Below are 70,543 nucleotides of genomic sequence, written 5' to 3' on the forward strand. Positions count from 1 at the left end.
GTGGGATGAAGTCCGTGCAGGTAATTTCCCACCCAGTCAAGTCTATGTCGCTTGGGTCATGCTTGAGAGTCCGATGCTTTGCTTGGCGAGCTTTAAATTCCATCGGAGGTCGCGATGGTGGCGTTAGGGAGTCTAAGTAAACATCCCTCGTCTCCTTTATTTCTTCATTGAGCTCTTGATATTCCGCAACCAGAGGTTGGGGGACATTATACCCATCCCCTAGCTGGTGTTGCTGCTGTAGGAGTTGATAAATCTCTTGCTGTCTCTGAGCAAGTTGCTGGAGTAGTTTGGTCTGGGTAGCCACGAGTTCAGCCAGGTTGGACAGTAGTGGCTGTCCGCTAACACAAGCACTTCCCAACCCTGCAGGAGCATTGTGTGTCCCTTGCACCATCTGCAATGCGTAATTCTTTCATTAACTAGGGAAAATTTAGTAGCAGCCAGAGAACACATTTTCTGAACAAAACTTTCCACGTGATCAACTATAGATCAGGTCACAAACTAGGCCAATTAATTTTGTTTTTCCCAGATACAATAGAAAGGCAGATTTCTAGATAGATCTTCGGTGATTGAATAGACAGGGTTCTGGTGCTACGCTGCTAATCAGCAGAGATCAAAGAAGTGATTGGACTAAAAATATAGTCTCACAGATTCAATAGGCTAAAATTTGATGAGCACCCATGTCACAAAATTTGCAACATTTTTAGTATTCATCAAACAGCGTAGAAATGCACAAATAAAGAGATTTGGCAAGTAGAAAAGGATTAAGATCTTCCAAACTGGTAGTCCAAGTGGTACTGTTTCATCATTTGAGATTCTAAGGAAGGAAAAGATCACTAGACATCAAGATGGGGCTTCGGATGAAGGCCTGACTAAAAACCATCTTTTTCATCCAAGGAAACCTGAGCATTTAACAAGTATGCTACAAAAATCAAAATTTCACTCACTCATGTTTTAAGCACACTAACACTTATCTTATAAGGATTCATACTAGAAATTCCTTAACAAGCTCATGTAGCAACTTCAAGTACTAGGAACAAATCAAACATCAACTAGATATGCATGCACGTCCTGTTCGTTCCTCACAAGATAAACAATTGCCAACTATCGTTGGGCTTACGTGGTTAGCACGGTGGCATACATAAATACGGCTCTCCCTATATAGCTAGTCGATACATTCTAACCGTTCTTATCTTATCGAATCGTGGTTAGCGTACCTGCATAAGATTGACAGAACATAAATATATATCCCCAATGAACCTTTCATGCCAGCACTCATGAAAGCGTTCCCAAACATTACCGCTCACTATAGAAGCGGCAGCCATACAATTTCCGCCGTATGGCCAACGTTAGCATACGCTACTCAGAGGCGTATTCACAAGTTTCTTTACTCCCAATATAGTCGATCGAGATCGGTATATTGGCAGCAGCTCAAGTAAGTCACTGCTTGAGCGCAGCGTTCGGTTCGCATCGCCGACGGGAAGGTCAGACTCCCTCAGCTGACTGAGCACACTTTACTTCCAATATAGTCAACTAATAGTCGGTATATTGGAAGCACCTCAAGTAAGCCACTGCTTGAGGGCAGCGTTCGGCTCGCATCGCCGACGGGAAGGTCAGACTCCCTCAGCTGACTGAGGATCCTTACCATCTTACCTCAACGTAGGTGCGTCGTTACAGGAATTAAGAGTTGCTTGTGAGTATGGTTTGACAAAAAGTAAAGTGCTGGAAGTCAGATACATAAACCATACATAAATAACCACCTAGTAATTCCCATAAATTTCCTAGGACTTTACGTTCTAAGCACAACCCTTAACGAATCCAACGTAGCTTTTCGAAATACCCTGTTGTTCCACTTTTATATGGAAAGCGATTTTTAAGGTTCCAACACCTCTGGTATACGCTTGTAGCTCTGATGCCAGCTGTGGCAGAACCGCCTAAATTATCCCGGCTCAAGTGCGCAGGCCATCACCATAAAGGCAACATTAGCTTAAACGCACTTCAAACGGAACAATTCTTGGTCTGTCGGGTAATGTCCCGATACAACCACCGATTCTCGGATCGAACAAGCATACCCCGCACGAAGGCGAGTCCAGAGATATTACAACCACAAATTTTACAACACAGGCAAGTGCAGTAGTGATTACAAAATAGTTCACACCATTATTACAAAACCAACTTAACTAAAGCAGTTATACAAATCATAAGGGTAAGTTCAGAGTTTAAACAGCGGAAGATAAAACACGACGGCTACAACACGTCGCAAAATGGTACCAAGCCAGCCCAAGCAAGGTATCACTCGTTATAGTTATTGCCGGCCGAAGACGTATCCCACTCTACGGACCAGCCAGGAGGCAAAGAGCAGGGATAGGTCAAACTAGCGACCTGGTCCTCAAGACTCATACCTGAAAAAGGGTTTCAACAGCAAGGCTGAGTATTCTAATACTCAGCAAGACTTAACCGACAACGGGTATAAGTAGCCCACTATAGCTAGACTATGCAAGGTTTGTGAGGCTCTGGTTTTCCTTTTTGCTGAAAAGCAATAAAGAGTAGATCCTTACTTTCAAGTTTTAGCTTTAAGATTCTAGTTGATTAGCCATTCTATGTAAGCATCTACTAACCAAACATGGTGGAACTTCTAAGCAAACATCAAGATTAATAAGAATATTGTTGCTCTTATTACTCTGTGTGGCAAAGGGATCAAGCAGTCTCATTTCATCGTGAGAGGCGGACGATTCTGAATCGAAATTCAACCTTGCAAGGATAAACCTAACACACACGTTTGGAACACCGTCGGGTCGTTTCCAAACAACCGTTGACCTTTCTTTCCGGCTTATGGATAGTGTCACTCTCCCCGACTACAGGGCTCCAAGGTCCACCCGTGCCCGGTCCACCCTTGTCCCTTGAAGTCGTAGTGTTGCGCAACATAAAATAAAACCTATCCCTAAGAGAGAGTGGGAGGTATATCCACTCCCCGGTCCAATCGGCTACTAGGCTTGCCGCGTACCATATTTACGGCATGTGGCTAGTACTTTCAAAAACTTAACCACCGCTACCACACACCGCGACCTTAGCAAGTTCATCAACACAGATGGGGTCTCACATAAGGTCATGATATCGAACACAACCCCGTCCGTTGTCCTTATATTGATAACAGAAAGTAAACAAGCAAATCCTATAAAGCTCGCGAGTGACAGGCAATCACTCGACTTTTACCGGTCCTATAAGCTTAGCAAGTAGTCGAACTCAGGTCTAGTGTTCAGTACATAGGTTCCTAGGATCATGCATCTAGGGTTTCAATTCAACTCCTATGAACTGTAAATGCACAAGTAAAATAATACAGTAAATGATATTAATTTGAAGTATAGGTTATGTCCGGGGCTTGCCTTCTCGGTAATTGCTAACTATTTCAGCGCTAGGCTCTTCCGAACTTTGGTTCGGGGCTTCAGTTAGTTCCGCAGTGTTCGCTTGAGCTTCGAGATCACCTCCGTCAGACTCCGGAATCAACTCGTACGTCCCGTCCGATAAGGCAGTCGTGTCTATATGCAATGCAAGAACAACATTATAAACAAATATGGGCAATCGTTTATAGAGTGTTTAAATAACACACTTAACTACACAAGGCATCATGATCAACAGCACAAAAGAAGTTAACTAACTTCATAAAATGAGTGATGGTGATTTACTATACCACTAAGTCATGGTTTGTAAATATATCAACAAAACAGAGTACAAATAGTAATAAATTCTACCAAAATTACCCTAAATAGAACATTAACATACTAAGCTACCCTGCAAAAAATCATGACAAGACATGTAACCATTTAATCACAACAAATCATTTATGCAGGCAACACCTAGCACAAGCTTGAATTATACAGACTAAAATATATCAAAACAGAAGGTAAAAATTTAACAGGAGATCTACACAGGGATGATCTATCTACTGTGAATTTTTCATCATTTTATCTATACGGGATTAATTCTGAGAAAATAAACAAAACCGACATTAGTTTAGCAAGATTCAATTTTAGCTCCTGGTCTAGTCATGAACTAAGGCTCAAACTTCTTGGACAAGCTAAGCTGCTCCATAAGAACATGCAGAAATAAATTCATGATTTATTACGAACAGAAACTATTTACCATAATTAAAGTCTACTAAACAAGGATTAAATCAAATAAATAGCTACACATGAGAATTGATCACTAAATTTTTATAGAAAAGCTAGGGTCACATAAGTAAACTACCATAAAACTTTCAGAGCAATACAAGCTTTTAATCATCAGATAAGAAAAAGATTAAAATAACTAGTCTTTATGCACCTAGTGACACAAAATAGCTTGTACAGCAAAAACTTGCGACCAACACCTACAATACTATGGTTCTACTGCAAAGAGCTACTCACAAGGATTCCAAAACATCAAGATTTGCTATTTTACGAATTTCCTATGAATTTATACTGAATTTCAAAATTTACAGCAAAACCTAACAAACAAGTCCCTGAAGGCACTATTCATATGTGTCTTAGGTTTGCAGACAGCCCCCTGGGCTTCTTCGAATTCAAAACCGAAGGCCCTTGGCTGGGTCAGAGAGAAGGGCGACGGTTGACCGGCCAAAACCGGCGAGGTCCGGCCCTGGGAGCGAGGGGGAGGTTAGGTAAAAGAAAGAGGAGGCCCTTGCGAACCTTTTGGTCATCTTCTTGGGGCTCGGGGTGGGCGGATTGGAGGTTCCCCGCGGCGAGGTGCGGCGGCGGCGAAGGGAAATCGTCGGTGAGGTTGCTCCGACGGGTTATGGGCGAAGGGGAGGGGTGAGTGAGCTGCCTGAGATCGATGCGAAGCTAATGGAGGGGTCGGGTTGAATGGTGGAAGACCGGGGCTATGAGCTCCACGATGAGCAGGCGGCGGCGGAGCTCGGCACGGCGGCGGAGCTCTACGGCGAGGGGTTTTGGTGGACAATCGGCGACGAGAAGAGGCCAGGGAGATGTGCGAGGCTCAAGAGGTGCTGAATGCGGTGTCAGCGTGGGCAGAGGAGCTGCTGAGAGGTGGGTTCGACGGCGAGGTCGAACTGCCGGGGTTTGAGCGGACGGCGGCGCTGTTCTGGGCTTCCGGAGCGGCGAGAGGCCAAACAAGTGAGGGGAAAAGAAGGCTACGGTGCTCAGGGTTCCGAAGCGCGCGCGAATTGGGGGTCCTTGGTGCTGCAGCGGGCTTGCCACGGCGGCGTCGCGGTGGCGGCCGCGCGAAGCTTCGGCGGGGGTGTGGCGAAGGGAGGAGGCACCAGCGCGCGGGGGCAGTGGTTCCAGGAGCTTGTGAAGGCGCCACGTGAAGCGGAGGCAAAGTTGAACTTGGCCGGGGGCGACCCAGCGCGGCGGCGGGCGGCGTGGCGCTGTCGGCGGCGCGGGAAGCAGGGGAGCAGGGAGATAGGAGAAAGGGGGCCTGATTGCAATATCTGAAAATTCCAAGGACCAGAATGCAAAACAAAGATAACTTTTTAACTAAAGCTCAAATGAAAAAGTGCCCAACATGAAAGTTGTTCAATTATTCAAGATCTACAACTTTGATGTTGTGCAAAAATTTATTTGATCAAATATTCAAGATCTAAAATTAAAATCATTGAAGAGATTTTGAATTCCAGGAAATTTGTCTTTTTCAAAGCAATTTCACTTCAAATGTAGACCTTCAAGCAAAATTGGATGCCAAGCAATAAATGCACTGAAATTTTGCACAAACACCCTCCACTAAAGCTATATTTACACAACCTATTCAACACAACTGCAGAAAGGACCTTGCATAAAATCATAATTACACATATAACCTTTATATTTACAAAAAGATCCTTTTTCAAGCAATTCAAGCACATGATGCATAATTTGATTCTAATTACCCTAAATTGGTTATTTAAAATCCTGGGCCGTTACAGCTATCACACCAACTAGTGGGATTTATGCTACGCTGTTGCCCATTCAACGGTCGAGTGGTTTGCACGATAGTGGAGTTAGGTGAGATGACACACCAACTCGGTCCTTAGACACGACAAGATGGATATCTCCCTTCTTTGCCCTGCCACACAGGCATAAGCACACCAATCGGCAATTCACACAGAAATGCCGTCCATCCCGTCCATACACATCTTTCGAAAATCCACATTTTATCCCTTCCCACACACACACATTTTCTTTATAAAAACAAGTTGTAATGAGTGTGAGGTCCTAAGCGTTCTAGCAGCGATTAACGTCCAAGCAAAATCAGACATTAATCTAGGTGGTCAAGGATTGGTTATAACAAATCAAGGGGTGGCTATCCAACCGTGTTTTCATGCAAGCAAAACATATGCAATTTTATAAAACAGGCCATTGGGTTGTGTTTATAAAAACTAGGACAGAAACATGCATCAAAGGATGGGATTGAACTTGCCGTCTTCGTAGCCATCGGGGAAGTCCTGTCCTTCGGGCTCGGGGTCGCGGATCTGGTCCTCATTCTCCTGCTCACAGTACGGCTCGTTGATGGGTTCTCCTTCGTTCACTCCGTGGTCTATAGCGCACACAAACAAGCACACAATCAAAACACAGAAAATAAAGACCTATCATTGAGCTCGAATCGGAAGCACATAAAATATGGAGTATGGGGGTGATATTTTTGGGTGGTTTCTGAATGTCATGGCTGGAACTAAGTTAAAAGAGGCGTGGTAAAATTTTTGGGTTGATCCGAGGTCATTTGGCGCATGAAATGATAGATTAAACAAAGGTTTAGGGGTTAAACAGGGGTCCGGGGACCTAATTGTAAATAAAATTAAGAAAGCAGGGGCTTGGTTTGTATTTTAGAAATTACTTGGGTTAATCTAAAAGAGTCAGGGTTTTATTTGTAATTAAGTTTATATGGTGGGGGTTTGTTTTGGGAATATAATAAAAAGGGGGGGTTTAATTGCAAAAGGGCTTAAAGGGATGGGGTTTCTTTAATGAATAGAGGAAAGGGGGAGGGGCTTTTGGCAAGATTGCCATCCCCTTCCTCCACTCACACTGGAAAACAGAGGAAAGGGGGAGGCGGCGGTCCTGGGCCGGCGGCCTGGGGCTCGGGAGCGGTCCCGGAGTGAGGGGAAAGGAGGAGGGAGGTGGGAGGACCCGGTCCCCAGCTACGGCTCGACCCGTGGTGGCCCGAGGTGGCCTGGCCACGACGGCCGGCGGCAGCGGGCGACGGTGGCCCCGGACCGGTCTCCCAGAGGGGCGGCGGTGGGCAAGGAGAGGGGGAGGAGCATCAGGGAGCCTCGGGGATGCCATTCCCTACCTCGATTCGGGACGTGAGGCAATGTGAAGGGGGCTCCGCGGTGGCCGGCGTTCGGGAACGGCGGCTATGGCGGGCGGCGGCGCTAGGAGGTCAGGGAGGCGGCGGGCGGTGGTGCTGCGGTTGTGGGGGTAGAGGAGCAGCGCTGGGGGTCACTTTATAGGCGGCGTAGGTCGGTGGAGGGGAGGGCGCGGCCGTGGCGGCCGGTGAGCGGCACAGAGCGCCTTTAATGGCGTTCGGCGTCGCGACTCAGCAGCGCGGGCGGCGAGGCGGGATGGGACTCGACGGCCGGGTCGCAGGTGGTGCTGTGCGGGCGTCAACGATGGGCGGACAGCGAGGTGACGCCTCGAGCACGCGGCGACCGTGCGCAGTCGGCGCTGTGCAGGCGTCAACGGCGGTGTGTGCGGCGCTTGTGCAGTGGTCGTGTGCGTGGGCGTGGAGGCGGCCTGAAGCGGGCGAGCTCACGCGGGCGGTGCGGGGCCGAGGTGGAGCTTGGCGCGCGGTGGAGCGAGCAGAGGCCGGGCGTGCGCGCGTGAAGGCGGCCGGGCGACGTCGTGGCGCGGCGTGCCGCGCTCGTGCGCGTGTGTGCGCGCGCACGGGTAGGCGGGGCGAGCGCGCGCGTGGCGAGCGACGCTCGGGGCCGGGCATGCGTACGGCCCGGGGGGAAGGCGTGAGCACGGGGCGAGAGAGAGAGGAAGGGAGGGGAAAACAGGCCAACCGGAGTGGAGCGGGGAGGGGCAGTGCGGCCGGGCGGCGCACGGGAGCAGAGAGGGAGGAGGAGGGAAAGAGAGGGAGAGAGAAAAAGCAAAAGAGAAAAGGAAAATGAAAATGGAAAAAGAAAAAAAAATGGGGAGAGAGAAAGAGAGAAAAAGAGAGCGGGATTCGCGGCATCACCGACGCTCGGTCGGCCATGCGCAGCGCCTGGGCGCGCGTGAGCGCGACGCGCGGGTCGAGGGAGAAACAGGGTGCTGGATACGAGTGTCGGGACAAGTCTTTCGGGAATCGGAAGATCGGAACAGGGAGAAGTTCCGGAAAGCTGGGGTTAGGGTTTTAAGGAGAGGTCGAACTCAACGACGAGAAACAAAAATAGCGCACGATTTAATTTGGTGAGTTTTCGGGACGTTACAGGAGGCAAGTCAAAATGTGCTCTACCACCATCCGGATCAGCTCGCGACCCTCGGCTTCAAGCTGGCCAGCAAGGACCGGCTTCAGATGCCGGAGCCTATCCGAAGCGGAGTTTAGCACTGGGAGGGCGTCAGCAATCGAAGCTGGTGACTCCGCCACTTGGATTGGGCTCATTCCAAGTGGCACCAGTGCTAAGCTCTCTTCGCTCGCCCAGTCGACGATCCGCTGCCCCCCTGAGCTGGTCCTCCTGCAGCTTCTGGATCGCCTCCTGAACCGCCTCCTGCACCCGGGCGTCCAGTGCTGCCTTGGCCGCCTCCACCTGGCGGGTCCTCTCCTCGAGCTGGGCCGCCTTCTTCGCCGCTGACTCCTTCAGGGACTTGAGGGCCTCGCGCTAGCACTCAAGCTGGAGCTCCATGTTGGTGGCATGGGATTCCCGCTTTGCAAGGGACTTCCTATCCTCCTCAAGCTCCAACTCGGTAAAAGCCTGCTTGCTGGCGGTCTCCTGCAGCTGCTCGCGCCATCCTTGCAGCTGCTTGTCGAGCTCCAGCTTGCGGGCTTCGAGTTCCTGGCTGCGAACTCAAGCTCGGACCGCTGCACCGCCAAGCTGGCCTCCTCCTTGGCAAAAGCCTCAACCCACAGCGCCAGGGCCTTTTCCCGACTCGCCACCGCAAACTCCCGGTCGAACACCTTCCGAAGATTGGCTCGGTAGGACTCTTGGTCGGCCTTGAGTTCGGACCGAACACGTGCAGCATGGGAGGCTTCGGCCTTCGTGCGCCCCTCTAGGCGGGTGTGCTAGTCGCCGAGGCGCTGACGCTCGCTCTCCAGAGCAGCCCACTCCCGCCGGAAGGCCACCTCGGCGGTAGTGGTCGCCTCCTCTATCGACTGCCGGACCCGGACCAGCACCTGGGGGAGGGGAGCCGCTTCCTCCTCTGGGGGACCCTGCAGGAGCCGCCGACCAGAGACCTCCTCCATCTCTTCCTCTGCCGCAGGTTGAGCGCTGGGGGAGGGGACGTCCAGTACAGGCGCCGGGACCTCAGGAACCAAGGTGCACGCCGTTGCAGTGCCCACTACCACTGTGCTCGCCGTTGCCGCGCCCGCTTCCGCTGTGCCCTCCGTCGCCAAGCCCGGTGTCGGCACGGCTGCCGCCGTAGCTGGGGCTTCGGGGGCCACCGCAATCCGCTGTTGCCGTGTCGGGCGTTGCTGCGCCTGGCACTGGCGCATCCGCTGTCGCCGTGTCGGGCGTTGCCTTGCCTGGTGCTGGCGTACCCGCCGTCGCCGCGTTGGGCGCCATCGGGTTAGCGGAAGCCGCCGCACCCGAGCTTCCCGCACCCGCTGTCGCTCCCGCCGTCGCCGCCGAGGCACCGGTTGCCTGGATCCCTGCTGACGAGCCAGCGGCGGTGGAAGAACTGCTTGGGCGAGAGGCCCTGGCAAACTAAGAGAAGAAGGCTTCAGCAAAAAGCGGAGCACCGAGAATAAGGGGAGTGAATGGAATAACACTTACCCAGAAGCGCCGGGTCTCCAGCGTCCACGGAGGCTCGGCGACTGCTTCTACTGCTGCTGCTGCTCCCGTGGCGGCAGCGGAGGCACACCTTGCTGCTGCTGCTGCTGCTCCCGTGGCGGCGGCGGAGGAGCAACCCGTGGCTGCTTTTGGTGCTGTTGCTTGGGGGGAGGCATCTCCCGGCGGTGGTGGTGGCGGCGCGGCTACTCCGGGGGTCCCGCGAGGGCCGGGGGCCCGGGAGCTACCCTGGCCCGCGTCCTCGGCGGTCCTCTGATGCTTCACGGTGGGCTCCACAACTGGGGTTCCGTCGCCCCGGTGCAACCTGCGCCGGCCCGCTTCCCCCGACGTCGCGCCGGAGCTGCTCCGGGCCTGGCCGGGACCGATCATGGCGGCGCTACCAGCCACGGCCTACTTGCCCTTGGCTAAAGGGCCGGACCTCGCGGCACTCGGCACGGCCTGATCCCCGGACACACCAGGGATCCAGATCCCACGATTCGGGTCGCCTCCATTCTGGCGCGCTGTCAGCCCACCGTCGTCGAGGGTCGGCAGGGTGGCCAGCACCGCATTCCTCAGGCGTGAGTCCTCGCAGAGGGGGACGACACCCTGAGGAAGAATCAGGTGCTCCGGGATGAAGATCTCCCCCGTTACCGCCCGCACCAGGACCTCCAGGGCTTCCTGGGTCAGATCGCTCCCCTCTCCGCGGTGGGTCCTGCTGCAGTCGTTGGGGGCTGGTGAAACTCCAAGCAGGACGTGGCCGCTGCTTCAGGGGGGCGATCCGGTGCTTCAGGAAGTCCCCGAGCACGTGCAGCGAGGTGAGGCCACCATCCGCCAGTGCCCTGATCTTGCTCAGCTCGGAGTCGAACTCCGACGGCAGGGACGGCTTGGCCCTCCAGGACTGACGGTCGGAGGCGGGTCCCCCGGTCGGCATGACCAGGCACTCGTTGGATTTGGTGGTGGCGATCACCCACTCCCTGCGCCAATCCTCCCACTTCCCGCCGGTGAGCCCGGGGATGTACGGCGTCCGCAAGTCTCTCCTCGTCTGGAAGTAGTACGCCCCCACTTCGCCTTTGCCCTTCCCGGACTTCACCAGGATGAAGAAGTGGCGGAAGAGGATGATGCAGGGCCGCATCCCCACGAACATCTCGCATAGGTGGACGAAGATGGCCGTCAGGATGATGGAGTGCGGCGTGAGATGCTGAAGCTGGAGGCTGAAATCTTCTAGCAGCAGCAGAAAGAAAGAGGAGATCGACAGCCCCAAGCCGGTGGAAATGTGCGAGATGGACAGCACAAATTCCCCGGCGCGCAGGTTGTCGAGGGGAACTGAGCCTGCTCGAATCCCCCAGGCAGTCTCCTGTGCACTCCACCCAAGCAGGCGGCGCACCGTGTTCAGCTCCTCCTCGGTCTGGAAACGGCGGGGACGAACGAGGGACGCCATTTCGCTATGGGGGCAAGAGCAATCCACACAGAAGGCAAAGGGACGCAAAGGTTTGGAAAAAAGAAGGCGAATGGGGAAAAGTAACCGCGACATGCGGTTCGTCCCTTTATGAAGCCTGACCCAACCGGCGAGCCCCGGAACCGTCGCTGGAACCCAAGCGACGCTCGCGCCTGGTGTTAACCGCCCAGTCCACGACGAGGGGGCCCATGCCCACCTGTCAGGGAGGGCGGGTAACAAACAAAGGTGTGAAAAGGCGGGATCTGAGCCGTCGCCCGTGCGCGAAGCGAGGCGGAAGCTGAGCTGACGTGCGCGCATTAAGCGCAGGCATGACCCGGCTTTTCGGGAACTGTGCCGGTGGTGAATATCCCGTTTACTCCAGCTGCAGCAATGCCGAGTGTCGCTCGCGTGACTAGGTGTACCACTGTGCGTGGGGGCCACGAGTCAGTAAGCCGTTGCGATGTGATGAGGCAGCGAAAAACCCGATGGATGGTCAAAGCCGGGCAAGGCTCCTGCAGTAAGAGGCTTCTAGTTATACAGAGCCAAATCACAGTAGTGGCCCCACCTGCGGGTTCGTCACCTCTCCCGAGGTGGGACCGGGGGCCAGTGTCGGTACCCTGTAGCAGGGATACCCATTCTTACTGCAGCAAGGCAGGACTCGCGTAGTCATCTGTAACTACGCTATAAGGGGCGGAGCAGCCGGGCCCCACGGGTCAGGCTCTTACCTCACCAGGCCAACGGCGCCGGACCCGCTCCCCGCTCTGGGATGGGTCCGGTGACGCCTCGTGTCCCTAAGGAAGGGAAGCTCCGAGCCAACAGCCGAGGTCACGGACCCCCCATAGGGGTCTGGGACCTCCTCGCGCCCGTCCGAACCTCCCACGCGCGTATTACTAACATACCGCCGGGGGGGGGGTCCGGAGCCACCACGTGTCCCGCAGGCGCGGGCGCGGGTCTTCCGTTGGAAGACTCGCCCACCCACCGCATTCAATGCGGGTGGTTGAGGCGTTCTCTGCCGCTGCGGCACGCGGGACAGCCTTTGTCAGGCCTCACTGTAGACCGTGTATTACCGAGGTACACAGTGTTACTGCCTGCGCCGCATCCACGCAGAGCCCGTCTGCCGCATTAAATGGATACGACGGCACGACACTTTTCGATCATGCCGCCTACGCCGCAAGCTACACGGCCCGTTCAGCTACGCGGCAGGCGACGCCGCAAGCTACGCCTGGAGCCGTTTCGACAAGACGGCGCATGGGTATGATGGACAGAGAATTCCCAGGAGCAGGCAAGGAAATCCAGGAATGAGATCTCCTTCACCTGCAACGCCATAATGTATGAACAGTATGTTATTTTATACTACATCGATTGGGCCCACCTGTCGGGGACCCAACGGCCATGTACACGCCTCCCTTGAGATATAAAAGGGAGGCGCTCGCTGTACACTCTCAAGCTCTCTCAAGCTCTCGGAAGCTCACCCAAACCCTCGGACTCTCTCGAGACGAAGGGAACACAAGCAATACAACACAAAGTGGACGTAGGGTATTACGCTCCGGCGGCCCGAACCACTCTAAACCTGCTGTGTTCATCGTGTTCTTCCAGCGAGATCGAACTAGTCCTAGCTAACCCCCGAGTACTCACCCTCTGGGCTTAGGCGGGTGCATTACGCCACCCGGCTGTGGTTTACCACACCACGACAGGCACCAGGGTGTAGCTTGCGGCGTTGCCTGCAGCGTAGCTGAACGGGCCGTGTAGCTTGCGGCGTAGGCGGCATGATGAAAAAGTGCCATGCCGCCGTATCCATTTAATGCGGCAGACGGGCTCTGTGCGGATGCGCCGCATGCGGCTACATTGTGTACCTCGGTAATGCGCGGTCTACAGTGAGACCTGACAAAGGCTGCCCCGCGTGCCGCGGTGGCAGAGCACGCCTCAACCACCCGCATTGAATGCGGTGGGTGGGCGAGTCTTCCAGTGGAAGACCGGCGCCCGCGCCTGCGGAACACGTGGCGGCTCCGGTCCCCCCTGGCGGTATGTTGGTTCTACGCGCGTGGGAGGTCCGGATGGACGCGGGAGGTCCCGGACCCTTACGGGGGGGTCCCCGCCCTCGGCTGTTGGATCGGAGCTTCCCCTCCTCAAGGACACGTGGCGTCTCTGGACCCGTCCCAAAGCGGGGAGCGGGTCCGGGGCCGTTGGCCCGGTGAAGTAAGAGCCTGACCCGTGGGGCTCGGCTGCTCCGCCCCTTATGGCGTAGTTACTGATGACTACGCGAGTCATGCCTTACTGCAGTAGGAGTGGATATCCCTGCTACCGGGTTCCGACACCCCCAAACGTACTATTTACTATATTTTACTACCTCCCTCCAAAAGATTCCTCCCCCTATAACTCCTCTCCAACCATTCCCCCCATATCTATTCCCTCATTAACTAACTATTTATTTATTTTGAATTTTTTAAAAAATCATACAGAATGTTATAATACGCATTATCATCATGTTACGGAGCTCTAACGAGATTAATATCGTGAAGAAATAGTGTGATTAGAAGATAAGTGGAGTTTTAGAGGGAAACCGTTGAAGGAAAATTCCCCCAAAACTCCCCCTATTTAAGTAGGGTGGGGGGCGGTTCCATGGAACCGTTGGAGCAAGCCTCTCGTGAGGCTGTCGACGTGCGCGTACACGCCACAGTCCACCCCACCGAGCCTGGCGCGCGCGAGTTCAACGACGTACGCGCGGGGGCGGCCAAATGATCAGCGTGCACGCCACAGTTGAAGGACGTACACGCCACAGTCCACCACACCAAGCCTGGCGCATACGTGCTCCAAATGATCAGCGTCTGATCTGGCGGATCGGCCATCCTGGGCGATGGCCCCCTTGCTTCATGCAAATTTCTAGAGACATCATCTCACCTAAAAGTTTAGTTGAGTAGTTTGGCGCTAGCACATCTAAGTATTTCAGTCTCAACTCTCGATGTACTCCTTGTCAGTCTCAACTCTCGATGCACTCCTTGGTTTTAATTTCTTCGTCACCAAAGCTGTCTCCCGAAGTGCTCATAGCTACTAGTGTGCCACATCTCTCAATATAGCTCAACAATTGCTAACAATCATAAGATTTGTTGCTTGTTCGCCTCTCCTGCGAAATGCCCCCCCCCCCAATTTGGATGCTAGCTCCGCCACTGCTCAGCTGGCTTGTCGATCAATGCGTCGTGCTTGGATGATTATGGGATCCAATCATCCATCCAAGCACGATTCGGCCCGTTTTTTTTTTGGGGCGTTGTACGCGATCAAGTTAGCCAAACTGTAGGAGCGCATAATAAAATTCGTGAAAGCTTTAATCCATGGGCGCGAAACAAATTAGAATATGAGCTAAAATTGAGTGCTAAATTTTAACATATATTAGCATTAACACATAGTATGCTAAAGTTTTTGACTTTTGATTAAACATCAGCATCACCCATTAGCACTCCTATTTAGATAATCTGACCCTAGAGTTTAGCACTTGCACCCATTAGAACTTGAACCAAACGGATTGCTAATGGTGATTTGCAGCAAAACGTGCCGGTTGTTTAATTGTTTTCGTACAGTTCAAGATCACCAAGAAGCGGCCGTTAATTTTGCTACTTGGTACACATGCAGCTGCGTGCGTGCTCGCGCTGAGACGGCCGGGCGAGCGGAAGAACCGACACCACCACACAGCCATGTGCTTCGTGCTATCACACCATACCTGCTGAGCACACGCGCCGGCGCAGGCGTCAACCATGCAGAAGCAGATGCAGATGCGGCCGCCCGGACAGCGCAAGATTCCGGCCCACCGCCAACCACCCCGTCATCCCCGCTGGCACCGCCACCAACCGGACCCGAGGCCGCCGCACCACACCGCCGTGTCGCGCGCCGCCTCCCCCCCCTCCCCCCCTCCTTAAACTAGGCGTCTCACACGCCGCGCCGCACTACACCGACCACCACTCGCTCCATCGCTAGCAGCTGCGTGCTGCCACTCTCGCTCGCTCGCGCACCGGCACCAAGGCCGCACAATGCAGGGCCTCCTGGCGGTCGCCCTCGCCGTCGCCTGCGCGGCGGCGGCCTCCGCGCCTTCCTCCTACGCGCAAGGCGCCGGGACGGCCGCGGGCTCCGGCGCCGGCGTGCCGTCGTGCGCGGCGAAGCTGGTGCCGTGCGCGGCGTACCTCAACTCCACGTCCGCGCCGCCGCCGGCCTGCTGCGCCCCGCTCAAGGAGGCCGCGGCCAACGAGACGGCCTGCGTGTGCGCCATGCTCCTCAACAAGGCCGCGCGGCAGGCGTTCGGCGTCGCGCCCGAGCAGGGGCTGGGCCTCGCCAAGCGCTGTGGCGTCACCACCGACGCCTCCGTCTGCACCAAGTCCGCCACCACCGCCGCCGCCGGTGCAGGTAGCAATCGAGCTCGCCCGTCTCATCTGCAGATCGCCTGAACGCGCTCGGTTGCCAAGCTTGTTCCTTCTTAGACTACAGTGCAAACGTGAAGAGAGATTAATTGTTTGTTCATCACCAACAGCAGCTAAAATCCCGACCAGATGAACCATCTCCTACTCTCCAATTTCTTAAGGGGTTTATCTAAAAGATTCGCGATATAACTAGGAAGACCTTTCAAATACCACACATGAGTCACTGGACATGCCAGTTTTATGTAGCCCATTTGATATCTTCGTATCCAAGAATCAACAAATTCTACCCCGCATTTTTGGTAAAATTTTTCGTCTTCGTTTTCAGCTACGCTCGCTCGAGAATTTCCACAAGCACAAATTCCGCTTTTTATGGGTCCAAAGATGAAACTTTGTCGTTACCATATAGCATATGATGGATCTACAGATAGCTTACTGTACTGTTTGCCCTGACCTTAATCCCTTTAACAACCATCAACTGGGAGCAGCTAACATATAATATTGCACAAAGTTGTATTATCTAGCTACACAAGATCCGCTCAATGTGTGGATGGATTTGGATCTCAATGATTTTCTTGGTATCGTGTGATTGCTCTAGATCTCTGCAACTCATCTTCTGATCAGGCCTCGACTGATATAAAAAGGACATGTCAGTTCATACGTATGATGGATGGTATGCAGTATGCTGAGCCTGAATGATGGCGAGTTTGTTTCTTCTAGCAGGTACAGCCACTGGCAGCGGCACTGCTGCTTCTTCAGCTTCCACCGGCGGTTCTGCTTCTACAGGTATTGCTGTCACTTCACTGCTTTATCGTGCTGGGAGTTTTATCAGCACTTGCGATCAGTAAGTTTGATCTCAGTCACCCACAGTATGAATTGTTACCTGAAACTTATATCTTCCAGAGGGGGAAAAAGAGAGTAGAATTATTTCTTTTAGTTGCCGAACCCCTTTGTGGGCCGTTGTTTGCCCATTCCAGACCACCTTGTTGATCAATATGATCGCTAGGTTTTCTGACCAGTTTGTTTCAAAAAGAAAAAAGGAGCATTAAACTCCAAGTTTAACTAAAATTTAGTGATTAAGTAGTAACTGAGCATTTTGCGCGCCCCCTGTTGCAGTGACCAAACCAACAGCCAATGGAGGCATGACGCTTCGCCTGAGCTTGACCGGCGCGTCGGCCCTGGTAGGCTTCAGTTTCATCTGGTGCGCCATCATGGCCTGGTAGGAGATCGAGCTGCTTGAAATTTGGTCGGAGCAGTATTTGAGTATCTTGCCTGGTACTGGCATTCTTTGGTGGATCTGGACATGCGTAATGTTGTACTGCATGTGCCTATCATCACATCTGGTTAGTATTTCGTTTTGCATACCGTGCGATACCATCGAGTTCTGTGCAAACCAAAAGTATTGAGGAGAATGCAAACTGCGAAAAATATGTTTCAAATTTTCGTTCTTTGAAGAGGAACTACGGCAGGCAAGAAGCCAGCTTGAACAATTATATTATATTATATTATATTATATTGACACGAGGTTGTTGCACATAAAGTTGAGGTTGTTGCATGCAAAGTTTTGGGAGAGTAGAATAGAGTGGAGCTATTTAAATTGGATTACTTATACTCCCAATGTAATTCACCCACCAATATTTCAAATTTCTTCAACAACCCTAAAAACCGATTGGAATGTAAAATTGGAAAAGATCGTATAGACGCCCCCTCCGTGTCTCCTCCTCGAGCAGGCGATTCTCCGTCTCCAACTCCTCGCAACCCTCGAGCTCAAAGGCACTGGAGAAGTGGAGATGCGTGTTGTTAGAAATGGAAATGGTGGTCGTTTCAACTTGTTGGGCTCAGTTTTCGGGCTCTACCTTCTGGTGACCAGGCCCATAACACATCTCCATGAGATGACCTTGGCCCGGGTGATCAGGCCCATCCATCTTTGGGCCTTGGCGGCCTTCACCGATTCCGGTTAGAAAGGCAATGTACCTCCCTGCCGGTGGGCCCATCCCATCGAATTCCAGTTCCAGCATGGAGGAGGAGAATTCCCCACCACCGGCACCAGCAGCGGCGGAGGCGACGCGACCCGATCCCCTCCACCCAGGCCCCGCGGCGATGCGCCCGCCGTCGCCGCCCCACGCGTTCCCGACGCTGGACTCCCTCGCCGCATTCCTCCGCCCTCGGCTCCCTCCCCAGGCGCTGTCCTCCTGGGGCGCGGTGCCGGGGACCAAGACCCTGCTCAACCTCTTCCTGGAGCTCTCCCACGGCGACTGCGCGCTCCACCTCCCGGCCGCCCCGCCGCCGCGCGTCGTCCGCGCCGTGCACGTGGCGACCGTCCGCATCCGCAACCGGCGCGGCGCGCGGCTGGTGGAGGCCCGGCAGCTGCTCTCCGACGGCACGGTCCGGCGCCGCGGCCCGCGGCCGCTGTCGGAGAAGATGCGCCGTGCGGGAGGAGCTCGGCGCGGGCGCCCGCGTCCGGATCGGGGGCGCGCGGGAGGCGCGCGTGGAGGAGCGGGAGTCGGCGTCCTACCCGGGGCTCCCCGCCCGGTACGTGCTGCACGCGTGGACGCGGAGCTGCTGGGCGGCGTGCCCGAGGACGGGGCGTTCGAGACCGAGGAGACCGGCGAGGACGACGGGGACGCCGGCGCGGGGGCCATCACCGTGAAGCGCCACTACTGGGAGTGGGTCGACGGCGAAGATAATGAGCCCGAGGAGGTGGCCGCCGCCGCCGCCGGCGCAGGCTCGCACTAGTGGATCCTCCTAGGCTGCCAGCACCATTTCCTGATCATTTTGTTCGCAAGTTTCTCCTTTCAGGACTGGACTCGTTGTTCATGCTTACTGCGTGGCACCTATGGAAAGAACGGAACGCGCGACTGTTCCAACATTCCTCGCGCACTCGTTTGGAACTGCAAGGCGCAATCCTACAGGAAGGTCTCCTTTGGTATCTGCAGGGGCATCTCATCTCGGTCGTATCTTTTCTCATGTAACAATTTAAATAGCTCATCGGGGGTTGTTTTGACCACTCTGGGCCGCGGCTCGGTTAATGGTCAGCGCGACCACCCTGCCGCTCCGCGTTGTGTTTGTATTCTCTTGTAAAAAGACTTTCTCTTCTGCTTAATACAAGGATGCGCAGCTTTTCTGCGTATTTGAGAGAAAAAAGTTTCTCCTTTCCAGATCAGTTAATATGTACTGTACGAAGTACTCTGTCCGTTTCAAATTATAAGTCATTACAAAAATTTTGGAGAGTCAAACTATCTCAAAGTTTGACCGAAATTATAGAGCGAAACACAAAAATTTATGATATCAAATAGGTTTATTATGAAAATATATCTAACAAAAAAATCTAATGATACTTAATTAGTATCGTAAATATTATCATATTGTTGTATAAATTTGGTCAAATTTTAAAACTTTTGACTCTTCAAGATTTTTGGAATGATTTATAATTTGGAACAGAGGGAGTAGTATCAGTGTATCACTCTAATTAGATGGTGTATCAGTGTATCACTCTAATTAGATGGTTTCAGGGATATGAATGCATTTGTGAAATGTTCCTTGATACTCCCAAAAAATCCGAGTGCCGAGAAAAGCTTCTGGGACCCGCTTGCTTGTGCAAAGCAGGATCCCACTGTTCGTCATTGCAGCACTGGAGCGCCATGGTGGTTGCTTGCCGTTGTCGGGCCAGTGATCACATGTTCCTTCGTTGGTTCCCCCTCCGCAGCAAAGAGGTGTTTAGTTCCTAAAAAAATTTCTATAATATCTATCACATCGAATATTCAGATACATGCATGAGACATTAAATATAATTGAAAAAATAATTAATTATACGGTTTAATCTATTAGCACGAGATAAATCTTTTAAGTCTAATTAATTCGTGATTGAGCATTATTTGTCAAGTAACAATGAAATATATTACAATACCAAATTCTAAACTTTTTCACCAACTAAACACACCCTGAGCAGCGCCATGATTATTGAGGCCTCGATCGCGGCGAAGTGCTTGGTTTGTTACCAGATCATCCTCTCCCCTCACAGCTGCGTTCTCTTAAGCAAGCTTTACAGCGGTTTTTTCTTTTTTATATTAAAAAAAATTAAAATTTCAAAAATATATGTCGGTTTTGGAAAATTTCAAAAATATACCCCGGTCGCCCTATGGAGGGGGGGGGGGCGACAGGGCTCAAATGTATTTTTTTTTCTTCAAATTTGCAACGAAATCCCTGGAGAAAAAAAAGAGGGGGGCCTGTCGCCCCCCCAACGGGCGACAGGCCCTGTCGCCCACCCCAGGGGCGACAGGCCCCTGTCGCCCGTTGGGGGGGCGACAGGGTCCTGTGTTTCAACCTGGCCAATATTGAATTTCATAAAATTCCTCCAGCGTCCGAAGATTTATTGTGATATATTTGCAGAAGCATTTGAAAATCGAGTTCGAATTATCATGAAATTTACGGAAGGTGTCGGATGTCAATTTTGGTGGGCGATGCGGCCTCTAAAGGATGACACTAGAGAAACTACTTTTCATGTGATTTCGAACTATAAACTTTTTTGTCAGCGCGGATGTCTGGTAGATGCAGATTTCACAAACCTATAATGATTAGAAACTAAAAACGAGATCTCGAAGCAATTCGGACGATTTCGATTATCATTTATTTGTACTTATTAGTTACTTCTACCAATAGAGCTTAGAAGTTCGAAGTAATAATTTCTTGGTTGATTTTATCCTTAACCATTTCTTTTTTTTTGACACGAGGAACTCAACATGAATCCACTAATTGCTGCTGCTTCCGTTATTGCTTAAACCCTGGCCACCATTCGCCGCCATTCCCTTTGTCATTTGAAACTAAAAATTCAGAAAAAATGAGAGGGGTGACGAGAAGTAATAATGTGAACCACCAAATTTTACATCATAATACAACGATAATGAAACACACATCACACATGCAGTGGCATGTCAGAACCCGTTGCAAACTACGGTAAACAGATTCCGGACTAACCTAACATGCCTTAGGTAATTAAAAAAAAACAGAATAAACACAATGATGCAGCATGTCACTAGCACTAGGGTAGTCCTAGTAGCCGTACCCCCACGTAGCAAACTGCGTTGAGCCTTCTCCGCAGTATCCACCCATTGCAGGTGGTGCAGGCGGTGGTGCCGGAGGCGCATGGCCCTTCTTCTTGTGACAAGGGCAGTTGCAGTAAGGAATAGTGCATGGTTCATCCTGTGAACCGGCTGCATTGCTGGTATCATCAACTTCGTCGTCTTTGTTAGCCTCGCTCACTTCCTCATAATGGTTCACCTTACATTCCAGATGAAAGATCTTTATCTGGAGGTACTCGATGAACTCCTGAACAGAATCAATTGGTGCAGGATCTACCCACATAGTAAAACCACAGTTTTCTGGAGCATCGAAAGACTGCAAAACAAATTCCAGGTAAGGTGTCTCATTGAAGATAAAGAAATGAAACAACCAAGTATTACCCATGCGTGTGGACATTTAAAGAAACGCCGACCGTCATCCATCCCGTCGGTGCACATCTGGACTAAGCAGTCCTCATCATGTCTGCATTTTGGCCACGGTTCTCTACGGTTATCGTATTGTCGAAGAGGAGTTTCATTGGTAAATTCACTATTGTGCTGTGGCGGAAACTCAAACACTGGTTCCGGAAAGGAATCAGGTCCAAGAGGCCCCTCCCATATTATGGGGTCTCCCTTTCTTCCCCCTTTTCCTTTCCCAAAACCATAGTAATTCTTCCCGCTAGACCCACCTCCAGACATTGGGTATACAATAAGCTTTGGTGTTTGAGTGGTGCTGGGAGTTCACAAACTGGTGAGTATTTATAGGCGCACAAAGGTCTGATAACCGGAGTGTGGAGTGTAAATGAACATGAAAAGCCTATAGTATTCGCACGCTCCACAGCGCTCACTCGTACCACTTTAAACACGGACACGACCTCTCGTTGCTCTTGATTTGTACCCTCGCACGCTCAACACCGCTCACTCCTCCCACTTTAAACAACGACACGACGTCTCACTGCTCATGACTTCAGCACTTGCACGCTCTACAGCGCTCACTCGTGATTATTGCACTGCCCCAACATATCCCATCGCCCGGAACACTGCAGGGCACCGGCCTAATCGTCATAATTTCACTACTCGATGCATCTCTGTGCATGCAGACTCACAGCACTGCATTACTGCCGCTCGGTCGATCGCGCCTAGATGCCGCCTTCCCCACTACATGCCACAGACCTTCGCTGTAGAATGACAGGTCCGTCGTCCTCGCCAGAGAGAATGCTTTGAAGGTGAGCTGGTGTGGTTGCCGTGTTGTCACATCTTTTTGAAATGTTGGAAGAGCACTGCTATTAGGTTGTCGTCTTTTGTCACGTATGTCTAGGCAAACAATGCGACATTTGGGAAACCTGTGATCGCCGTGCTGAGCTTTTTAGCAGCAGACCCTGATGTATTTCTTAGTTCTTAATTCTTATCGTTATATTAATGTGTGTTTTTTAGTATTCTAGTGACATGAAAAGCTCCGAAAATATTAAGGAAAAGTTCAAAGATTTCATAGACTCCCGGCTACAACTGCAAATTAATGGTAAAGGCTACAACACACAGAGTTAAGTTCTTAACCTAAAACATAAACAACTAATTGCAGTGGCATGTGCACGCGACAAGATAATTTCTTGTTGCATCTAAACCTACCATGCCTTATGGAATGTAAAATGCCGGGATTACATGGTACTACTCTACTGAGTGCACCTAGGATATTTGCCCTTCCTAATTGCTTCGGGCCCGGCTTCCTTCGCACGGCGTGCCCTCTCTCGCTTTCTCTCCCTGTCAGCTTCACGTTCGGCCACCGCCTTACGATCCACCTCCTCCATCCTCTTGCGGATCTCTTCTTGCTCTTTGTTGCGCTTCTCCTCTTGCTGCTCCTCGTGCTTCATTCGGCGCCAACGTTCTGCAGCCCATCTTGCTTTTTGTTCCACAATGTCCTTTGCCTGCTGCGACTGCACGGTGTCGAACCACTGCATAAAATCACAAAGAGGTGGAGGAGACTTTGTCCAACACAAGTTAGAATCATAATTCAATGTTAGGTCATATAGAAAAATAGCGTATGTTATCCTGCTACCTTGGCCCGGTCTTTGCCATATCGCTTAGGTGGATCATATTCGTAGTTCTCACACATAAAGAACCTCATGCCGTAGTCATCTCCTAAAACCTCAGATTGCATGAACTTGCATAACGAACCGCAGAAGCACATTGGCACATTAATTCCTTTGGGTACGGTGGCTTTACACTTGTTCCACGGAATGTAGGTTGATCCTGACGAAGACATTGGCGCTATAGTGTGGTGCGCCAAATAACAAACCATAATTTAAGCAATGCACATATCGTATACAAAATCGATGCGTGAAAATATAGGTACTGTTATAATTCTATTGTCTTATACTGCAATATCAATAAGGTACTATCATAATTCTATTGTAATGTATAATTATTTTATTTGAAAAAGTCTGTAATAGTACTCAAATTGTAATACTAAACCGGTGTTCTAAAGCACCAAATCTAATTCAGCTAATCTGCTAATTAAATTAAATTATTATACAATATCAACGAATTTATACGAAAGTTACCGGTAGACCACAAGTGCGGAATTCGGCAGAGCTTCGCCGCTTCCCTTCTTCTCACCCCTCTCTTTTTTCTGGATTTTTTTGGATTTTTTGAGGTCAAATGAGAGGAGGGAATGAGGAGGAGGCCTTATATAGGTGGGCTGACCCAGTCGCCCGGGGGGGGGGGCGACAGGCCCCCCCTGTCGCCCGCAGGAGGGGCGACCGGCCCCCCTGGCGGGCCCACTGGCCTGTCGCCCGTTGGGGGGGGGGCGACAGGCCCCCCTCTTTTTTTTTCTCCAAGGACTTCGTTGCAAATTTGAAGAAAAAAAATTACATTTGAGCCCTGTCGCCCCCCCATAGGGCGACCGGGGTATATTTTTGAAATTTTCCAAAACCGACATATATTTTTGAAATTTTAATTTTTTTTTAAATATAAAAAAAACCGCTCGGGTCCAGGTCTTGTGGGCCGGGTTGAACGTCGTGGCCCATCGGTTTCTCGCTTAGCTTCACCAGCGAGGCTCACACTTCGCATTCGCAGCGGCGTTGGTAGGGTTGAAAGATCGGTCGGGATAACCCGTTATTGTTCTCACTTTTACATTTGAATGTGAAAACAATATCGAAAACGAACAAGTCGAACATGAATATGAATACAAACTCATGGTATATCGAAAACGAACCAATTCGAATGGAAATATGTCGAAAACGAATGGTCTACGGAAAAGCAAAACGGAAACACTAACTGATCGTGCCCAATCATCCGACAAAATTGATGTGTACATGAAAACACATAGACAAATAATAATAGCACAAATATTTGTAAACATGATAATAATTAACATCCTCACATGAAAACACATAGACAAATAATAATAGCACAAATATTTATAAACATGATAATAATTAATAGCCTAATAAGAACAAAAATAAAAAGAGTTTCAAGTTTCAACATCTATCCTGGCCACCACATGCTCGATCGCTCATCATCTCATGCCGCCGCCACTTGATTATCTATCCTCGTCGATTTCCTTTCGGATGGTGACACAGGCTCACAGCTTGCTTCGTGGCGAGCTGTTACAGGCAATAATATAATTTACCAGGGTCCTAACATACAACTCGTACCTAATTTAATCCTCTCCAATATTTTACTGATTAATCGTGTTCATCCCCCACCAATGGGGCGCTTCTTCGATGCATTGTTAATTGCTGAAAACGCAGCACAAAAGGCATCAGACTCGGTTTCACACTCCATCTATTTAATGAGCTCACCCCAGTTGAGCTCTTCGCTAGATCGGAGTCGGAGCACTACAACTTCCCTCCCACGAATAATAATAATAAAAAGATCACCACCACCACCATTTCAGCCATGGACATGGTGGAGCACCAGCTTCTGCACTTCTCGCCGCAGGAGCACTTCATGGCCAGCCCGGGCTTCTTCGCCGTGGACGGTGGCCATCCCGCGCATTACCAGACCGGCGGGCAATGGCGAGTGGGAGACAAGGGGGCGGGGCCGGCGGCCGTCTCAGCGAGGATCGGAGGAGGGGCCGTCTCAGCGAGGATCGCCGGCCGTCTCAGGGAGGTTCAGAGGAGGGGCCGGCGGCCTGGCTGGTGGCCTGGCGGCGCGCGAGAGGCACCAGGCAGGGAGGCGGCTCGCAAGGGACCAGGGACTGGAGGGAGGCGGGGTGATAGAAGATTTAGGTCACGCAATATTGGATTGATTATCATCTGAGAAACCAGGGTACAATATATAGGGACCTAATCTAGGCAATCTCAACCACCGTGACTTATAGAAACAGAATCACGTGGGAGATGCCGATCTGATCCTATGCGTGAAACAAAAAGACACAAGGCAGGCGATAGCCTTGCCGTGCATGTACAAAAGCTAACCATATTAGCTAACACCCCCCCGCAGTCTGAACTTCGGGTGCACAGATGTTCAGACTGGTCCTGAATTCTGTGAACACTGAGGTAGGAAGACCCTTGGTGAAGATGTCTGCAAACTGGGATGTCGTCGGGACGTGAAGCACACGAACATCACCAACAGCAACACGCTCACGGACGAAGTGGAGATCAATCTCGACATGCTTCGTACGTTAATGCTGAACCGGATTGGTGGAGAGATACACAGCACTTACATTGTCACAATAGACAAGTGTGGATCGTTTGAGAGGACAGTGAAGTTCCAGAAGTAGCTGTCGCAGCCAACAAGCCTCAGCAACACCATTTGCAACTGCCCTGTACTCAGCCTCAGCACTGGAACGGGACACCGTAGTCTGGCGCTTGGAGGACCAGGAAACCAGATTGCAGCCCAAGAAAACAGCAAAGCCTGAGGTGGACTTACGGGTATCCGGGCAACCCGCCCAGTCGGCGTCAGTGTAGACCACAAGCTCGGAAGGCGACGACGGTCGAAGGAGGAGCCCATGATCAAGGGTGCCGCGTAAATAACGCAGAATGCGCTTCACAGCCGATAGGTGAGGCTCACGCGGAGCATGCATATGAAGACACACCTGCTGCACAGCATAGGAGATATCTGGCCGCGTGAAGGTGAGGTACTGCAAGGCACCAACCAGGCTTCTGTAGTCCGTGGCGTCGGTCACAGGGTTACCATCTGTCGCTGAAAGCTTAGTCTGGGTATCCACTGGTGTGCTGCATGGCTTACACTGAGTCATGTTGGCACGTTCCAGAATGTCCAGAGTGTATTGTCGCTGTGAGAGAAACAATCCACCAGATCGGCGCTGAACAGCAATGCCCAGAAAATGATGGAGCTCACCGAGATCCTTCATCGAGAATTCCTGCTGCAGAGCGGTGATGGTGCGCTGAAGGAGAGCAGGACTGGAAGCTGTGAGCACAATATCATCCACATAGAGAAGCAAGTAGACGGTGTCATGACCATGGCGATAGATGAACAATGACGTGTCCGACTTTGCTTCAACAAAACCAATGGAGAGCAGGAAAGTAGCAAAACGGCTGTACCACGCACGAGGTGCCTGCTTCAATCCATAGAGCGATCTGTTGAGCTTGCAAACATGATCAGGATGAGCTGTGTCAAGGAACCCCGTAGGCTGACTGCAGTAGACCGTCTCAGACAAGGTGCCATGCAAGAAGGCGTTCTTCACATCGAGTTGATGAACAGGCCACTGCTGCGACAAAGCTAGGGACATGACTGTGCGAACGGTGGTGGGCTTAACGACTGGACTGAAAGTCTCATCATAGTCGACGCCAGGCCGTTGCGTGAATCCTCGAAGAACCCAACGTGCCTTGTAGCGATCAAGGGAGCCGTCAGCATGGTACTTGTGGCGAAAGATCCACTTGCCTGTAACAATGTTGGCGCCTGGGGGCCGAGGCACCAAATCCCAGGTGTTGTTGGACATCAGCGCAGAGAATTCCTCTTCCATGGCAGCACGCCAGTTAGGGTCAGCAAGTGCGCTTCTGTATGTCTTGGGGATGGGCGATGGTGTCGTCGAGGCATGGAGGAGGGACGGCTGACGGAAGCCATGTTTTCCGCGGGTCGCCATCGAGTGGTTGTTGACGACGGGGGTGACCGGCACGGCACCCTTGGGAAGGGGAGGGCCAGCCGCAGCACCGCTCGGTCCGGGCGCTGGGCCAGCCGCAGCACTGCTTGGGCTGGGCGCAGAGCCAGTCGCAGCGGGCGGACGCAGGCGCCGTGTGTACACGTGCGGTAGCGGGGGGACCAGCGCACGGGGTGCTGGCGTCGCCGAGTCGGAGGAGGCCGCGCGTGGCGCGGGCGTCGCCGAGTCAGAGGAGGCCGCGCGTGGCGCGGGTGTCGCCGGGGCCGCGCGTGGCACGGGTGTCGCCGGGGCCGCGCGTGTCGCAGGCGTCGCCGAGTCGGAGGAGGCCGCGCATGGCGCGGGCGTCCCCGGGGCCGCGCGTGGCGCGATGACGAGCGGGTGGAGGACCGGTGTAGGACGTGCCGCGTGTGGCGCGAGCGATGGCAAGCCTGGAGTGCCGCCGTCACAACCTGCATCGGAAGAAGGAGGACCAATGGGGGGAACACTGGTCGTATGGTCAGTAGACAGGAGCTCAAGGTCAGTGGTCGATGGTGGTGTCTTGGAACGGGGAAAGGAAGCCTCATCAAAGACAACGTGTCTAGAGATGATAATCCGGTTCGACGACAGATCAAGACACCGGTACCCCTTGTGATCGGAGGAATAGCCAAGAAAGATGCAAAGGGTGGACCGAGGTGAGAGCTTGTGCGGCGCTGTGGCGGACAGGTTAGGGTAGCAAGCACAACCGAACACACGGAGATGCGCATAGGATGGGTGGGATCCGTACAGGTGGAAGAAGGGCGTCCCAAAGTCGAGCGTCTTGGTGGGGAGGCGGTTCAATAGGTAAGTTGCCGTGTGAAGGCCTTCGACCCAGTAAGAGGCAGAGAGGGACGCCTGAAACAGCATGGAGCGCACGATGTTGTTAATGGACCGAATCATACGCTCAGCTTTACCGTTTTGGGAGGAGGTGTACGGGCAAGACATCCGTAGCTGCACGCCATTAGTAAGGAAGAAGGACCGGGAAGAAGAATTATCAAATTCTCGGCCGTTATCACATTGAACACTCTTGATGGGACATCCGAACTGGGTTCGCACATATGTAAAGAAATTGGTTAGTGCAGCAAACGTCTCAGACTTCAGACGAAGTGGAAACGTCCATAAGTAATGAGAACAATCATCAAGAATGACAAGATAATACTTGTAACCGGACACACTTGACACAGGAGATGTCCAAAGATCACAATGAATCAAATCAAAATTCTTGAGTGCACGAGAGTTTGAATTGTGAAAAGGCAAACGGATGTGACGACCAAGCTGTCATGCATGACATAAGGTGTCGATTGTGCTTTTATTACAAGAGATGGCTGTAGTACTAATGAGCTTGGACAGGGCCTCAGAGCCGGGGTGGCCAAGGCGGCGATGCCAAGTGTCGACTGGTGTGGCGGTGGCAGCAACAAGGGCGCGCTGTGAGGAAGATGACACCGGGAGGGACAACGAGTAGAGCGGGCCAGCGCTATTGCACCTGGTGATCACGTTCCTGGTGCGAAGATCCTTCACAGAGAGGCCAAATGGGTCAAACTCAATGGAACACCGGTTATCAGTGGTAAACTGGCGAACAGATAGAAGGTTCTTAATAATATCAGGAGCAACAAGAATATTATTAAGATAAAAGGGGCCTGGTAAGACTGAATGACCAGAAGCTGTGACAGGGAGAGTGGAACCATTGCCAATGATAATGGAGGAAGGATAAGCGGAACGTGGCGGGCGAAACAGCGAAACGTTACCGATGTCGGGCGTCATGTGAGAGGACGCGCCGGAGTCGACGACCCACTCGGTGGTGTTGGGGGGGTTCAAAGTCATCGTGCTGAAGTTGTTGCCAAGATGCTGTTGATCCCACCCGCCTGACCAAGGAGTCCATGGCGAGGATAGAGGCGGCGCAGGTGGCTGCACCGGAGGCTGCTGCTGGTAGTACGCCTGTTGCCACTGTGGTGACGGAGGACGCGGCGCCTGCTGCTGCTGGACGTAGGCGGCGAGCATGGCCTGCTGATAGGCCTACGCTTGCTGGAAGGCCTGGGCCGTCTGCGGGTTCCCGGCGCGCGGGTTCGGCGCGTTCTGCTGAGATGGAGGGCGCTGCTGTCCTTGCTGATGGCCGGTGTCACCCCCCTGGTTAGGCCACATGGTGATCTTGCCCGTCCAGGGGTTGTAGAGGGACGGCCACGGGCTGTTGCCCTTGTTCCGACGTCGGCGGCGGTTGGAGTTGCCGGAGGACGCCGTGGTGGAGGGTCGTGGCTGTGGCCCGCTGCCTGTAGGAGTGGTCGCAGGGCCACCAGTGCTGGGAGCAGGCGGCGTTGGTGTACCGGAGCTCTTCGGGGTGTTGGCGAGGAGAGCACTCGGAGAAGACGATGCATGAGTGCCGGTGATGAGTTCCTCGAGGAGCAGCTCATTGCGGACCTCGTCGAACGAAGGGAACGGGCCACGGCGAAAGTGAATCCGCATGTGACCGAACTTGTCGTTGAGGCCGCGCAGAACATTGAGGACGAGGGTGCGATCGTTGATGACCTCGCCGAGGTCCCGGAGCTTGGCCGCCATGGACTTCATCTGGCGGCAGTAGTCGCTGACGGACAGCTCACCCTGAGAGAAGGCGCGGAACTCGGCGTCAAGGCGCAGCGCGCGAGTTTCGCTGTTGCCCAAGAACTGCGCCTCGATGCCAAGCCACGCCTGGCGAGCAGTGCCGCCACGGACGCGGACGGAGTCCATGATCTCCGTGGTGACCGCGCCGTAGATCCAGGAGAGCACGACGGCGTCCATGTGCCTCCATGCCGAAACACCAGGGTGGGCGGCATCGGAGAGGACGTGGCTGGAGAGAGCGTAGCGATCCAGGGTGAGGAGAACGAGATCACGCCACCGATCATAGTGATTGGACAGTGGATCAAGGACGACAGACACAAGAGTCCTGATGTTCTCCACGCTGGCGGCCTGGGCATGGAGATTGGCGATGACAGCGGCTTCGAAGGCGGCGGCGTCGTCCGCTGGTGGGTCGTCGTCGTCCTCCTTGGGTGGATCGGCCCGTCTGCGGGCCTCTTCAGCCTGATGGGCGAGATCGGCGGCGGCGCGCCGCTCCTTCTCGATGGCGGCGGCGGCAGCGCGCACGCGTTCTGCGGCGGCAGCAGCGGCCTGGGCAGCGGCATCGGCTTCGGCGGCAAGGGCCTTGCGCTTCTCCTCCTGGTCGGCGGCGAGCTTCTTAGCTTCAGCAGCCGCGTGCTCCTGCTGCTCGGCAGTGAGCGCGCTGTCGTCAGAGGGAGGTGGCTGAGGCGCCATGGGCACGACGGGGAGCGGCGTAGCTACGTCGGCGGCTGGGGTGCGGAAGCGAGAGGTCACGGATCGTGACGGTCTCTGATACCATGATAGAAGATTTAGGTCACGCAATATTGGATTGATTATCATCTGAGAAACCAGGGTACAATATATAGGGACCTAATCTAGGCAATCTCAACCACCGTGACTTATAGAAACAGAATCACGTGGGAGATGCCGATCTGATCCTATGCGTGAAACAGAAAGGCACAAGGCACGCGATAGCCTTGCCGTGCATGTACAAAAGCTAACCATATTAGCTAACACGGGGGACGTGGGGTGAGCAGGTCGTTTACCTAGATCGATTTGGGCTGGGCTGTCAAGGCCTCAAGGGACGTGAGTTTGGGCTGTAAAAAACGGTATATTTCGAATTTGTGAAAATGGGATATCCTGATTAAATATAGAAAATACGAAAACATCGGGATACAGGGCAAACCGTTTTCGACCCGTTTTCGAATTTGACATATCGTATTTCGTATTGATTCCGAATTTGTCCGAAAATACGAAAACGAGCCGGTAAAATATAGAAATCACCGTTTTCAACCCTAGTTCGCGAACTAATTGGTACGGATCCATAGTTCCATACCCCATCCCCCATCAGGTCAAACACACTACGACTTTACGAGCTTGAACAACTGTTGCGCCGTCACGCGACCTTCTGCATTTGGAAATCAACTGGGTGCCGTCTCCACGAGAAGAAAGAGCTGAGCTGTTCTTTCTAGTGGTCACGGTCAACCAATATTAGCTGCCCTTTGGCCAAATGATAATGGAGTATTGGTACTCGAGATTTGAGGTTGATCCGCTTGCATCATCAGGGAGAGATCCTGTCAAATGTTCATACTGCGCAGGCGCACGGGCAAGGTCAGCATAGGCCTGCGCGCCAAAATTGCATCTGAGCAAACGGCGAGACACCAGACTTTGGCGTATCATATTTTTTGTAGGAGTCTCCAAAGGATGGAGTCTCGCTCTCGCCAAAGTCTCCAACTCAGCAGAGCTGCAGTAGCAGGTTTAGAGCATCTCCAAGAGAGAACTAAGGGCGTGTTTAGTTCGCGAATTTTTTTGGATTCAGTTGCTGTAGCACTTTTGTTTTTATTTGGTAATTCGTGTTCAATTATAGACTAATTGGGCTCAAAAGATTCATTTCATCATTTACAGCTAAACTGTGCAATTGGTTAATTTTTTAAACTACATTTAATGCTTAATGCATGTGTCTAAAAATTCGATGTGACGGGAAATCTTGAAAATTTTTTGGTATTAAGACTGACTTCAACAGAGAGTGGATTTGCATTTTTGCCTCTTCGATTGGCACTGTTCACGCAAGGGATGTTCTCCAACAGAGAAGGCAAATTTGCATCGTCTCTCTCCTCGAATGCATCCGCAGGGCCCTCGGGTCCAACCACCTCGTCACCCCTCGTCTCTCCGCAGCGGCTTCCGGCGAGCGGCAGTGCGGAGGCTTCCGTCGGGCGGTACGGTCACGGCGGCGAGCCCCTCCTTGCTCCCTCTCCCTCTCCTCTCTGCACGGGGCGGCGGGCGGCGCTGGAGTACGGGCCGGCGCCGCGAGCGGGGCGGCGGAGGCTGTGGCAGGGGCGGCCGGCCAGCAGGCGCGGCGCGGCTGCGGCTCCCTCCGCTCGCTCGCGCGCGCCGGCTGCGGTTCTCTCCGCTCGCTCGCGCAGCGGGCGACGGCACCGACAGCGTTCCGGCGAGGCGGAGGAACGGGGGCCGAATCCCAGCCCTGCTCCTCCCTCGCGGCGGCGGATCCGGGGCCGGCTCCCCTCCCCTGCTCCTCCCTCGTGTGGCGGCGAGGATGGCGAGGATGGCCGCGGCGACGGCAACGAAGGCGAGGTTCCAGAGCACGTCGAGCATGACGACAGGCTTGGAGTAGGCCCAAGTCGGTCTAGCGCTCCTCGAGGTGCTCGGCGGCCGTCTCCCGCACCGCCACGGAGGGCTCCCGCATCAGGCGCCGGCTCCCCGTGCGGCGGATGAACCGCGCCGCGCCGCGGAGGCCCGTGACCCGCCCGAGCGGGCCGCCGGAGGACGACGGGGAGGCCGGCGAGGGAAGGAGCGGCGAGGACGGGTCCCCGCCGGTAGAGCGGCGTCGTGAGGGCGACGCCATGGCGGGAGCAGGGGGCGGCGGGATCCGCCCGCACCGGCCCCGTGGCGGGATGGGGAGCAGGCCGCGGTGGCGGGGTCCGCCCGCACCTGGCCTGCGGCGGGATGGGGAGCAAGGGACGGCGGGATGGGGGCGCCGGCCGCGTGCGGGATGGGGAGGAGGAGGCGGTTGGCCGGCGGAAGCGTCGACTGCATTTGCCTCTACAACTGTTGGAGAGACTAAAAAATACACTATTTTAACCACTATTCACGGAAGGCAATTCCCATTTGCCTCTCCGATTTGCAATTTTGCTGTTGAAGTCAGTCTAAACATGGCCTAAAAGCATCCCTCAAGCTAAAATTAGGGAGTAAAAGAGAAAAAAATGCCCTCCAACAAATGCCCCAATAGGTTCCCAATTATTCGCACTACCCTAAACTGGAGGCAAATTGAGTAAGAAAAAAAGCGCTTCTCCGTGCTCCCAATCCGAGCTTCCCGCACGCGTTTCCCTGGTTGCGCCATTTTTTCCCGCCTGCACCCTGGGCTGTCCCGCAGCCCAGTTGAAATCGCCCCGGTTGTGGGCTTGTGGCTCCACAACAGTTCGGTGCTGGCGTCGTGTTCAGTCGTCTAGGGTACCCTTCGAGGCAATCTGATCACCTCCGGCGACCGCTCCGGTTGGCATCGTCGGCAACTGTGCAGTAGCCCCATCTGCAAGCGGCGAGTCGCCATGGGCACTACTGTGTCAAGTCACTATCTTCCTCCTGTCGTCGTCGACCCTGCAGCCAAGCAACGAGGTAGGTCACCTACGCCGGACATGGTCCTTTAATTTTCAGAGGAAAATTATATCAGTATCCTGCTAATTGAGGTTGTACATTAATCTGGTGAAGCAATCTCTACTAGTTGTTTGATACAATCCATTGGTCAAGAAATAAAATATGTTGCAATTTGTGTAGGATAGAGAGAGTTAGACTATTCAGCATAAAATTGGTTTGTCATTGTTCAGGGACAGCAGCCGCTAGTAAACCCCTATCTGCGTTACATGATTTTTAACTTATGAATGCATTGTGAAATGTTCCTTGATCCTCCCAAAAAGCCCCAGTGCCGAGAAAAAACGCGGCCGGGGGGTATGACGGCCCCACCATTTTTCATTAAGAGAAAGCCTTACTGCAACCGGCTGCGGAAAACCCCCGAACCCTGGACTTTGCCAGCAAGGGGGATTTTATTGTGCGGCACGCCAGGTTGGAGCCCGGGTGGACAGCGTCCTCGGCGGGAGCGCTCACCAACTGAGCTATCGCTCAGTCCGCCCCAGTGCCGAGAAAAGCTTCTGCGACCTGCTTGCTTGTGGAAAGCGGCGCCCTGGTGGTGGCAAGCAACTGGAGGGGACGGGGATTTGGTTGAAGGTGTCGGCCATTGCCCAGTGATCACGTGGGCACGTCCCGTAACCACCATCCCGTTGGTCGGTTCCCCTTCCGCAGCAAGCAGCAGCATGATTTCAGCCTTGATCGCAGCGAGCTGATGTTCCTGCCGAGTGCGGGCCAACGATTATGGCCGCCGATGTGATCCTGTGCTTTGCTGATCCAGCCTTGTCTTCCCCTCCGAAGAAATTCTGCGGCATCGGTAGGGATCCCGGATCACACCCCATCCCCATCCCCCATGAGGTCAAACACGTTACAGACTCGAAGCAAGCAACTAGTGCGCCGTCACGCGACGCGACGCCTTCTGCATTTGGAAATCTGGGTGCCGTCTCCGCGAGAACCGAGAAGAAAGAGCGGAGCAGACCATTATTAGCCGCCCTCAGACCAAAATATACTGGAGATCGGCTTGCATCATCCGAGAGAGACCCTGTCAAGTGTTGTTACCACGCACGGGCCAGGTCAGCGACGCGCCAAAATTGCATCTGATGATCAAGCGGCCAAAATTGTCCTCCGGTGTGTGTGCCAACTCAGGAGAGCTGCAGCAGCAGGTTACATTTGGACAGTAGCATCGCTCTGGGCTGCAACCCTGAACTGCTGGTGGCTACGATGAAGGCTGTACATACAGATACTAGTACTGCTTCATCATGATGGGCCAGCATTTTTTTCAAAAACAAAAAAAAATGATGGGCCAGAACCACGTTTACCGGCGGATTTCTTTATAAGCCAGACAGATCCTAGCCAGTAAGCCAGCTGCACGCTGATTCAGCCATTCTCTCAAGGATCTCTCTCATCCGTCATTTGACCGGACTAGTAGGTGCATGTGCGGCACGCATGTGTTTTAGAAAAATTAAATAAAAGAATTATATTACAAAAAAATATGTATTCATAGCCACATTTACCATTAGCTCGTGGATACAATATTTAGTACATTGTTCGATACAAATTTACCTAAAATGAAAATTTTGAGATATACAGATCATATGGACATGACCATACATACATGCAACCTATTTAAGACATCGCAAGAATTATATAGGAGGGTAAAGGTAAAAATAAAATATTTGCATTGGTCATATCTTGATTGTAGCACATCTTTTTTTCCCCAAAAAATCCACATATGAATGCCACATCTAACATACATATTATAAAAATTTAATGATGCAGAATTTTCACACCATGTCGCCAGAATTTAATTTCCAACTCATATCCCATTTATGATGGACTCCGGTGTCACTACAAACGATTAAAGTTCCGTTAGTAAAAAAACCAATCAGATTGGCCCTTTGAATTTATAATGTATTAGTGATAACCAACAACATCTACACTAAAAAGGATACATCATATGAGATACCTTCATTTTGAAGACCGTAGAATATCTCTGGAAACAATATTTTTGTTTCTTCTGCCGGGATACCTTCATTTTGAAGACCGTAGAATATCTCTGAAAATAATATTTTTGGTTCTTCTGCCGGTGGGATCAAAGATCTTTGTTAGGTTTAGCTAGCATCCATGTAGTTGAATGTGAAACACCTCTTGATAAGGCAACATATAGCTGTCCATGAGAGAAAACAGGCTCTGGAAGATAGATCCCAACATTTGGTATAGTTTGACCCCGAGTTTTATTTATAGTCATTCCAAAACTGAGTCTTATTGGAAATTGTTTCCTCTTAAACTTGAAAGTTAGTGAAATATCCTCTGATGGAGACAAGGGAATCCTTGGTATAAAAACTCGATTTCCAGCATGCTGTCCATTTACAATTTCACAATCAATTGCATTGTCCTCAAAAGTCTTCACTATAAGTCGAGTTCCATTGCACAGTCCATGATGAGGGTCCAGATTTCGAAGAAGTATGACAGGACAGTTTTTCTTAATTTTAAGCTCATGCGGAGGAAGACCATTTGGAGTAATTGAGTTTAGAAAATCAAGAGGATAGTTATTAGTTGAGTCATCATCTACAGAATCATGACTGTAGTAAACCTTTTCTTCTCCAGGAAACTTTCCCATCATCATCACGTTGAGGCTATCAACATACTCATTTCTTTTTGACAAGATAGCACGCTCGTGCATATAACTGACGGAGGTGCAGTTGTTAGCTAGATCAGGAAATACATGATCGATGAGAGTATCAATAGACTGATCATCATTATACTCAAGCATAATGTCATCTGGCAGATCCACATAATCAATTGGGAAGGTCTTTTCTGTCCATCACCAATTCTTAATAGAAACTACGAGAACCATACATCATTCTGGGCCCTCATGTTCTGCTTCAGCCGTATTATCTTGATATCATCCCATATATAGGATTGAAGCAAGGTAGCATCACAAATTTGTGCTCTAGTACCTCTAGGAACAACAGGTAAAACTTGTCTGAAATCTCCTCCAAATACCATTACTTTACCACCAAACGGTAAATCACATCCTGTAATATCCCGTAACGATCTGTCAAGTATTTCCACAGCCTACCTTCGTGTCATCGCAACCTCATCCCATATAATTAAAGACGCCTCACACAATAGTGCTGCAGTACCACTTTGTTTAGTAAAGTTGCAAACAGAATTATCTTGAAGTTTTATGGGAATTTTGAACCTCGAATGAATCGTACGACCACCAGACATGATGGATGCTGCAATACCGGATGTAGCTATAGCCACTGCGATGCGGTTCGTAGATCGAACTTTGGCCAAAAGAGCCCTGTAAAGATATGTCCTGCCTGTCCCACCAGGACCATCCACAAAGAAAACTTTCCCTATATTTCTGATGACATGATCAAAAATTTCGTTAAAACCTTCCATTTGCTCAGTATTGAGAGACTCGGCTAATTTAATATCTTCATCAGATACAATAATTTTTCTCTCCTCAGTTAGTTCCCTATAATAATCTCTATTTGTCTCACCTGTTCGGCCAAAATTTTAATTATAAGTACAAGTATACAATAAACAATAATAATAGCAACACAACATCGCAAATAAGGTTGAGAAAATATATTACCAGATTGATGTATATGTGGCAGGCCGTAATTTCTAATGTCTTTACCCATCAGGAGAGAATATCCGCGATGTCCCTAAGGACAAATTGTTTAACACTTGAAAAATTTCCATGAACACGCACATAGTCCTCAGCCATTGATTCAAAATGTTTATCCCAGAGGGTACAAATGTTTGTGTACTCGCAGAAAACCATAATAGTGGCAAACATTCTTCTGAGAGCACATGGCATCTGAAAAGCTACTGCTTCGCTAAGTGCATTGTCGAGTGACCTATCTGTTTCCACAAGACCAAGTTTCTCACAGCATTCTCTAAAAGTAGGACTCACCACACCACGAACTGTTCTGATTGATATGAATGATGTTGGATCTCGAACATGGTTTAGAAGAACTCGAAGATAGAATCTTTCGCCCTCAGACGGGTACGCATACACCAACTTTCCAATCTGATAACTTCTTTTTCTAGTAGACCAAACTTTTTTGGACTTGTTTCATGTATAATGTTCTGGAAATTCCCTGTATAAGTATCTTCGAGCATTTGGATCTTCACTATTCATTCTGAAGAATTATGTTAGCATAGATCTTTGGTTCCTAGCGCGTTCCAGCACATCTTCACGGTTCCTAACGTCATCATTGAATGGGACCATGTGCATGCCAGGAAGATGAACTTGCATCTGTAAAACATGGGGATACATAGAAAACATTGGGAACCTATAGAGCCGGTATACTGCTTCAATAGACATTATACACCGTGCTTTTCTGTACTGTTTAATTTCATTTATCTCTATCTCTCCATTTTGGTCTTGATTCGCAACTGCGAATGATGCACAGTCCGTGCCCTTATATACATATTTATAAAGATACTTGCAACCTTTGATACTGCTTGAAACTTCAACATTGATGTGACAATTATATCTCATCAAGAGTGTTGGATTATATGGTACAACCCATCTATTATCCAACCATTTCTTACGCACAAATACCTTTTGACCATCATTCCGTCTTTTGTATATAGGATATGCATCCTTTCCTTGCTCCGTGGTCTCACTGAACTGTTTAGGGTATCTGAAACGGCAAGTACCAACCTGCATGCAACCACAATTTCTGTTAAGAACACCACAAGGGTCATGCATCATATGTTTGCAGACAAGTTCGTGGAGAAGAGGGTATTTCTTTTCATCCGGAAGTTCTGCTGAAATATATTTGTCAAAATCATCTGGCCCACGAAGCTTTGAACTGCTGTCTGTTATAAGCAAGAAATGTTCATGCGGCAAACCTCTTTTCTGAAACTCGGTAACGTGTGCCCAAGCTGCCACTTTCCCAAAGAACCCCTTCTTAATATCAAAGTCATGGAAATCAATGAGTTTTGCATGATAAACTCTCGCCACAATATCCGGTCTATCTTGAGGTGTCTGCCCAGACAACAAAAGTTATGTGATCTCCGGCCAGTACGGGTTGCAAGTCATGGTTAAAAAGTAATCTATCTTTCCATATTTAGCAACTAATGACATTGCATCCATGAATCTGCACTGCACATCTCTATCACTTCCAGGAAAATTCTTAGATAAAACAACCAATTTACCAGCCAACAGACCTCTATGCTCTCCGGCAGCAAGGGTGTCCATTATACCCTGTCATTGAAAACAAATCCACTCGAATCAAACAGCACATATCAAAAAATTCATAAGAGTACTGATAAATGCTAGTAGTCTAATTAATTATACCTGATAGAGATCCGCTCTAATAATTTTTGTGGTGTTCCGGATTGGAGTACCAATCTAACCGCATACTTTCTATTTTGACATACATATCCACTATCCATTGCTGAAAAAGTCTCCCACCATGAAAGAATATATTAAAAACTCCATTCCGGATCTGCATCATATAGCAATAATACTTCCTTTCGCTGACATGCAAACGTTTCCCCCCGCCACCTCCTATTTCTTAAACATGAACAATAATAATAGTAAATAATTATATAATATATACTTTATAATTAACCAACATGATTTTTTTAGAAAAGGCATCCAAGACAGTGTATAAAGTTTACCTCCTTCACCGTCCTCATCCATGTTGTCGTCACAGTCACCTTGCTCCTCACAAATATCTTGAACTGCATATTTAAGAATTCATATTTAAAGCACTTTAAATATGTCAAAAACATGATGGAAAGCAAGAAAAAATGTAGTCTTGTGGCCAAACCACCAGTCCGTGACATCTTACTTGTTGTTTCTACATGTTTCCATTTAACATCCGATCTATATGTCGCTTGAGAATTACCTTTCAGAGCATCTGTTTTCAATAGTGATATAAATGTACATTACTATATTACCAGATTTAAACTGAAATGAATATAATATATAATATATTAATCAACAATTAATATTATAGATGACATACCCTCAGATTTTCGCTTTGTATATTTCCGTCTAGTTCGCGGAAAGCGTACTGTAGGTGTTTCCTCCAACAATATACTCTTGTCCTCCCAGCCAGTCTCACCACCGGGATATAGGATAAGGTACGCTAACGGATCATAACAACCATGGTACGCCCGTATAAATTGTGGTCCCCCAAAATTTGGAAAAACCATAATACTCCGTTTAAATTTATTTTTTCATCAGAGCCATCCTGCCAGATAGCCGCAACCTGGTCCATAGCAGGTGTATTATATCTTCTCTGATCAACAGAAATACTAGTGTTCAATTCAATCTTCAACTCGTCCAAATTTTGCATCTGACCCACAGTCCTAAAGACACGAAGATACGGATTGTTCTCAAGTATTCGAAGAATAGCCCTAATCAATTTTGAATCAAGATGGGGTGATCTTTTGATTCTTTGTGACAGGGTCTCATCAGTGTCATAGAAGTACAACTGCATATGACGGGGGCCTTCTTTCCCCGGTCTCAATTGGTCCAATCTGTGATAAATCTGTCCATGCACTTTGAAAGTATATATACCAGTATCTATATATACACACAAATATTGCAAGTTCAACTATATATTAAAATATAAAAAATTAATAGCAATGTAGCGACAATTTGCAATAATAAATAGTCACCTACCGCAGTAGCGACACGATGATCCATAGTAGCTCCAAAGCTTGTGAAAGAGAAATGTGAGTTGAAGTACCGGATATTCTTTCTGAAATACAACGCATCCCTATCCGTCTGGCTTGTAAATAGGCGCCGCGGCTCATCGGGAATTGGTGTGTTCACTATATTAACCTTTCCTTGCCTGCAATAAAAACCGGATCCCTCACTTCGAAACCTTATAGCACCACAATACTCGCATATTGGCACTTTTCTCAACACATGATGGTGAGCAGGCAGATCTTTATATACTCGATCGAAAGGATCGTTTTCCAAGGTTACCACTTCAGGATCCCTAATCGATTTGAATTTCATATCTGCATCAAATTATCATTGTCGTATGTGGATTTCACAAATATGTGTAACATAATAGTACATTCTTGCTTTAGCAGCTTAACATACCTTTAGCGTGGTAGACTCTCGCCTCGTCATCTTCGAATACACCACTCTCTAGGCCACATTCATCTGGCGCTTTGCAATCCAGATCTTCCTCCGCATCAAATCATTTACTTCTTATATATATAGTTTATATAACTAAATAAATAAAGTATATATTCTTTTATAAAAGTCTGTAGTAAATAGTACCTTCTTGTGCGGCTAACGTCTCATCGTCCGGCTCCCAAATACATGTATCGAAAGCTGGTCTTTCACCGCGTACACTTGATCACAAAGCACGAACCTCCCAAAAACAAGAATTACATTAGAATTAACAACATTGACTACTTATTTCACAAAATACATCCCACCAAAATGTTAGTTTTATTAACACATAAATCAAAATACAGATTCACTAACCTTTGGACGCACTTCGAGTGACGGGAAGATTAGTCAGTACAGATTGTACTGAACCAAGTAGTTTTGACGCTGAGAATGAATCTATAATACCACCATGGTATCAAGTAAAATATAGGACAACTCAGTTGTGAAAACTATAAAACTACGTATATAAACATAATTACCTTCATCATTCAAGTCTATAGAACGAATATTATTATTCGGAGGCTGAGACAAATGCTTTTTAGATATCTTTTCCTTCTTTGCTTCTGCAGACATGTTAGCATATCTCTTCCTGTCCCTCTCCCTTTTCAATTCTTCTGGCGTCTTCTCATAAATATCTACACCTTTATCTGTATTATTGTAGGCAGAATTCATTAGTAGATACCACACAGAAAATAACAACATAATTCTGGTTACTTAATACTAACCTGCGCTAAGTGCACCAGAATTTAAGATGGTCCTGACAGAATCTGAATTCCTACAAATGAATGCTCTGGCTTCATTACGATGAAGCCATTCTGACTCGGAGACATCCAAAGATTTTGGTATAAATGCAGGAGTCGTGCCATCAATGATCTCTATTAAAAATTAGATAGTTTTATAAATTATAAAACAAAAAAATGTGGGTTCAAAATCGTAACAAGGCCATCTGATATACGATGTTACCTGATGTTTCGTTGGACGGTAGCACGGCCACTACAGGTGTAGCAAGCGTGTCACCTTCATCCACACGTAACAAAGGTGAGCAAATTAAGTATTTCAATTATGCGTGTTTAAATGTTTTGGCAGTGGAGACAATACCACAATTAGTAACGAGCGTATGCATCTCTGGTACAAAACTCCTATTTCTTTTTAGTGCGTAAGCCTCCCTTCTCTTTGCATTCCTTTGTGCTTTCTGCTCGGCAGTTAATTTTGCATAACTGTCTCTGGCCTTCTGACGTTTTGTTTCCAATGCAGCAACAACTATATCATATAATAAATTGAGGTTAAATTCTAAATTACTACCACTGAACCATCCATCATGAATACAATGAAGCCAACCTGACTCGGAGATGTCCACAGATGTTGGTATAAATGCAGGAGTAGCGCCACCAATGATTTCTATTCAAAATCAAAGAGATTTATAAAACAAAAAATGTACATTCAGAATCGTAACAGCTAATCTTATCGATGTTACCTGATGCTTCGTTGGACGGAAGCACGGCCACCACTGGTGTAGCAAACGTGTCCCCTTCGTCTACATGTAATAAACGTGAGAAAATTAAATAAATAAAATATGTGTGTTTAAATTTTTTGGTACCCGAGACAGTACCAGCATTAGCAACGAGCGCTGGAGCAAGGCTCACATTTTTTTTCAGTGTGTAAGCCTCCCTTCTCTTTGCATTCCGTTGTGCTTTCTGCTCATCAGTTAACTTTGCATAATTGTCTCTGGCCTTTTGCCATTTTGCTTCCAACGCAGCAAGAACTGTGTCATATAATAAAATCCGAAAACTAACTTGCATCATAAACAATGAGAGCATATCATGAGGTTTAGCAGCAAACAGATACACTTGGATTTTACCGTGATCATGATCGTCAGGCAGCGTCGTGTCTGTTTGCGCTTTGGGTCTTTTCAACCCTCTACGGCCGTCGGGGTGATTGGTGATATCACGTAGGGGTTCCCGATGGTCCATGATCACCTGAAATTGCATAATACAATCTGAAGTTGGGGCTAAACAAAAGATCAAAGACACTGTTACGGCAAGATGCTATACACATTATAATTAATTATACAGGGTGTTATTGATAAGTATTGCCATGACACAACGAGAATCATCCACATTTTTACAGACATAGACAAGGACTAAATTGCAATAGCTCCGGCTTCTCCAACGATGGTGGCCGACATCATTGTTTGCTCTAAATCACCGGTGATGTAGGGCGAGATAGGGTCAACGGAGTAGGGCAATAGATAGAGGTGGTCGTTAGGGTTGCATTTCACTGCGTACTCGGCCGCACGATGATATGCAGGAGAGGGGTTTTGGGGTTTCGTCCGTCACCTCCGTCCGCCTGAAGTAGTAATCGTGGGACGATGCCTGCAGATGCCGGTGAGGCTGGCCTCGCCACGCCTGGTTCGCCAGTAAATAAAAAATATATTTGCATGGTACAATCTATATGCAATATATATAGGATGAAAATTCATGGTCCTATAAGCAATATACGTAGCTTCAGCGGCCACGGCCATGGTGGCCAGTGTCAACGTGCACCGAAATTGCCAGCGATGTAGGACGTAATAGGGACCAATGAGTAGTGGAACAGGGAGAGGAGGTCGGCGAGGATCAATTTTGCTGCCTTCCACAGGGATCAGACAAGCACGGCAACATCCTCATGATTTTCATGGTCCTATAAGCAATATACGTAGCTTCAGCGGCCACGGCCATGGTGGCCGGTGTCAACGTGCACCGAAATTGCCGGCGATGTAGGACGTAATAGGGACCAATGAGTAGTGGAACAGGGAGAGGAGGTCGGCGGGGATCAATTTTGCTGCCTTCCACAGGGATTAGACAAGCACGCCGACCTCCTCATGATTTTCACGGTCCTATAAGCAATATACGTAGCTTCAGCAGCCACGGCCATGGTGGCCGGTGTCAGCACTGAAATTGCTGGCGATGTAGGCCGTAATAGGGACCAATGAGTAGGGGAATAGGGAGAGGAGGTCGGCGGGGATCAATTTTGCTGCCTTCCACAGGGATCAGACAAGCACGCCCACCTCCTCATGATTCACTGTTTAGGCGTTTATTAGGGTTTCGGAACTCACCTGCCTAGAGCCTGACGCAAGCGATTCTAGGGGGCACCAGCCGGACGACGGATTGGTCTTCAGGCGAACGGCGGCGGCCTAGTCTCCAGCCGGATGATGGCGTCCGGGTATCGAGGCGGACGATCCTGGGCTCCAGAAGGATGACGGCAACGGCAACGAGGTAATGGTCACGATCAGGGAAGGACGACGGCAATGATGGATGGGCGCCAGGGAAGGACGACAGCAACGCGTTTCACGGCAAACTCCAGCAATCAACGCATGTCAACGATGGTGGGTAAGCGCGGGCGCCGGTGAAAAAAGATCGCGAGAATCGGCGGAATCGCTCTGGATCGCCAGGTTTTGTCGGTCTGATTCGTCTGTTTCGGTCTGCCGCTATACCCAGGACCTGGCATGTGGGGTCGCCTGTGAAAGGTATTGGGTAATTTTATTGTTCTATCCTAATTTCAATTGTTTAGGTTCTTTATAGTATTTATAGTATAGAAACCGATCGCCTAAAATATCCCCATACCGGCGTGGTGGCGTCTCATGTATCCCTGCTAATGGTTTGGGTTGAAATGGGTTTAATGGATTAGGTTTTGATATGGATTGTGTTTGGGTGGATTCAAATGGGTTGTATTAGTTAATGGGGTGGAGTGAGATGGGTTCTATGTAAATATGGATTGGAGTGGATTGGGTGGGCTGAAATGAATTCTTTATGCAAAACAGTATAACTATATATAAATGTCAGTTCTGTAAGAGCCGGACCCTAGAAATAAAATCCCGCGTTCAAATTATAAAATTTTATCGAAATTAACTGAAATTTGTTGTATATGACTCAATATGACTAGGAACTACTCTGTGCAAAACAGCGTGGCTAGAATTACACGTGGGTCCCACGTCAAGAGCCGGACTCTAGAAATAAAACATCGCGTTCACACTATAAAATTTTATCGAAATTGACTGAAATTTATTGTAGATGACTCAATATGACTAGGAGTTACTCTGTGCAAAGCAGCATGGCTAGAATTATACGTGGGTCCCACGTCAAGAGCTGGACCCTAGAAATAAAACCTCGCGTTCACACTATAAAATTTTATCAAAACTGACTGAAATTTGTTATAGATGACTCAGTATGACTAGGAGCTACTCTGTACAAAGCAGCGTGGATAGGGTCCCACGTCAAGAGCCGGACCCTATAAATAAAATTTCGCGTTCACACTATAAAATTTTATCGAAATTAAATAAAATTTGTTTGAGATGGCTCAGTATAACTGACAGCTACTCTGTGCAAAACGGTGTGGCAAAATCTATACTATAATTTTTTTGAGAAACGGGTTCTTATTGGGTTGTAACCATAGTTTGGCTAATAGTTTATTACATCATGAGCTGAAATATTTGGGTTGGATTGGTTTGTGGTGGTGGTGGTTTGGAGTGGTGTGGGTAATATTAATTTCTCTAATGAGAATAGATTGGCGTGGATTTAGTTTGGTTTTCAATCCATTTGCTGGGCTACCACGTGCGGCCTTGCGGGTGAAGACCTGTTCACATGCAAAGACTAAAAATCTCTCTACTTTCGAGTGCGCGACGACGCAAGGTGCGCCCTTGCAGCCGCCGAAGGGGCCGGATCGATGATCCGATCTGAAACAGATTAAACAAAGTGTCATTTTGTTGTTGCGGATCCAAGGTGCGAATCGCATCGCACCGATGTGTAGATCGGCAGCGACGTCGGATCGATGACATTGTCTCTGTTGAAGTATAAATATCTTGCTTTTTTATTGTGGTTCTCGGTACTCTCTTCATCCTGAAATGCAGACCATTTAGAATTCAAAATTTGTCCACGAATGCAAGTTATTTTAGATGAGAGTAGACCCAACTATCTTAATTATGCATCGTTTTTCCCAACAGAAAGACGTGCATGCAACCATGTAGAAGAAGATGCATGTGAAGGAGGTCATAGAAAAGTGGATGCTACTTTAATTAGCATATATTTAGTGACCCAAATAGAGTACCGATGCTTAATAATTAGGAGTAGAAGAGTCTTTTACACAGTTATAATCTATTCTAAAAATTTAGAATACCCTACATTTCAGGGCGGAGAGAGTAGTCTCATGAGTAGTGCACCAAAAGATGGGTAGTCCTCTAAATCAGAGGTTCAAGTGCAATGAAAATAAAAATAAAGATCAGAGCAAACTATAAGAGCATCTCCAAAAGATTACTCATATCTCAATTCAAAATATATTCTCTCTCCATTATCAATAATTACTTTTATATTTTAGGTAATAGCTGCTGCAACAGACTACTAAAATGCAATTACTAATATTAGGGTAGAGGAAAACCCTCTACATTTAAGGGATAGAGAGATATGTTTTGGTGATTACCAAAAACTTATAGGTAATAAGGAAAACTCTCCTATATTTAGCGGAGAGGGAGATGTGTTTTGGTTATTACCAAAAAATTTATAGATAATGAGAATTGAATTGGTAATAAGCTAAACCACCGCTATTAATAAAATATTATTTTTTAGTATCAGGGAAAGAGACGAGTAATATGTTGAACGTGATCTAAGACTGTCTCCAACAGCAGGACTCAAATTTGGAGACCTATTTGTAGTATGCGTCTCCATAAAAGAAATAGGTCACGTACCTAAAAGGGAACTTCTCCAATAGAGAGCGCAAAAGGAAAGCCCAACACACGGACTGTTTGTTTCGCGGGCGGGCGATGAAATTTTCGCGGGAGACGAAGGGGCAGGTTTCGTGCATATTGCAACCAGATCAATCCTCTTGCAACAATCCAATCATGTCCTCCCCAACCATAACCAAAAGTCACAACAGCCATAATCAACACAACAAGGAATCACCGGCACCTCACAGGGGCTGAGACGGAGGCCTGACCATGAGGGGCGACTGCATTCTGCACGCACGATGCAGTTGTCCGCAAGCAGATGCCGGGTACAGCGGCTGAGCCAAGGGCTGCAAGGAAAGGGCAGGAGATGGGAGTGGGGGAGGGGAGGAGATCCGGAGCAAGGTGCACCATGCAACGCCATGCGGCCATGGCGGCGTGCGAGCAGCACGGCCAAATATAGGCGCAGCATGCGCACCATGCGGCCTTGCCAAAAATCCCAAGGGTGCTAGCGGCCGGTGCTAGATCCATGGGGAGAGAGGAGAGATGGAACTAGGGACGAAGGAGGGCGGGGCTGCGAGATCCATACCTGTGAAGCCGAGCTCCGTGCAATCTCGCCGGCGGCGAAGCTTTCCTTACCGCGAAACAGCTGTGTCGAACCTTTCCTTCCCGCGAAACGGCTGCGCCAGATATTTTTGTCGAGGAGAGAGACGGGTTGGAGGACGCTTATTTGGGTTCTCAGTGGTGTGCGACGCAAAATAGGTCACCTGTTTGCATACTCTGTTGGAGGACGTTTTTTCTACCCAAAATACTGTGCATCACGTATTTATGGATTTGGGTCACCATTTGCCTACTTTGTTGGAGACAGTCTAACTTATTTCGCTTGCATGCACTCCCCGTGACACTCACTGACATGCTCCGTCCTGTTTCCAACTGTTTTTTTGAACTGTGCCATGCGCAAATGTAAAGTACGTTTCCCAGAAGACCGTACACGCTAACCTTAGTTATTATTTTATTTATATTTCCTAACGACGATTTATAGTATGCCGAAGATGTCAATTCGGCCGACAGTTTCACTTTCACGGTACTCTCACACGAGCACCGCCCAATTTTACACATCACGCCCGACGGCCACAGGACGTTCGACAAGCTCCTACACAAAGGCCGAGGTGCTCGTCGACCACGAGGCCACTTGTTCCGCCCGGGGGGCCGCGAGGCCGGGGGCAGGCCAGGGTTAAAATATCCAACCGGTTAGCGGTAACCGACGGCCTCCGGTTCCGGTTTACCGGATCGGTTTTGACCGGTTACCGGTAAAAACCGATCAAATTCAAATTTAAATTCAAATGGCGCAGTTCAACCGGTTCGTATTGGTATACCGGCCGGTTTGGCTGGTAACCGGTCAAATTCAAAAAAAAATCTTTTTTGGTTTAAATTCAAATGCCCGCAAAGTATACTAAATAAATGTTTGTATAACATATTTTAGTCTAAATGAACCCTCTAACCCTCTTTTGTACTACTTTTACATTGTATTTGTATACTTTTATATGCACGTTTTTTTATTTAACTTCAAATCCCCGCAAACTATACTAATTGAACGAATTTTGAAGAAAATTTGACACCATTAAATTCGTCGCACCTTGAAATATTTTTAGAAATTTTTTGGGAATTTTTCATTTTTTTTGAATTTGGACCGGTTTCATACCGGGCCAAACCGAACCGGTCCGGACCGGTTCGCGGGTGCGCGAGTCGCCGTCGTCGCCGGACGCGTCGCGTCGCGTCGTGCTGTGTGCTTCCCACCCCGAGTCCACCAGCCGCCGGGCGGGGCGAGAGAAACAAGCGGCCACGAGAGCCCGCGCGCCCCTTTTCCCTGCTCCTCTTTTTCACGCGTGCCCCCGCCGGCCAACTGTGTGGGCCCGGAAGAGTGGGGATACATGTCAGTGAGTGGGTGGCCACGGGTATGGGCGGTGGAGCGAGGCCCACGTACAGCGAGCGCCCCGCCCCGCTCGGGCCGCGGCAATATAATGTGATTTTGCTCTTTGCGCCCTGGAGGGTCGGAGAATTGCAGAGCACGAGCTTGCTTGCTGCTTTTGTTCAGAAGCACCTTTGACCTTTTTATTTTTTGATAAAACACCTTTGACCTTGATTGAGCCATGCTTGATAACGCAAGCACTCCACAGCGCCTTACTCCCTCCGTCCCACCCAAAGTTGGAAATAGCGGGCTATGAAGTTTAGCGGTAACCTTCTCTAAAAGCTATAGAATAGCTATAGCGAAGCTATAGTGGGCTATAGCGAAAGCTAAATCATTTAGCGGAATGATAAAAAAATAAATAATCTCATACAAATTATAAGTATCGTTGGTCTAACACCTAAAATTTGAGTCTAATACGTCTCTAAACTACCCAACAGTACCCAATTGACATTTAGCGCTGCTAAGTCTCACAAAAACCTATTTAGCAGACATTTAGCATGGCTAAATCTCATAAAACCTCCTTTAGCAGATATAGCGGACAAATGTTGTATAGCGTAGCGGTAGATCTCCTAAAAAGCTATTAGCGGGCTATAGCGAGGCTATAGCGGGCTATTTCCAACCATGGTCCCACCCAAAAAAACTAGTTACTCTACGATTCAAAATTTGTCCCAAAAAATAAGTCATCCTACTCTAATTGAAAAGTGCATGTGCATATAAGAATCAATTAATGCCAAATATAAATAATAAATAGGGGCAAACATGATCATTTTACATTCTTGTTAATCTGCCTTAAAATTTCTAAGATAACTTATTTTTTTTGGACGAAGGGAGTATATGTCTTCGAAAAGAAAAAATGAACTTGGCAACCAGGATGTTCTTCTCGTGGAAGACTGGAAGTTCTCCTAGTCCTAGCAATTCATCCTCAACATATACTATCTAAATAACACGTGGAAACACAATAAATAAATAAAAAGAAGAGGAGAGAAGGCCAGCGAAAACGAAACCATTCTTAAAAATCTCAATAATGTTTTTTTCAAGAAAATCTCAATAAACGGCTCCCATAAATTGCGAGGGCCAGTAAGCAAAAACGCAAAAAAGAGACCGGACCACGACCACAAACAAAAGAACGTCTCCTTCCTTGGCTCCCCGCTATTGGCCTATTGGCTTCGCTTTGATAAAGGCCATAACTCCCCTCCTCCGGCCTGCCTTCCGTTGCTCGCCTCGCTCCGCCGCTCCCGCGCCGCCGTCTCCGATGGCCTCCACGAGCCCTAGGCCCGCCTCCCTCTCCACGCCGCTGCTCTCGGGCTCCATCGCGCCCGCCCGCGCCGCCAACGGGCACGCCAACAGCCACAGCCACCGCCACCACCACGACGACAGCGACGCCGCGGCCTCCGTGTGCGACGACGGCGGCGGGGACCCGTTCGCGTTCCTCTCGGAGGATCGGCCGCCGCGGGACCGGGGCGTGTCCCCGGCGGACCCGTTCCGCAACGCGACGCCGGCGTGGGGCGGCGGCGTCTACGCGTGGGCGAGGACGCTGCTGCTCCTGCCGGTCGCGGCGCTGCGGCTGGCGATGTTCGGGCTCGCCATCGCGATCGGGTACGCGGCAACCTGGGTGGCGCTGCGCGGGTGGGCCGACGTGCAGGAGCGGCCGCGGGAGGGCGCAGGGCCCATGCCGGCGTGGCGGCGCCGGCTCATGTGGATCACGCGGATCTCCGCCCGCTGCATCCTCTTCTCATTCGGGTGAGTGGCTCCTTGCTACATCGCTACGCGCAATCCCACGCTCGGATTGGGTCTGGATCGGTGTACTCGAGTAGTTTTGATCTAATCTGAGCACCCAATCGCTTAATTTCTGGCTACCTGTTTTTAAATTTAGATGATTAGATTTGTGTGGCGAGAGGAGGCGTTTGAATTTCGCTGGGTGGGTGATGCGATTGTGAGATGCGGGTTGGTTTGCTGGATTTTGGGGGCTGGGATTGCAGCACGTGAGGTCTTGTTGGGCGCCTCAATGATTTGGTTGGTGGGATGACGCTATATGGAAGGTGAATGTCCGTGCGGGAGATGTCGTTTATGCCGTGCTGGTGCTGCACCAATTGCGGCTCGGAGAAGACCGACAGGGTATATGGGTAACAGGGACGGGTTAGAAACCGCTGTTGAACTGTTCGTACGACGTGTTCAGGCAGTTCAGTTCAGCTGGCCTACATCTGGAACTGGAGATGAAAAACGTGATGTGCTTTGCATGTGCATGCTGGAAGTTCGTAAGTGACCACCTTAACATGCAAACGGGAGTTCCTCTGTGGACTGTGGTCCTTTGCAATGATTTCAGTAGGGGGGAAATTGCCCAGGATAGGCGGCTACTGGTGAGGAATCACATTAATACCATGATTATCAACATTACCACAAGTTGCCTTGAGATTAATTGAAAAGCGGACTGGCATATTTGTGTCATTTCTGTATTTTAGGCTTTCAAAATCGGCACCCAAAACTTTAGAGCATGAACAAAACTTTAGAGCATGAACAATGTGTGCCATCTGCTTTGCCACATGTTTTTACTTCAGATGGTAGTTTTCTTCGGGGTATGAAAGTTCCTTTTGGATGGCTCCTTTTTGAGCTTGTTTATGCTTGAGATGATCTGAGCAGTTTTGGCTGGATAGTGTTTCTAATTGATTTTTTTTCTCTCGAGACACTAGTGTCTGTGTATACTCTCTGATCTTAGTCGATCACTTGCTTTTTTCTATCAGGTACCACTGGATCAGAAAGAAAGGCAGGCCTGCTCCTAGGGAACTCGCACCTATAGTTGTTTCCAATCATATCTCGTACATAGAACCCATATTCTTCTTCTACGAATTGTTCCCAACCATTGTTTCATCTGAGTCTCATGATGCCCTACCGTTTGTTGGAACAATTATTCGGGCGATGCAGGTAAATATATTTCCATCATCCAGTGATAGTGTGTAAATTTGCAGGTCTCTTCTAAGACGTGTACCCTTTTCCAGGTTATATATGTGGATAGATTCTCACCAGCTTCTAGGAAGGCTGCTGTAAATGAAATAAAGGTAAGAACATCTCTCTCATACCCAACCACTCTGTCGTACCCATAGCTTCTCCTCATGCTTCTATTAATTATGTGAAATCACTTGGTTGCTTTAAAAATTACTGTATTGCAGTGGTCACACGTTAGTCACTTAGTCATCTCATTGTTTTATATGTAACTGTAATCTATAGAATAACACTACTTTACGTTGACATGATGTATGGAAAAATTAACAAGCAGAGAAGAGGAAGCAAAAATTAGTGCTTCCTCTTCAGGCATCACAATTGATCCTTAAAAATCAATATTAGCCTACTCATCCTAGAATAACATGATTGTCTTTTAGTTATTTGTTCATATGGTACATACTCTCGAGGATGTCCTTACAGAGAAAGGCAGCTTGCAATAGCTTCCCACGGGTCCTGTTATTCCCTGAAGGCACCACAACAAATGGGAGATTCCTGATTTCTTTCCAACATGGCGCATTCATACCTGGCTACCCTGTTCAACCTGTTGTTGTCCGTTATCCACATGTGCACTTTGATCAATCATGGTGAGCTTTCTCTGTGGATATTCTTTTCGATAGACATTCTTCTTTTTGTTGCCTCAACATTCAACCTTGTTTTGTGTTTCAGGGGGAATATATCGTTGTTAAAGCTCATGTTTAAGATGTTCACCCAGTTTCATAATTTCATGGAGGTATGCATGGCATGCTGAATTTGTCCTAGCAAATGTCTGAACTGTCATCATGTCCTTTTGGCACCTGCACCTTACACAATTAGCTCATCTGATGGATCATCTAATATGCAGGTAGAGTACCTCCCTGTTGTCTACCCTCCTGAGATTAAGCAAGAGAATGCCCTTCATTTTGCAGAGAATGTAAATATCTTCATCTCAAATAAATTTGTCATCAACATCCTGTGCATTTCAATAGAAGCATGATAATGATGTCCTCCCTACAACTTTTTATTTCTGCAGACCAGTTATGCTATGGCACGTGCCCTTAATGTTTTACCCACTTCTTATTCATATGGTGATTCAATGATAATGGCACGGGCAGTAGAAGCTGGAAAGGTAAAAAGGCTATGCATAGGTGTATAACATGGTCTTCATTCTGTACCCCCAAACACTTCCTTTGACCTTTGCTTGCTTTGCCAACTGAAATCCTTCAAAACTCTATGTACTAAATTAACTCGGAGTGGATATCCCATCCCTAGGAATTTTTCCCTAATATGCTGAATTTCCTATTTGCAGGCTAATTGCTCAAATTACGTGGTACAAATGGCTTGGGTAAAAGATGTAAGTCTTTCCAGAACTATACTATTTAGATGTGTTTGCAGTATGATAATGCTGCAGCTGTCAAAATCTATCAATCTAAACAAGGAAAAATATTGCATTTAATTATTAGTGAAATGTTGCGTACGAAATAGACTAGTGCCTTATTATTTCCTACAAGCATGACAAATTACATATTAGTGTACTTGTACATGGTGTCCCAATTCCGTTGAATCAAGAGATCATGAAATCCAGCATTATATCTCATTTTGTTGTCTTCCAGATGTATGGTGTAAACACAGCAGAAGCAATGGAGCTATTGGAAAACTTCTTGGCTATGAATCCAGATAGCGAGTAAGACTACTCATTCCTTAACGGAGAACTGCCATCATGCTTTACCAAGTCTAGGTTATTCTGTTGTTTCACAAAGTACATTGTAAATAACACTATTTAAATCCTGGCAGTGGACATGTGAAAGCACAAGAATTTTGGGCTCATTTTGGTCTGGATTGCAGTCCTCTGTGCAAGAAGGTACTGACAGTTTCTGCGAATGGTACCTTGCTTAACTGGATTGCCCACTTTACTGAACTTCTACTCCTTTTGCAGATATTTCACTACTTCAATTCTGGCATCACAGATTCGATTACATTCCGTCAGGTATCAACTTCAATTTGATTTCACAATTCGCAAGAATTCTGTAATGCACTGGTACCGTGTATTTCATTATCACTAAGGGCCCTTGGTGCATCATGTGTGCAGTTCTTGGTTGGGTGTGCACACCTGAGGAAGCAACCATTGTTCCAGGGCGCATGTGAGACCGCCTTTGAGAAATGCAGGGATCCTGAAACATCTGATATCTCCAGGGGGCAGCTAGCTGACGTCCTGCGGTTAAGCATGCTTCTGCCATCTGATGACGGGGTAAGTCTTCGTTGCTCCTCACTAAAAACACGTAACGCTGTGTTGCCATCAAAGATGCCAGTCATCTGAAAATGTAACCTTTGACAGATGTTGAGGCTGTTCAAGACGTTCGATGTCGACGGTGATGAAAAGATCAGCAGGGATGACTTCCTCACATGCCTTGGGAGGTTCCCCTTCCTGATAGCGTTCTTTGCAGCCCCGATCAATGGGGAGGTGTACATCGAGATAGTCTGAATGTTTGATGCAGTGGCGTGTAAGAGTAAAGGCTGGAGCCGGCAGACGCCGAGACGCAGGCAGGGGACCCCTCGTTTATGCAATGGGATACCCACTACGGCTCCTCCATTTTGAAACCCAAACCCGAAACATCCTTATTCTTTGGTGGCATCAAGTGGCTAACGACAGTTTTGTTTCGTTTCTTCGTTGAAAATTATTGTTCAGAAAAACCTTCTGCTAGTGCACATAGAAAAGATTTGTAATCTGAACTCTTGTAAACAAGACATTTTGGGCAAAGAATGACTGTAAAGTTGATCCTGCTGTCTATCGTACGGAGTACGCGCGTTCCCCGAAAGAGCATATAAAAAAATCGCTACGAACAGAAAGAGCATGTAGAATATCTCAACCTTTGAACTAACAGTTTAAGTCGGGTAATGAATTAAATCATGTTGCACTAAGCTATCATTTTGACAGCATCTGTTTCCACACTTTATTCGTTGATGTTATGTACATACACCAGAGACAACAGTGAAAACCAAAGTTAAGAACGGGAAAGCCTCAAGGTGGCGAAAAACAGACACTGCCTCCGCAAGAGAAACCAATTCTTTACAGTATAAAATGCGTCCCTTATCTGTTCTTTTTTTTTTACTTCTGTTGAAGATATTTTTTACATCACAATGCACTTCTCTTTCTTCGACTCGCTTCTTGCTGGAGGTGGGGCGTTGGACCTCTGCTGCACAAGGACAATCACAGGAAACGGTCAGCAGGAAACAAGAAGCCAATTAGCCAAAGCCTAAACAAGAACCCATGGTGTAACCGGAACTGAGCTTAAAAAGATATGATCGACCACTGAACTATGTAAATTGGCACCATCAATTCATGATGCTTCGAACACAGAAGAAATCTCGTTTTGTCTATTATTGATAGACAGCCATGCATCCAACCTCTTTGTATGCATTCTCAGACTCCCATCACATCATCACCTTTTACGTAGTTAGGGGGTTTAGGACCCCTAACTGAGCATAGACAATTCTGATTCATTCGCTAGTGAAGTTTACTGAGAGAAAATAGGTGACCTCGCGAATTCTCAAGTAAATTTTGGAAAGACCTCCCAGCAATAACATACTGGTTTGAATGCAGTAGCAACTTTAGGATTCAGAAGCAAGGTCATGATGGTTTCGAGACAACAGGTTGCAGCCATATTTGAATCCAAACTAAAACAATCCCAAACGTAAACCAATAAACGTAGGTGGTAGTAAGAAATGAGGTTTTGAGTATGAGTATACAATTAAAGGAATCTTACCCTTGGACCAACAACAAGTCCTGGTCGGACAGATTGAGTTGGTTGGTGCTGTATCTGTGGTTGCTGCTGCTGCTGCTGCTGTGGTGGTGGAGGTTGAAATCTTTGAGGTTGCCGCTCAAACTCCTGCTGCTGAAGTGCTATAGCTAGCTCCAGATCAGAACTGCCAGCATAAGAGAATGAAAATGGACATGTTAGGACTTAGGTAACACATGTGAAACAATAACATAGCATAAATAAGGAGCAGCTGGTATAATGATTGTATTCAAATCTGAATTCAAACTTGTGCCTGCGCATTGTGCAATCATTTTCCCATGTCATTCACATTTGTCAAACAAACTAATGTAGTGCAAACTTGAAAATGGGCTCCCATGTTGCATGCACCAACCAATTCAACCCAAAAGTTTAAGCTGATGGGAAGAGGTGGGCAACACTTTTCAACACCATGAATAACAGGTAGCTACAGAATAATAAACATCAGAATTTCTATCATACCAAACTGATTCAGATCAGCTAAAATAATGCATGACGAAAGGTATTCAACCAAACTGATGCTCAGATTGAAGTAATGAACATGCTCAGTGCACATCTACGATACAACACATTGAACAAAATTAAGATCTCCTATAAACAATAAACTGATTCAGATCAGGTAAAATAATGCATGATGAAGGTATTGAATTACACTGATGCTCAGATTGAAGTAATGAACATGCTCAGTGCACATCTATGAAAGAACACATTGAACAAACTCAAGTTCTCTATTAACCATAAACTGATTCAGATCAGCTAAAATAATGCATGATGAAGGTTTTTAATTAAACTGATGCTCAGATTGAAGTAATGAACATGCTCAGTGCACATCATCTCCTATAAATCATGCTAGATGTCGGTCATTAAAAGTACTCCCTCCATTCCACAATGTAGGTTGTTTTGACCTTTTTAGGTTCATAACTTTTGCTATGCACCTAGACATACATCATATCTAGGTGCATAGCAAACACTGAATCTACAAAAGCCAAAAAGATCTACTTTTTTGAATGGAGGGAGTACATGTTAAGCCAAAATTCCAATACAAGAAAAGACAGGTAGGAAGAACATACTTTCCAGAAGTGTGGTCAAATTGAGAGATATAATCCTGTGGACAGAAATAAATGTGAACTGGTTAACATTACTATACCTACTAAAAAATACAGTAGTTTATTGATGTTATACATACAGAAGTACTCGTCATAGCTTGCTGCTCATTCCATGAATCGTTTCTTGGAGTTTCAGCCTTAAATGGTGTGAAGTTGCTAGTAAGAAAAACTCCATCGCCATTCACCTAATATATTGTCAGTTGAGAGTAAAAAAAATCAGCAAGGAATTTTCATTTCAAACGAGAATGAAACAATGACAAAAGAGTTAAGCATACCTCATCCAGCTTTTGCCACACCAAATCAGTTTGACTTATAAAACCTTGATCAGTTGCTAGGAGATATAGGCTCCCGTTGTACTGCCGAATAAATATAGAAAATAAATAAAAACATATCCATTAAAGTAATCAGATGACACTTGATTTAGCATACCTTGAACATAGTGTTGAAGTGATTATTACGGAAGAATACACAAAGCTCTCTTTCGTTAAGTCCCTCTTGTAAACAGAAGAGACTGCAGCATTGAAATTTTACAATGTGATAAATGAGAATGCAACTAACAAAAATATGTATATAAAGCATAGAATAGAGATGTACCCATAGACAGTTAGCTGGTTAGCAGTAGTCCGTAGAAAATTATCGATCAGTTCCCCTGAAAATAAATCAATTTAAAGTGTGAAGCCAAATACAGTAAATAAATCATTCACAACCACAAAGAGTTCCATAAAAATAGTCAAAACTGTGGAAGGAACGAAATTCTCACATTGATGTTCTGTGGCCTTGTCTTCTATGCAATGGCTAGTTTCCCCAGTCTTGTCAGCCTGCTCAGCAAGAACCACCTCCCCCTCATACACCGGCTCTTGATTATCATATGCCACATTTGTGGTGCCAAGTATGTGCTCTTCACCTTGGTATATTGGTTCACAGTCCTGAATGCTTGAAGGTGGAGGCTCCGAATTATTTAAAGAATCACTTTTCTCATCCAATTCTGTTGTAGCATGACCTGAAGCAGCTTCACAAGCTGCAGTTGAGGAGTCACCGCTGACCTCAATATCAGTAGATTGGTCTGCATCAAAATGTCCTCTGCAGGTCTTGTTATCAGCTTCAACAAGAATGGGAGCAGCAGGCTGGTCATCGCTGGGAGCAAAAGATTCATGAGACGGATAAGCAGGAGTAGATTCTGAAGATTGAACAGATTTATCAAGGTCCCCTGGTAGCATATTCTTCATTGCATTGTCCTCAGGTTCTTTAGATGTCAAAGCTTCCTGGGATTCTTTGGGCACAACTTCACTGCTATTAACAGCACCATTTGTAACCGGTAGCACAGAACCATCATCACTCACAGCGTGATTACCATGTTCCTCTTCTTTTGTTAGCCCCACCACCTCAGGTGCCTCTGACTGAAAACTCTCACTCTGTGGTGTTTCCTCCACGTTGGAGGATGAATGGCTATGTGAAGTGTCAAAAGAAACAGATCCATCAACTGCAGCTATAGTTTCAGCTTTGGATAGATTAAGGACCCTCATCAGTTCCTCCTCTTCCTCACGGTCGCCTCGCCTTATTTGTGGCTCAGTTGAGTCTGGGAGTGTATGTTCATCAAATGATATGCCTTGAGAAACAGTGGGTGAAGGAATCGTTAATGCTGCAGTAGTCGCAGCAGCAAAATCAACAGGTTCTTCATCCATATGTTTATCCTCTTCTGTTTGTTTCCCCGACTTGAATTCAGCAAGCCCAGAAGCAAGAGCATTGTAGGACTTCGATCCGATAGCAGTAGCAGTTTCAGTATCCTGAAGACAATATTGAATCAGCAATGGTAAAAGGTGGCTTGCAAGTTGCAAAGCAAATCAAATTTGAATCTATTATACAGGGCAAATTTCAGGTTACTCCCAAATTGGTATGGACAGCCCATTCTATTTGATTAAATGGCTAAGATTAGAGAAGGTGACCTCATCCGTAACTATTAAATACGTGTTAGTGGCTTTCTGTTTGGAAACTTCGTATAATAGGAAGTAACGTATTTGGAATGCATACTGTAGGAGGAATAGAGATGCGTATAATGCATGGATTATATTAGCCTGAGTCTTGGGGCTAAATATATAGGGTACATGACTTGGAGGGCAAGAAGCCTCTCCTACAAATATGGTAGGATACAGATACAATCATAATCTACCATATATAGAGATATCCCTAATATATGGTCTATATTCTTTTGCTCCTCCGTATCTACTATTTGTAATGAACTTTTTTTTTCTCGAACACACAAGAGAGCTACGTATCATCTATACCTATTTCTAAAGCGAGTAAGGTTTCCACCTACATTTTTGGTTTGGTCCATCTCGTATTATTGACAGGAGGGCCTTAGTCCATCCCGTATGCGAGTCGGACTAACCCCCTCCGTCCACAACTCGATCACATAGATCCCTACAAATTAATGCTCTAGCACCAATATGTATCTGATACTTATACCAACTTTGTCCGTAGCAACGCACGGGCACAATGCCTATTATCACTAAAGAAGAGAAATATAGTACGGAACCAGTTCAAAGCATTACGATATTACAAAGGATGAGCCACATATACTAATTAAAACACAACCAACAGAAACCCAACCACTTGTACTATTTGTAATGAATTATTATAGAGCTAATGTACAGATGGATCCAACATGTCATGCAGGTTAGTGGTGAAGAGAAGACAAGATCAACATTGCAGGTGAGTGGTGATGAACAAAGTTTTTCTAAAAAAATGTGGCAGAAGTGACAAAAAACAGCTCTAATTGGCAGTAGTGCACACGTGTCATGTTCGTGAATATTTTGTCAGGTAGCGCGTGCACCTTGCCGCTTGCCGGTTAAATTGATGGACACGGATACACAATTGATCAGCATTCAATTTTGGTGGCTTCCTGATTAATCAGGGGATAACTTTCCTATATAAATTAAAACGGTCAAGAGGGCAGCAACAGTAATTAACTTTCCTTTTAAATCTTTCCTAGCACGGCCACGTGAGCCCAACGGTTACACCAACCAATTGGTAGTCAATTCAGAAAATGGAGGTCTAAATTTTCCCGCCTAAAATTTAAGAGGGAGTAGTTTTAAAGGGCTCAGTACGTAAACTTCACAATTTTAAGCATACATCAATGTCGAACCAGAAGTGCATCAAAACACCAGAGACAGGTAGTCAGAGACTGCAGGGTACGCATCCTAGAGTAACAGATCGCTTTGCATAAGATAGCAAATCTAATAAGTTTTGGAAACACACACCCACAAAACAAAAAGACCAACCAAGCCAATGACATAATCTAATCATGTAAACATAAGCTTTCTAGGACTAAACTAATCAGTTCTATCAGTTGAATATTGAAAGTGACATTTCAACAAAAATAGCTAATAACTGTATCAGATGGTTTAGTCCATGGATCAGAATGCTGTAGTGAGTGCAAAACTTAGGAACAATATGACATGCACAAATCCAATTGAAATCAGCAAGATCACAGGACAGCACAGGGCAGCATTTTAGCTAAGTGGTAAGGTAGCACAACACACCTGAGGGTCCACTATCCATCCATGGTATAGTGGGATATCGAGAAGATCAAATATGGCACGCTCTCGAGTGAACTCAAAGTCATCAATTCTGCAACATACACACCCCAGTGAACATCAGAATAAACATACATTCACACAAGCACACGACCAAGAACTGATCAACGAGCTGAAAACCCTTACGCACTTCCTGAACATAACATTCACGTCAATGCCTGTCGTGAGACGCGGGAGAAGGTCGATGGCATCCGCGATGTTCTGCTCCCGGTTGCGGATGTACTCCTCGTCCTTGTCCTACGAATTGCATCCCAAAACCATTATCACACGAATGAATGCCACAGCCAGCAGCCTAGTTTAATCTAACGTGCACACTGCTGTTGCATCACAACACAACACCATTCTCGCGTTGATCAACTGACCACAAACAACCCCATATCGCAAGAGCTAAAACTGAACCTGTATGGCGCTGTTGGAATCGATGAGGCGTTCGGCGACGAGAGAGAGCAATTTCTGCTGCGACACCTCGCTGGCATCCGGGTTCAGGCTGATCACATTCTTCAGCAGCAGCACGTTACCTGCACGAACGAAAACAGGAGACATAAGTACCACTGGAAAAGCACTTGGCACGCGCGGTGAACTCGCAGGGGGGGTTCGGAATCGAACGGGAGCTCACAGATGGCGAGGAGCGGGCAGGGGCCGTTGTCGTTCTGGTAGACGATGGGCGTGCGGCGTCCGAGGAAGTCGACGGCCCTCGTCCGGTGCATCACCTCTGGCGGCTCGGCGGGCGGCTCGGCCGGCTGGGACTGGGGATCCACCTCCGCCGCGCCCGGCGGAGCCACCGGCGCGGGGAGGTGGGGCGCGGGATCGGACGACATGGACGGATCTCCCACGCGATCCCCGGGGCGCGGAAGTCGCCGGAACCCTAACCCTAGGGCGTCGCTACGCCGCGGGACTCGCCGTCGCGAGAGGAGGCGCGCGTGCGATGTCGCGAGGTGGATTGGAGAAGGCGAGGACGGCGGAGATGAGAGGGTGGGGAGAGGAATAGAATATACGACTATACGAGGCAGTGGGGGGTTGGGGTGGCGTCGAGAAGGTGAGGGCAGGGAGGGTGTATTAGTAAAAAGACAAACGCGAGTGCATTTGCCTATTAATCCAGCTCTAATCTTTGGATTTGGTGCCTTAGCTTTGAGATAATTTGGGCTCGAGAGTCTGCAGATTAATCATATTTCTGGGAGTTTTGCGATTTGGGGCCGCAGTTTCGAATGATTCCCGGAATGTATTTAGGGAGGTCGGTGGGCAGTGGGCTCTTCCAGTTCTAGCGTGCTCATGAGGACAACGCGGCTCCAGCGACCAACAAACTTAACTACTTGAACTGGTTTTTCTTTTCAAAAATATAACTACTTCAAGTACAGGTTTTGACATTGCTGTTTTATATGCCCATTCGTTTAGAAATTAGAAGTGAATGATGATACAGATGGATGATCGAATTGTCTGTTGAAGTTTTTTTTTTTGAGCAAATTGTCTGTTGAAGTTTAACACCTCTTATTTCTCCAAACGTGTGAAAAATAGGAGGAAAAAAAAGTTACCGGTCAATGATTTTACTAGACAGCAGCAATGGGTGCAGTGGCAAGGCAATAGGGTGTAGCCGTTTTTGTGGGAGGAGAGGATCGCCGGTTGGCAGGAACTGAGGATAAACAGGGAAGTTGAACAGAGCAAAAGGAGGGCACGGTGGCCATAGAAGAAACAGCAATGCAACATGGCCCGAGGTTGAAGAGAAAGAGTGCTTGTAATGGTAGCTAGAGGTGGAGGAAGCAACATGAATAGTTGGATGAAGATCATGTTGTCATGCCCTAGCAGCATCTCGCTAAGTTAAATTTTCTGCATTCCACATCCCACCGAAGAAACGAAACAAACCTAACCCTAAACACATGAGATGGAACATTGTCAACTCAGTGCAAGTTCGTGCTGTTTTAGTTAGTAGTTGCTCTAAACCAAATGGATATCTAATTTTTTTCCCACAATTTGGCTTAACATAATTTTGGTTTGGCAAAACTTGGCATCAAGGGCGGGTCCAATCTACAAAATTCATTAACCTCGATGTGGTACATAGTGAAAAATACCCTATGTATCTTCAACTATGTCCATACAATTCATACATCAGATCAATCTCTATGGGTGCAGGGTCCAACTCCATTTCTAGCTCCGCTGCCGCTTGGTATCCAACCAATCCGACTCTAACTTCCCACCAGTACAATACAACGTAACAAAAACACACACACACGACTGTTATTTGGACAAGGCACATCAGGCTAGCCGTGAAGAAATGAAACAAACCTAACCCTAAACCCGTGAGATCGAACATTGTCAATTCAGTGCAAGTTTGTGCCCGTGTTTGCTCTAAACCAAATGGTTATCTAAATTTCTTGCTCATGATTTGGCTTACCTTAATTTTAGTTTAGTAAAATTTGGGATCCAATCAATCGGACTCTAACTTTCAACTATTACAATACAATGTAACAAAAAAACACACACGGCTGCCATTTGGACAAGGCACGTCAGGGTAGCCGTGCCGATTACAAAAGCTCTTCGACAACGAGTCACAGCAGCCGCATTAGGGCCTACGAACCCTAGATGGCTGGATGACAACAACACAACGGATAAGTCAAAATGAAACGGCATCGCACATGTGTAGACCCATCTGAGAAAAAAAGGACCGAGATGACAGCGACTTGCCGTATGGGAGCACGCGCGCTCGACTCGACTGCTTCGAAGCGATCGGACGGAGCCGGCCGACCCGCGCACGTCACATCGTTTGCTTGCCTGATGCATGCACGCACGCTCGGCGATCGAGTCTTATCTTAGCGGGGAAGGAAGGAAGCGGACGCGCTTTCCAGCTTCCAGCTTGGTGTCGTCGTCGTAGTATGTTTTGTTTGGCTAGCACGCACACGTTTCCTACTCCTCTCTGCGAAATACCCGATCTCTCAGGGTGGATACAGGAAAAGAGCATGCGGTCTCCTATCTCGGGCGTCGAGCGGCCGCAGACCGCTTGATCCGGCCGTCCAATGCGTACACTACACTGCACGGCGTGGGCCATCGGCCATCAGGTGGTGATCGATTCGCGCCGTGACAGGCGCTTTGGACTGATCGATGCTCCTAACTACCGTCCTCAGCAACTTGTCAAACACAATCAGCTCGCCTCTCATTGCGGCATATTTTTTAGAAGGCTCGCGTTACATGTTTATTGCATGCATAGAGATAGAATTAGACTCTGATTGGATCGTCTAATGCTAAAATTTAACACCTGCTAAAAGTTCAGCCCATCCAAAATTTAGCTGCTAAATTTTAGCACATAACAATGGCTTAAATTTAGCTACCTATTAGCTCTTTCTTTTCCTAGTTAAATTTGAGACACTGTTTTATTGTATGGATGTATGGCTGGAATTTAAATAGATGGACTGGTGCTAACAAGCAGGAGTGCTAATGGAGTGGCTAAACTTTAGTCAAGATTTAAAACTTCAGTAAGAATATAAGTGCTTAAGTTCAACACTCAACGTTAATACATCCAAATAGGCCTCTTATCCATTAGCATTTTGAATCTAAACAAGATCTTAGCTACTACTTACATGTAGTACAAGTATACTAGCTGCAAATGATATTTTCCCGAAAATGTTTTTGTTAGGGTTTGTTTGGCCACTCCATCTTTTTTAGCTCCACTCCAAACAAAAAATCCAAATAGAACTAACTACTCCACTCCACTCCACGTTTTTTATGGAGCACCTCGAGAGGTACTTCACCAATTCTTGGAGCTGGAATGGAGCTGGTGGAGTTAGAGAAAATTACCCACCATGCCACTCATTACAATAAATATTTCGTTGCTTCTTTCTCATTGAGGTCAACTCTGGTCTTCACCATGGCCAGGGGCGGATACAGGAGGGGGGCTAGGGGGGCTCAAGCCCCCCCAAGCTCCCCTAATTACACGTAAAACACTGTAGCAAGACCTCCAAATCACCATTAAATCTTCACACAAATCAACATTTCTATTGTTTCAGCCCCCTCTTGCCTCCAATCCTGCATCCGCCACTTACCATGGCCATGCCACCCACCCACCCGTGGATCCCGCGCCCGTGTCCACACCCCCCTCCCTCGCCAGTCTCATGATGCACTGCCGACCACCGGACTCGCGCCGCCCATGGGTCACGCTGTCGCTGCCGTCCTCAGGTTGCGCTGCCACCATCTGGATCCTATCGATGCCCACCGGCCTCGCCGCCATCTTCCTCCTCGTGAGCCAATGCGGCAGGGTACGCTGCTGGCTGCTGCGGCCTGCAGCACGCACGAAGGAGGAAGAAGCCTGCCAAGCCTACCACTCTATGATAGTATGGGCCCATACAGGGTTTGTGGAGTAGAGTGGAGATGGAATGTGGAGTGTATTTTGTGGAATGGAGCATTTTTTTAAAAGTGGAGTGCTTCCAAACAACCTAAAACAAATAATGAGCTATGCGATAGCAATGCTGCACTGGGCCTCAGAGTACTGTCGACCCGAGTTGGCCCAGTCTACGCACTCACTCCATGCGGTTTTTTTATTTTTTTATTTTCATTTTTTACAAAAATATATTTTCGATTTGGAAATTTAGAGGAATATACCCCGGCCGCCCCGCTGCCGGGCGGCCGGGAAATTTAGAGGAATATACCCCGGCCGCCCCGCTGCCGGGCGGCCGGGACCCGGCCGCCCGGCAGCGGGGCGGCAGGGGTATTTCTGAAAAAATTTGGTAGAGAAAATTGCGCGCAGGTCCCTGGGGGCCGGTCGCCCGGCAGCGGGGCGGCCGGCCCTGGCCGCCCGGCTGCAGGACGACCGGCTCTCCCACCCTTATATAAGGGTTGGCTGGTCCCCCCCCCACCCCTCATTTGCATCACTAAAATTCCAGAAATCAAGAAAAAAGAGGGAGGGAGGGAGAGAGGCGAAGTCCTGCCGGATTTTCGAGTCGGCGACTGCAGGTAACCAAAATTCTTCTACGCTTTACAAATAGATTATATTATAATTATTTTTGTTGAAACAGTAGATTAGCAATCAATTTAATATCATGATTGTGTGTCCAGATATGTCGAGCAAGCTTCGTTTTCAAGTTCATTATGGTGACTACTATATTTCTCATGATGCGTATGGAGTAGATCTATCAGCTTTTGAACGAAGAGAGTGTGGAATAGATAAAACCTTAGAGAGGAGTTTTGGTTCCATACGCAAATGGCTTCACGAGATATTCAATGTGAATCCAAAGACTCATTTCCTAACCGTTCAGACTGTGACGAATTGGGGAACTGAAGGGGATTTCTGGGAGTTAATGCTTATAGCAAACACCGAAGAATGACGGACTTACATGCAAGCAGCTCTTGACCGCGAGTGGCCTCTTACAATGCTAATTCAGATTCACCAGAAGGCAGTCCATTTCGGTGAATGGTCAACAAGTACATCATCTCATATGAACCAAGCAGTGGAACAAGAAAATGAAGATCAGAACATGCATGTCACAGAACCTGAGCCGCAAGGTATAGCTGATCAGGTAGGAGAAAAAGAAGATCAGAACGTGCATGTCATTCAACCCGAGCCGCAAGGTTTAGCTGATGAGGGGGAGCGGATACCTGAAATAGTAGAAGCTGTACAGAATGAAGACCAAGAGGCTCGAATGATGGAAGAATGTGGGGACTCATCAGACGATGAGGACTACCCGTTGCTAGGTGAATGGCGAGACAAGGGTTTTGGAAATCCAGTGATACAGGATATTAGGAGTAATGGGTACGAATACAGAGAGAATGAGATTGTGCAGGGGGCAAAGTATCCTAGCATTGAAGCTGTGAAAGATGCTGTGAAGCTTTGGGCTATATCGTTGAGGAAGGAATTCAGAGTTGTGAAGTCTAGCAGCAAAGAATATGAGGTGAAGTGTGTCAATAGCGATTGTACATGGCGAGTACATGCCTACAAGGGCAAGTACAAGACACACTGGGAGTGTTCAATTGTTACACCACATACATATAGATTAACTGCTGTTGCGCAAACTCACCGTAACATCACATCCACTTTCGTGGCCAAGAAGATGTATGGGTGATTCTGGACAAAATTGATTATGAACCAAAATTGATAATTAGGGACATCGACGACCATTTTCAATACAAAATCAGCTATGCAAAGGCTTGGCGGGCAAAACAAAAGGTGTTTGAGATGAGATTCGGCACATATGAGGCATCATATGATAATCTGCCTCATATGCTGTCAGCAATTGTGCAGAGAAATCCTGGAAGCGCGGCTGATACCTACATTGTACCGAGTTTAGATGGGTGTTATCTCCATAAATTATTAACAGGGTTAATTTATGGGCCGAAAGCAAGTTGGGCTTAAAGCAGAAGATTAAGAAGACTTGTAAATCGGCTCCTGCGTGAGCATTTGGACCACATGGGCCATGTATCTTTAAATTTGGTTCAAGGTTAGAGATAGAGTCTGACCGGGACAAGATAGGATTAGATTGTTTCTCAAGTCTCCGGACTATAAATATGTACCCTATGTTATTCATGAAAGAGGAACGTCATCACGTCTCGCAAACAACAACTCTTGGCGCACCGCCACCCCTAATCTTAGGGTTTCATCCAAGTAAGCGTCATGCTGCCCTGATCGCTTCTTGCGATCAGGGCAGTGTTGTTCTTGCTTTTACCTTAGTATTACTCATACTGAAGCATTTTTTATGGCGAGTAATGCTTGTTATCCTGATGTTCGTAGCATGACTTTTAATAGATCTATTGTGCTTTGCTGCTTATCATCTACGAATATCATGTTGTTTTTCGTGCATTCACGTTTCAATCCTATGCTAGTTCTTGTTGTGTAGAATTAGTTGCACGGAGACAACACTCTGCTTCTTTTCCGTCTAGTAGATCTAATATGTTATGGTTTGCTCTTATTCTTAAGAGTTGGCGTAATATCTGCTAGGTTAGGCCTTGCAAACGGATTGGATGATCCGGTGTCGTGTTAGATGCTCTGCCTTAGTCTTAACAGGGAATTGATCCGGGAATCGGCTCTTGCTAGTTCTTAGGCCTCTGTTTTTTGTTATGGTTTAGTTATTTATTACGTTCATTAGGCCCACTCACGTGTAGGATGTTCCGATCTAGCAGTGAAGTTTTTACTGTCGTGGATTAGATTAGTTAGATTTAATTGAAGCAGCTTTACATTTATTTGCTTTATTTATCAATATCCAGATATATGCAGATCCAATCTGACATTGGGACTCGATCGGCTCTTTAAAGCCGATGCAAGAGTCGTCCCAGGGAGCCGACCACGGCTCGGACTTACGTTTCCACGTGTTTGTGTATGCAGGTAAATCGTTGCAAGCACGTTTGCACCTTCCTGATCGGGTATAGGTCAGGTGGCACGCCCAACATTCTCCGGAATCTCCGGGCGCGTGACGGAATTGCGGGCCGTCGGTGAGGGAGCAGTGCCTGCCAGCGCCCCGGCGACCTCCCGGCTCTTCATGTTGCCTGTCGCTGCTCGTCGGTGGGTTTCGACCGACAACAATGGGGGACCTGGGTTTCTGCTTCGTGCTTTCTTCTGCCTTGGTGCATGTGTGAGGGCATTTATGTATTGTCTTCCTGTTCTATGTATTGACGGCACATTCTTGACAGGAAGATATAAGGGGACAATACTGATATCGATTGGAGTTGATTGCAACAAGCAGGTGGTTCCTATCGCCTTTGCTTTTGTTGAGAATGAGAACACAGAGAGCTGGTACTGGTTCCTTGAACGTGTGAAGATTCACATTGTTGCTGGAAGGCCTGATGTTTGCCTCATCAGTGACAGACATGCAGGTCTTCTAGCAGTAATAAGGCAACTACAAGAAGGAAGCCGAGGACAACCTCCTTTATGGCCAGATGTTGTGAGTAGGTGGTGCATAAGGCATATGGGTGCAAACTTTTATGAGCGCTTCAAGAATAAGGAACTTATGAATTTGTTCAAGAGGTTGTGCACTCAGAATCAGCAGCGGAAGTTTGATGCCTTGAGGCAGGTGCTAGATAATATGTGCGCCGAGCTGCTAAAGGAACAGGCCTCAACCTCCAGCCGGAGACGTTCCGGCGGCGGACCTTTCACACAGTGGATTAAGGATGAACCTAAGGAGAAGTGGTCCATTCTATACGACACTGGTGGTCGTCGATATGGGATCGAGACAACCAACCACGCAGAGTGTTACAATATGGTAATGCGTCATGTTCGTGGATTTCCTCTTGTTGGCATAGTTGAGTTCATCATGTACGGATGCACAAGGTACTTCAAAGAGCGGTACCAGACAGCTGCTGTCTTACTTAATGATCCAAGAGTGATTTTTTGTAATAGGGTCACTAACTACATGAAAGAAAAGATTGAAAAGGCTCAATATCACAGAGTGGTCTCCATGGGCACAAAGGATCAAAGGTTTGAGGTTTCATGCAAGGACATGACAGGGCAGGGTGTCCGCAGACAAATGGTCGTTCAGGATTGCTTGATAACGCCGGAAGGCAAGATTTTTTGCAGATGCAAGAAGCCACAGCTTCTTCACTTACCATGCTCCCATGTCATTGCGGCATGTTCAGAATCTGGGTTGGATCCTTGGGTTTTTGTTTCAAAATATTACAGAAAAGAAACCGCTGTGCACACTAGGGGCCATGAGATATATGGCATAGGCAGTCTGGGATCATTCACTACATCAAATATCTCTCCAATGTACATTCCCAATCCATATGCTAGGAGAGGGGTAGGTCGACGGCAGACACTTCGTATCCGTAATGGAATGGATGAGTCTGAGGCAGGAAAGAAGAAAAAACAATGCAACCTGTGTGGAGCAGATGATCACACTTACAAGAAGTGCCCTAAAATAAAAGAAGATAATGCTGGTGCTGAGGTTGGACCTTCTGGAAATCCCACCGATGGATTGACTCCGGATTTTGGAGCCCGTCGCGTCTAGATTTCGTTATGTGTGCATATGTATTTGAACCAGATGTATGGATATGTATTCCGACCTGTATGTGATAATTACATTTCGTTATGCATGGATATGTATTTGCACCAGATTGTAGCATGTAATATTACGAAGGTATTTGTGTAGTAAGATTTATCTTGGCTGCAGTTCTAAATGTGTAGGTTGGTTCAATTAGATTGCTCACTGAATGTAGTGTACTGAAAATAGAAGGGTAGTTACGAATCATAAATTTTCGGTTTGCAATACAGTTTTGTAAACAATGCTACGATTACAAAACAGAGGGCTAAAGCGTTCGTACTACTAGGTACTTGAACAATGAAAAGCATGGCATGTGCAACACGATAATCTCGTGTTGTGAGTAAACCTAACATGCCTTAGGAAATGTAAAATGCCGGGATTACATGGTGGTGCTTTACTGAGTGCACCAGGGATATTTTCCCTTCCTAATAGCTTCAGACCCTGGTTGCTTAGCACAGCAGGCCCTCTCTCGCTTCCTCTCCCTATCAGCTTCACGTTCCTCTGACTTCTGACGTTCCACTTCTGCAATCCTCTTCTGAATCCACTCCTAGTAATAATTAAACTGATTGCTAAACTGCTGTTTCAACAAAATACTTTCTACAATTTTCTAACATTTTTCTAAATTTTTTTGATATTATATTCTAATTTTTAAGACTTTCTAATACTTCTCTAACAATTTTCTAGTACTTTGTAATACTTAATCTAACACTAAATGTACTGTATCAACGCTAATCATTATAAGTAACTGCACCTAAATGTACCACTAATCACTCCTAACAATAATTAAATTAATTGCTAATCTACTGTTTCAACAAAAATAATTACAACATAATCTATTTGTAAAGCGTACAAGAATTTTGGTTACCTGCAGTCGCCGGCTCGAAAATCCGGTAGGGCTTCGCCTCTCTCCCTCCCTCCCACTTTTTTTCTTGGTTTCTGGAATTTTAGTGATGCAAATGAGGGGTGGGGGGACCAGTCAACCCTTATATAAGGGTGGGAGAGCCGATCGCCCACTGCCGGGCGGCCGGCCCGCAGGGACCTGCGCACAATTTTCTCCGCGAATTTTTTTTCCAGAAATGCCCCTGGCAGCGGGGCGGCCGGGGTATATTCCTGTAAATTTAAAAATCGAAAATATACTTTTGTAAAAAACAAAAATAAAAAAACCGCTCTCCATTAACCGCGCCTTTTTTTTTGACACTGCGCCTTTTTGAATCGGAACAAGAGACACTACGGACGAGCCCATCTGGAATACAAAAGGCATGAAGAAAGAACGTTACGGTCTGCCCGGCCCATTTTGGGCTAAGAGTAGCGACTAGCCCAGCCCAACGAGGAAACAGAACGTGTGTTCGTCGTCCTCCTCGCTGCCGTCTGCAACTCCACGTCTCGATACAGAACTAGAAATGGTCGCGGCGGCGTTGCCGCGTGGGCTAGTGAACTGGTCGTTTGAGTCCTAGATGCCATGTTTTTCGTAGTACATTTGTTTTTTTAGTCTGCATTTATGTTTAGCCATCTACGTATCCCCTCGGCAGGTGATGTGCTACTGGAATTGTCTTTAATTTGAGGGACAAATAATTTCGAGATTGAAACTGTGTAATTAAAAAAATTAGATATTTGTTGCTGTGTTTTTCATATTATTACAGCGAATGGGTTTTTATTTTTTTTCTTGGAGTAGTATTTGTTCTTTTTTACGTTGCAACATTTGTAAAATAAATCCATGGCTTTGTCATTTTCTCATAATTCTCATGGTTGGCAGCCTGTTGTTGCTCTTGTTATATATTTTAGAGAACACCATTATCATAAAAGCATTATTTATGTAATACATTATTTTGTGGAATAAAAATATAGCTATCATATTTTTTGGCTACATTTATCGTTCGAAAAGAAGGTCAATTATTTTTTTTAGAAGCATGGAATTTGTCAATCCATAACTTATTATTGTTATGTTTTGGATCTTGCTATGAGCTCAGAATTGTTTAATCAGAATTTAGATCTTATTAGTAGAATACAAACAGTAATTAATGAAATTTTGAAGAATATTTGAATATTACTCCAACAATTATGGGTCCGTTAAAATGTGTTGTGAAGAAATTTATGACGCTCCAAACAATACGAAAATGGATTTTCTAAACTGTAGGAAAAAAATTGGATGTAGGAAATTGGATCTTTGACATCGGTGTCGAAATTCTGTTTCCTAATTTCTAGAAATTCTTGCGGATCTAAAATCCTGAAAATTTATTTC

The 70,543-nt window shown here is 47.8% G+C and overlaps 4 protein-coding genes, 1 long non-coding RNA gene and 2 pseudogenes across 7 annotated transcripts; 3 read left to right on the forward strand and 4 right to left on the reverse strand.

Moving 5' to 3' along the window:
- Positions 1-15,105: 15,105 nt before the first annotated feature.
- On the forward strand, positions 15,106-17,224 carry LOC120668781 (non-specific lipid transfer protein GPI-anchored 9-like). 2 transcript variants are annotated; one of them, XM_039948576.1, is made up of 3 exons: positions 15,106-15,713; positions 16,445-16,510; positions 16,841-17,224. In XM_039948576.1, exons 1-3 carry the CDS (start codon positions 15,344-15,346, stop codon positions 16,945-16,947), a joined length of 543 nt encoding a protein of 180 aa, XP_039804510.1. In that variant the 5' UTR covers positions 15,106-15,343; the 3' UTR covers positions 16,948-17,224. The 2 variants fall into 2 exon arrangements, with proteins under 2 accessions (XP_039804510.1, XP_039804511.1); XM_039948577.1 differs by having other exon boundaries at positions 15,108-15,713; positions 16,448-16,510.
- Positions 17,225-17,591: 367 nt separating this feature from the next.
- Positions 17,592-18,868, forward strand: LOC120668780 (annotated as a pseudogene).
- Positions 18,869-28,870: 10,002 nt separating this feature from the next.
- Positions 28,871-30,136, reverse strand: LOC120669500. The gene is made up of 2 exons (XM_039949240.1): positions 29,969-30,136; positions 28,871-29,869 (listed from the first exon to the last, which is right to left on the reverse strand). The coding sequence occupies exons 1-2, from the start codon at positions 30,134-30,136 to the stop codon at positions 28,871-28,873; spliced, it is 1,167 nt and encodes a 388-aa protein (XP_039805174.1).
- A 1,021-nt stretch (positions 30,137-31,157) lies between these two features.
- LOC120669501 lies at positions 31,158-32,285 on the reverse strand (annotated as a pseudogene).
- A 2,491-nt stretch (positions 32,286-34,776) lies between these two features.
- Positions 34,777-35,159, reverse strand: LOC120669897. Its single transcript, XR_005672873.1, has 2 exons — positions 35,088-35,159; positions 34,777-34,906 (listed from the first exon to the last, which is right to left on the reverse strand). It is a non-coding gene; the product is annotated as an uncharacterized LOC120669897 (long non-coding RNA).
- A 13,870-nt stretch (positions 35,160-49,029) lies between these two features.
- Positions 49,030-53,642, forward strand: LOC120668785 (lysophospholipid acyltransferase LPEAT2-like). The gene is made up of 13 exons (XM_039948580.1): positions 49,030-49,630; positions 50,629-50,809; positions 50,884-50,943; positions 51,308-51,471; positions 51,554-51,617; positions 51,729-51,797; positions 51,897-51,992; positions 52,173-52,217; positions 52,477-52,547; positions 52,658-52,724; positions 52,800-52,850; positions 52,953-53,111; positions 53,199-53,642. Exons 1-13 carry the CDS (start codon positions 49,143-49,145, stop codon positions 53,343-53,345), a joined length of 1,662 nt encoding a protein of 553 aa, XP_039804514.1. The 5' UTR covers positions 49,030-49,142; the 3' UTR covers positions 53,346-53,642.
- Positions 53,643-53,739: 97 nt separating this feature from the next.
- On the reverse strand, positions 53,740-60,377 carry LOC120668784. 2 transcript variants are annotated; one of them, XM_039948579.1, is made up of 12 exons: positions 59,973-60,377; positions 59,756-59,874; positions 59,487-59,593; positions 59,303-59,390; positions 56,524-57,547; positions 56,358-56,412; positions 56,193-56,274; positions 56,039-56,119; positions 55,844-55,948; positions 55,728-55,762; positions 54,628-54,787; positions 53,740-54,054 (listed from the first exon to the last, which is right to left on the reverse strand). In XM_039948579.1, the coding sequence occupies exons 1-12, from the start codon at positions 60,172-60,174 to the stop codon at positions 53,992-53,994; spliced, it is 2,121 nt and encodes a 706-aa protein (XP_039804513.1). In that variant the 5' UTR covers positions 60,175-60,377; the 3' UTR covers positions 53,740-53,991. The 2 variants fall into 2 exon arrangements, with proteins under 2 accessions (XP_039804513.1, XP_039804512.1); XM_039948578.1 differs by having other exon boundaries at positions 53,740-54,057.
- Between the last annotated feature and the right edge of the window lie 10,166 nt (positions 60,378-70,543).

This window comes from Panicum virgatum, chromosome 4N (genome assembly GCF_016808335.1).
Source record: "Panicum virgatum strain AP13 chromosome 4N, P.virgatum_v5, whole genome shotgun sequence".
In the NCBI taxonomy this organism is placed as follows: domain Eukaryota; kingdom Viridiplantae; phylum Streptophyta; class Magnoliopsida; order Poales; family Poaceae; genus Panicum; species Panicum virgatum.

Coding starts and splice junctions, on each gene's coding strand:
- LOC120668781 (XM_039948576.1), top strand. CDS start 15,344: ATGCAGGGCCTCCTGGCGGTCGCCCTCGCCGTCGCCTGCGCGGCGGCG. Junction 15,714..16,444: donor CACCGCCGCCGCCGGTGCAG/GTAGCAATCGAG, acceptor TGTTTCTTCTAG/CAGGTACAGCCACTGGCAGC. Junction 16,511..16,840: donor CGGCGGTTCTGCTTCTACAG/GTATTGCTGTCA, acceptor CCCCTGTTGCAG/TGACCAAACCAACAGCCAAT.
- LOC120669500 (XM_039949240.1), bottom strand. CDS start 30,136: ATGGCGCCTCAGCCACCTCCCTCTGACGACAGCGCGCTCACTGCCGAG. Junction 29,870..29,968: donor CTGCTGCCGCCGCAGAACGC/GTGCGCGCTGCC, acceptor GATCCACCCAAG/GAGGACGACGACGACCCACC.
- LOC120668784 (XM_039948578.1), bottom strand. CDS start 60,174: ATGTCGTCCGATCCCGCGCCCCACCTCCCCGCGCCGGTGGCTCCGCCG. Junction 59,875..59,972: donor CTGCCCGCTCCTCGCCATCT/GTGAGCTCCCGT, acceptor TCGTTCGTGCAG/GTAACGTGCTGCTGCTGAAG. Junction 55,949..56,038: donor TGTGGCAAAAGCTGGATGAG/GTATGCTTAACT, acceptor ACAATATATTAG/GTGAATGGCGATGGAGTTTT.
- LOC120668785 (XM_039948580.1), top strand. CDS start 49,143: ATGGCCTCCACGAGCCCTAGGCCCGCCTCCCTCTCCACGCCGCTGCTC. Junction 51,993..52,172: donor GGGCAGTAGAAGCTGGAAAG/GTAAAAAGGCTA, acceptor TCCTATTTGCAG/GCTAATTGCTCAAATTACGT. Junction 52,548..52,657: donor GCTATGAATCCAGATAGCGA/GTAAGACTACTC, acceptor AAATCCTGGCAG/TGGACATGTGAAAGCACAAG.